This window comes from Primulina tabacum, chromosome 5 (genome assembly GCF_025594145.1).
Source record: "Primulina tabacum isolate GXHZ01 chromosome 5, ASM2559414v2, whole genome shotgun sequence".
In the NCBI taxonomy this organism is placed as follows: Eukaryota; Viridiplantae; Streptophyta; class Magnoliopsida; order Lamiales; family Gesneriaceae; genus Primulina; species Primulina tabacum.
The window spans coordinates 37504744-37576070 of NC_134554.1; the positions used below are offsets into that span (position 1 = coordinate 37504744).

The 71327-nt window shown below is 36.6% G+C and overlaps 4 protein-coding genes and 1 long non-coding RNA gene across 9 annotated transcripts; 3 read left to right on the forward strand and 2 right to left on the reverse strand.

The window, feature by feature from the left end:
- Positions 1-4209: 4209 nt before the first annotated feature.
- On the forward strand, positions 4210-14214 carry LOC142547571 (importin beta-like SAD2). Its single transcript, XM_075655934.1, has 22 exons — positions 4210-4507; positions 4762-4897; positions 5149-5236; positions 5495-5647; positions 5997-6159; positions 6534-6718; positions 6827-7000; positions 7589-7734; positions 7843-7966; positions 8050-8230; positions 8596-8755; positions 8850-8891; positions 8977-9095; positions 9178-9376; positions 9823-9954; positions 11213-11316; positions 11416-11595; positions 12076-12215; positions 12314-12453; positions 12585-12745; positions 13169-13295; positions 13392-14214. The coding sequence occupies exons 1-22, from the start codon at positions 4418-4420 to the stop codon at positions 13559-13561; spliced, it is 3114 nt and encodes a 1037-aa protein (XP_075512049.1). The 5' UTR covers positions 4210-4417; the 3' UTR covers positions 13562-14214.
- A 1092-nt stretch (positions 14215-15306) lies between these two features.
- On the reverse strand, positions 15307-21513 carry LOC142547569 (geranylgeranyl transferase type-2 subunit beta 1-like). 4 transcript variants are annotated; one of them, XM_075655929.1, is made up of 10 exons: positions 21334-21513; positions 20412-20497; positions 19293-19443; positions 18382-18498; positions 17573-17639; positions 17303-17451; positions 16286-16419; positions 16085-16183; positions 15910-15985; positions 15307-15623 (listed from the first exon to the last, which is right to left on the reverse strand). In XM_075655929.1, the coding sequence occupies exons 2-10, from the start codon at positions 20463-20465 to the stop codon at positions 15529-15531; spliced, it is 942 nt and encodes a 313-aa protein (XP_075512044.1). In that variant the 5' UTR covers positions 20466-20497; positions 21334-21513; the 3' UTR covers positions 15307-15528. The 4 variants fall into 4 exon arrangements, with proteins under 4 accessions (XP_075512044.1, XP_075512045.1, XP_075512046.1 ...); XM_075655930.1 differs by having other exon boundaries at positions 21317-21513; XM_075655931.1 differs by lacking the exon at positions 21334-21513 and having other exon boundaries at positions 20434-20666.
- A 401-nt stretch (positions 21514-21914) lies between these two features.
- Positions 21915-24628, reverse strand: LOC142547570 (zinc finger CCCH domain-containing protein 42). 2 transcript variants are annotated; one of them, XR_012820697.1, is made up of 5 exons: positions 24450-24628; positions 24253-24362; positions 23911-24098; positions 22501-23023; positions 21915-21978 (listed from the first exon to the last, which is right to left on the reverse strand). XR_012820697.1 is itself a non-coding variant. In XM_075655933.1 (4 exons), the coding sequence occupies exons 1-4, from the start codon at positions 24620-24622 to the stop codon at positions 22556-22558; spliced, it is 939 nt and encodes a 312-aa protein (XP_075512048.1). In that variant the 5' UTR covers positions 24623-24628; the 3' UTR covers positions 22344-22555. The 2 variants fall into 2 exon arrangements, 1 of the variants encoding a protein (XP_075512048.1); XM_075655933.1 differs by lacking the exon at positions 21915-21978 and having other exon boundaries at positions 22344-23023.
- Positions 24629-50375: 25747 nt separating this feature from the next.
- Positions 50376-52563, forward strand: LOC142544988 (uncharacterized). Its single transcript, XR_012820181.1, has 3 exons — positions 50376-50578; positions 51178-51225; positions 51945-52563. It is a non-coding gene; the product is annotated as an uncharacterized LOC142544988 (long non-coding RNA).
- Positions 52564-52624: 61 nt separating this feature from the next.
- Positions 52625-57140, forward strand: LOC142544416 (uncharacterized). The gene is made up of 4 exons (XM_075651466.1): positions 52625-54425; positions 55669-55833; positions 55918-56230; positions 56546-57140. Exons 1-4 carry the CDS (start codon positions 52625-52627, stop codon positions 57138-57140), a joined length of 2874 nt encoding a protein of 957 aa, XP_075507581.1.
- The last annotated feature ends 14187 nt before the right edge of the window (positions 57141-71327 follow it).

The window sequence follows — 71327 nt, forward strand, 5'->3', positions numbered from 1 at the left end:
GATTAGGATATTTATTTTTAATAAAGTTGATAGGATATAACAAGTTGGTGGAATATCACTGTGGAATTTTTGACTTTGGTAACCATGTTACTATTTGCTTTTATAAAGCATTGTACTATTTATATTTTTAGTTGGAATCCGGGGTTTCACGTCCGGCTCTTCCTGATATCACAGTAGAACTTTTGACTTTGGTAACCATGTTACTATTTGCTTTTATAAAGCATCGTACTGTTTATATTTTTAGTTGGAATCCGGGGTTTCATATCCGGCTCTTCCTTCTATAAATAGGTTGTAGTTTGTTCTTTGTAAGCACTGTTGAGTTTGCTCCCCTCTATTCTCTCTCTGTAAACAACCCTTCTGCATAAATAAAAGCTTCAAGTTTTCTGATGGACAACTTTGTAATTTTATATTGTTTTTATTTTCGATTCTTATTTACTGTTTTAATTTTAATATTTCATAAATTAGCCTAAATGATAGCCTAAACTATACATGATCTATATTTATTTGTAACTTGGAACTAGATTGAGATAATAAAAGACTTATTTAAATATTAGAATTTAATGTAATATAAGGGATTTTTGGTTAGAACATAAGGTAAAAAGATGAACCAGGAAATGGTAAACACAAGGTTCGAGTTTAACCAGGAAATAATAAACTCATGTTGTTGCCCTTTAGTCTGCTTTGCCGAGAATGACGTTTAAGGCGTTTATGAGTGATTTTTTTATGAATTTATGTTTCTGAGGTGGACCTCGGTAAAATCCTCAGTTGTTTAATTTCTTTGATATATCTTTAATAAATCCTTTTATGTTTTGTAAAAATTTCCAAATAAGAACCTTATATTCATTATTATTCTGAAATTTAAATGTTTCTTTTTTCTTAGCTCAGTTTGAGTTGAAGATGATATATAGATTGGAAACCAATAACTTCAATGTGTGTGAAAACCACTAAGGAAAAATTTGGTAAAACAATGTCACGTATCAGATTCAATATGATTCTAACCCTCAATTTATTATTATTATTATTATTATTATTATATAAAAATACAATTAAATATTGGGTAAATTTTTGTTATATAAAAAAATACAATTAAATATTGGGTAAATTTTTGTGATGGATGTGACTTTTTTAAAATTGTAATTGTACAACTTAATAATTATATTTGTAATCTTTGATTTTTATATAAATAGTTTACCCATTTATTAAAATATTTATATTGTGTTTGGATCGGTGAATTTTATTTGAGATTCATGAAAAAAATTAAGTAAGGATTTAAATGTCATCCGTAGATGCATTTTACATCAATCAGAATTACTATTTAAAATATTATATTAATATAAAGTAGTTTTGTAATACACTTAAATTTAGTTTATCTAAACATGTTAGAAAATTTTGAAATCATTGTCATGTATTTTAAATATATCATTTCAAATTCATCAACTAAATGCATATAAGTGGACCTGAAGCAATTTGATTTCAAAACTACATGTCGCCGCCACGCGAGTGAGACTTTGCCAATTGAGAATATACTTTGAAGGAGCAATGGAAGTTTCATTCCCGACAATATCATGCTGATCCGTCGATCCAAGAACGCGTTGCATAAAACAATATTAAAAAAAAATTAAAAAATGTGAAATATCTGGGCACAATATTCCTCCATTGTGGTTGCCAGGGACAAGTTTCAAATTACTCAATTTATAGGATTTTGAAATACATTACACTAATTATTTATTAAATCATATATGTAGCCAATCTTATATTACATTACAATTAATACAAAATGGTATCCAATATATCATATATCTAACAAATATCCAATTAAACATATAAATGATTGTTTAATAACAAATTAAATAAAATTATCCAACTTTTTACCTGGCAATTAACGATACCGAAAAAATCGACCCATTTTAAGACAACATTAAGTAATAATAACCACACCAAAATTTTTTTATCAAAATATTACGGCGAGTTAAACCCCGTCATATGGGTTTCGAGACATAATCAACGGGGTCCAGTGGCAGGTCCGGGGCAGATATCAGATTTATTTACATTTTTTAAAATTAAATGTATCGGTTTCAGGTTGGACTCGTCGGATTTTGAGGCGAGACCGGACGAGTCTAAAAAAAAGGCGGGACGGGTCCTATTTTCCTTGGCGATACGGGTTCCGCGGTTGGCCGTTGCCATTCCTAAACTTGTATTGTTCCTTCAAGTAAACCCAATTAGGGATGTAATCGAGTCGAGCCGAGCCGAACTCTTGAATGTTTGAGCTTGGTTTGTTTATAATCGAGCCGAGCTTGAGCTTTATTTAACGAATATATTCATGGCTCACGAGCTTATTCAAACTTTTATCGAACCTAAACGAGCTCAATAAATATGAATTGTACATTTAAATATTCATTAAATTTATTAAAAAATAAATTATACATTTAGAAAAAAATATAATATTCTTATTAAAATTTGTCAATTTATTATAATAAATAAATTTAATAAATTTTTCTATATATTTCATAATTAATGTGTTAAATCAATAAATTAAATATCAAAATTATTATTTTTTATTTAAGATATTACTTATAAATTTACTAACGAACATGTTCACGAGCTAACGAGCCGAATATCGTAGAGCTTGAGCTTGGTTCGTTTATCTTAACGAGCCTCTTTAAACAAGCTCAAACAAGCTTTTATCGAATCGAGTTTCGAATAGCTCACAAACGGTTTGGTTCATTTACATCCCTAAATCCAATCACCGGTGCTCAAAAGGGCCAATGTAGTAACAAAAAGCGCCGAATCAAGAAAAATCAAACATGACATCCAAAAAGAAAAGCCCAACTAGATAAATTGAAAGTACAACTATACCCCTCTCGTCAACTCGGTTAAATGATTATATTATTATATTTTAATATCATATTTATTAAATATTTTAAGAACTCATTATTATTATAAGATAAATTGAATTTTCATCTAACTATTATAGAAGTCTGATAATTCCAATTATATAAGTTTTAATTTAGATTTCGAAATTGGATGAGTGATCAATAAGAAGCTCAATAAACGATTACGAAAGAGTGAGATAAATTGCATTTTTGTGTATATATAGAATACGAGAAGATTACTTTTGACCATCTTTATCAGTTTATCTAGCTTTTTAAGGGGCAAGAACAAATAAAAAATACTAATTGAAATTTTGTTAAAAATCTTGAGAGAAGTAAAGAAATATAGCACTGTAGCAAGTGAAATCAATGAAAAGATTTGTGAATTTTAATTTAAAGAAAATCCACTTGATTTTTAGATTATTTAATTTTTGGATGTATGTCACATGACATTAATCATATTGGTGGTAAATATATATAAAGAATACACACACACACATATATACACTATATCTGTTAATATATTATTAAGATTGAGGTGTAAAATAATTAATTTTAATGTTATGCCTAATTTTCAAGTACCAAAAATACCCTCAAATTTAAAAGTTACCTGTTTTTTATAATACAAATTTTTAAAAAGAACAATTTTAGTAAATTTTTTCATCTATAAACATCATATCTCATCCACAATTCAAAATTACTCAAATATTTATTTATCTTTACATAAACCTTCGATTTTTTACAAAATCATATAGCTCATGAAATAAAAATCAACATATAAATGATTGAGATTCCTTTGAGTGGAGAGAAATGCATTAGCACCCACATTTGAAACCTGTGTTTTAAAATCGCAGTATAAATCAACATTAAACCCATATATGCAAAAAAACCCTCAAATATCTTTGATAGTAAGTCATATAATTATCAATATTATTAAGAACCATGATTCCAACAGTAAACGACGGGGACTCTGCGAGTGAAGAGTTTGTATTCACATCAGTTGTAAAAATAAAAACAAAAAAACCTCGCCTGTAAAATAATGTAATATTTAAAACAATAAAACTATATATTTTAAAAATGCAACGTAAAACCTACGGTAAACAAAGATAAATATAATTTAGATTTTTAGTACAAAGGTCAAATGTGCTTTATTTTTGAAAGTGTTTTACTTGTTAAATTTACTTTGATTATTTTCTTATAAAAGAATATATGAATTAATATTTAATACCATTAAAGATATAATAAATTGGGTAATATTTGGGTGGCATATCATATATAAATAGTGTTTGGTTAAACAACCCCTCACTTAAACCCTAATTATTTATAGCAGCACAGCAGCAGAGTCTCGCTCTCTCTCTCTCTCTGTCTCTCTCTCTCCCCGCCACTTCTTCCACCAATTCCTCTCTCTAAACCCTAGAAAGAGAATCAATTCCTCGGAAATTCTCCTCTTCTAGGGTTTGGAGTTAATTTAATTGTGTTAGATTCCCTACTTTGACGATATTTTGTGTGACTATATACATATCGGGAGCTGAAAAAGGATACGGGCAATGGATCTTCAGAGCCTGTGTGTGATCTTGCAAGGTGCGTTGAGCCCCTATCCGATTGAACGCAAGGCTGCGGAAGAAAGTCTCAATCAGGTGAACACCGAATAGTTTTTTTGCCGAAGATTTTTTGCTATGTTTGTTTCTGTGCCCCGTGAGAAGCTTGTGGATAATGAGATGAATCTAGAATGAGACGAACTTTATGGAGTTCATGATTGGTGTAGTTTTGCAGTGAAAGTTGTTTGCGTGTATCCTTTATTTATTCTGATTACACGTGTCAAAGTTTAAAGATGTGGAGGAAAGATTTTGAGCAGCAAGCGTAATTGTGGTGTCAATCTATTGTTTTGCAGTTTCAGTATGCGCCTCAGCATTTAGTGAGGGTGTTGCAGATCATAATAGACGGGAATTGCGATATGGCTGTCAGACAGGTGGCCAGCATTCATTTCAAGAATTTCGTGGCCAAGAACTGGGCGCCTCATGATCCTGGTAATTTTTTTTTGTCTCAATAGAAGTACTTGAACGTTTTATTTTACCTTTGGAAGTATATATCAGATACGCGTTTTTTGTTTCCTAGTTGTCATAACTCATAAATTCATTCTCCCCTTTGTGAATCCTAGAACTAGCAGGACCATTTTTCTCAATATTTATAAGCATAGGTTCTGTAAACATTCTGTGGTGATTCTGCATTCAGCGCAGTCTGATTAAAACCTGCTTGGACCCATGTTCTGTGGTGATAGGTGAACAGTCAAAAATTTTGCCGGGTGACAAGGACGTTATCAGGCAGAATATTCTCAATTTTGTCACCCAAGTTCCCCAGCTTTTGAGGTATTAATTAATAATTTCTAATCTCTTATTTAACCTACTGGACAAATTATCCTCTTTGTTAACCACTACTGTTTAAAATGAATTATCTGCTTTTCAGTCTAGTCTGGGATGACATCATGTTTTCTAAATATTTATCTTCTAAAACCCCACAATGCAATTTTATTGTTGGCAATCATCTCAGCTACCTGGTTGTTTTTGAATGGTTTATCTGGTCAGTGGTTTAGTTTTCCGACCATTGTTATATCTCTATATAAACAGATCACAGCTAGGAGAATGCTTGAAAACGATTATACATGCAGACTACCCAGAGCAATGGCCAAACCTTCTCAATTGGGTGAAGCATAATTTGCAGCAGGACCAACAAATTTATGGAGCTTTGTTTGTCCTTAGAATTATTTCCAGAAAATACGAGTGAGTTCGTAAAGCTAGCTATTTTCAAATTTTCTACAATACATGTATGTTGGAGTTGAATTATCAGGAGCTTCTACTGTCTGTGTTGTTTCCTATATTTTTTTACGAGTAAAAATATATCTCTGTTAATCTTATGTTTCTTTGTACAATCTTTTTACGAGTAGAAATATATCTCTGTTAATCTTATGTTTCTTTGTAGTTTATACCACTGTCTGTTTCAGTGCGATGTAGTTGTTCTCCTGTGAAATCCTCTTTCTTCAACTGCCAATTCTCCAATTAATAGATATTCAATAGCGAAAGTGTTATTATTTGATTCATATCTCATTTCCTGACTGTTTATCATTATCAGATTTAAATCAGATGAGGAGAGAGTACCAGTTCATGACATTGTTGAGGAAACATTTCCTCATCTGCTATACATATTTAAACAGCTCGTTGAGATTGCAAACCCTTCTGTTGAAGTAGCAGATTTGATCAAGCTGATTTGCAAAACATTCTGGTCATCTATATATGTAAGTGTGTGTTTCTTAAATATTCAAATGGGTCACAGGTGGCTTTTATATTTACACGTTACTGGATTAGGGAAGGTGTATTTTGACCTAGAGGTGCTTGAATTTTTTTATATGATGCCGCTTTTCTCAAACATTTGGTGGAAAGATCCTGCTTTGCATGAGAAAGGGTTCTGCAGTCTGGCAGATTTTATCCGATTTTCTGGTTTATCTTATAAAGTGTATTGCTTAAACTCCATCTGTTTGGTTTTAAACTCAAGTTGTAATGAAAATTTCTCAATCTCTTGCTGCGAGCTAAAATTATATTTCTGGCTTTATTTACTCTGCAGGACCTTTATTTTATATTTTATCTCATACTGTTGTTACACATCTTTCAGTTGGAGATTCCAAAGCAGTTGTCTGATCCCAATCTATTTAATCCCTGGATGGTTCTTTTCTTAAACATACTAGAGAGGCCGGTGCCTGTAGAAGGCCAACCTGTTGATCCCGAGCTGAGAAAGTCATGGGGATGGTGGGAAGTGAAGAAGTGGACTGTCCACATATTAAACCGCCTTTTCACTCGGTAGGTTCACAATCAAGTGCTTAATTCCAGCCTAATCCCGTGGATTGTGATTTCGGATTGATTGCCTAGAGCAGAATCAGTTATATCTTTTCTCTTTCTTTGTCTTAGATTTGGAGACCTAAAACTTCAGAACCCAGATAATAAAGCTTTTGCCCAGATGTTCCAGAAGAATTATGCGGGGAAAATTTTGGAATGCCATCTAAATTTGTTGAATGTGATCCGTGTTGGTGGCTATTTGCCTGACAGAGTAATCAACCTTATTTTGCAATACCTAAGCAATAGGTTTGTATCGTGGATTTCGATAAATATATATCCAAATACTGATTTTTTTCCTTAATTTTTTTTGCCAAAAACCTTCCTGTTGGCCACCTATTTTTACAAGGGATGACCAACCATGAGGTCCAGGACTTAGTTTTTTCCTTAATATCTCTTTTAAAGGAAAATAAACTCTTCTAAGGTCCCTTATCTGAATTTGGAAATGCTCTATTTGGTGTTTGGCATTATGATACATCATTGAGTGCCTGGACACAAGCACTTTTACAATGACATCACCCTGTGGCCAAAGTATTTATAATATGAGTTAACTCAAGAAGTTGGTTATGAACAACCTGAAGTGCAGTTCATTTTTGACCTTCTTTTGTCATGATATTTGTGTGATTTCTGGGTGGGGAATGTTTCCAGTACTGACAAGAACTGAATATACAGCTTTCGTGCAACTGATGACTATAGTGTGAATATTGATGGCAATTGAATTTTACTCTCATTGGAACCCGTTCAGTGTAAACATGTGATATCTGTTTTTAGAAGGATGGTTGTGGCTAATGTTATCCAGTACCCCTGTTTTTAATTCATGTTTTATCCACCATGCAGTATTTCAAAAAGTAATATGTATAGTCAGCTGCAACCAAGACTCGATATTGTTCTGTTTGAGATCATCTTTCCGCTGATGTGCTTCAATGACAATGATCAAATACTCTGGGATGAAGACCCGTCTGAGTATGTGAGGAAGGGATATGGTGTGTTAGATATCTTGTCATCTATGCAATTTGTTATTCTTTTTTGAAGAGCTAAGGATGCATTAATTAGCTATATTTATAATAAAAAAATTTCCCATGCTTCTGCAGACATAATCGAAGATTTATACAGTCCCAGAACTGCTGCTATGGATTTTGTGAGCGAGTTGGTCCGAAAACGTGGAAAGGAGAACCTTCATAAGTTCATATCATTTATTGTACAGATTTTTACCAGGTATACGTGACGCTGTTCTACACACATTTATCCCATCCTATAAGAATATATTGACTATAATCGTTTCACTTTTCTCAACCTAGATATGATGAAGCAGCTGTGGAATATAAGCCGTATAGGCAAAAAGATGGAGCCCTTCTTGCCATTGGAGCTTTATGTGATAAACTGAAGCAAACTGAACCTTACAAATCTGAGCTGGAGCGGATGCTTGTACAGCATGTATTTCCCGAGTTCAGCAGTTCTGTCGGACATCTTAGAGCCAAGGTAGGGTCTCTTAACTTGTATTACAGTTATTTCCTTCTTTTGACTCTCATTCCCATCCTTGGTGATATGTTATAAGGTTATAGTTGCATCATTTTATCCATGTGGTAGTTATCAAAACGTAGATATGGAAAGTTTGTTTTCATTAATTTACCTGTGTCAAATAATTACCATAATACAGTTATCATGTTATAAGGTCTGACATTACATGGCTCTTATGATCTTATCCGTGCTGAGAAGATTTGTCGATCTTATCATACTATTATGATCCGATCCTTCACATTAGTTTAAGTCCATTTGTTGCCACCACTCTTATGTTTTGAGCTTCTGCTCTTGTTTTATTCTTGTTGATATGCATTGGATTTTAGGCAGCATGGGTTGCAGGACAATATGCACATATCAATTTCTCTGATCCAAATAACTTCAGTAGAGCATTGCACAGCATTGTTGCTGGAATGCGCGACCCAGAACTTCCTGTTCGTGTTGATTCTGTTTTTGCATTGCGGTCATATGTGGAAGCTTGCCAAGGTTCTGTTTTCTGGGCATTGTCTTTGTTTTTATCTGTTTTGAATTTACCTTCAATGATTGATATTCATTAACTCGGGCAATTTTTAATGTTCAGACTTGGACGAGATTAGACCAATTCTTCCACAATTACTTGATGGTATTTTAAGACCCTGTCCGCATTTATTTTCTTGAAGCTGCAGCTTTTCAAAGGTCTTATCTCAATTCTGAGTCCATTTTTTCAGAATTCTTTAAACTTATGAATGAGGTCGAGAGTGAAGATTTGGTGTTTACTCTAGAGACAATAGTGGACAAGTTTGGAGAAGAGATGTCTCCTTATGCTCTTGGATTATGCCAGAATCTGGTAAGACTATTCTACACATATTTGTAATCTTGAGTTGAGATTTTATAATATGTCTTTCAAATTACCTACTTTTGATTTTTAGGCTGCTGCATTTTGGAAGTGCATGAGTGCCGCTGAAGCAAATGATGAAGGTGATGATCCCGGTGCTTTGGCTGCTGTTGGTTGCTTGCGTGCCATAAGCACAATTCTTGAGTCAATTAGCAGGCTTCCTAATCTATTTGTTCACATCGAACCAACTTTACTCCCGATAATGCGCAGGATGCTGACTACTGATGGACAAGGTCGGGATCTGAACATGTTTAATCGTTTATCAGTTTGCATACTCATCTGACTTGTCATTTCTTCCGTCTCACAGATGCTTAATATTTTTTGATTCTTTGGATAATTGTATTGCAAAAATTCTCCAATTGTTTTGATCTAAATCCTAATTTTTTGTTAGTTTAACCACGTTGATCAACTTACAATGCATCACTAGTTAAACCACTTTGATCAACTTAAATATATTTTTTTACCATCCACATTTCCATAATTTATCTGTCGAGTTTTTATTGATGTAATCTTGATTCCTCAAAGTCAAATTGCTTGGAGTGATGGCTAGTGACTTGGTCTAAGGAACCTGCTAGCTTAAAATATGTCAAAAATTGTTAACGGGAAAGAATTATATCTCCACAAAAGCTTTAGTACTTCTGTTATGTTTTTGTTCTTATGATTATATGCATTTGTGCAGAGGTCTTTGAGGAAGTTTTGGAGATAGTCTCATACATGACTTTTTTCTCACCCACGATCTCCCTAGAGATGTGGAGTCTATGGCCATTAATGATGGAAACTCTGGCTGATTGGGCCATTGACTTTTTCCCAAGTACGCTGCTGCTGTTTTGTTTTGTCTGGAAAATCTGTTCTCATCAGTATGATGCCGTTTGATTCCTTGTTTTATTTTTGCTTCTTCCTCATGCTTCTTTGACATTTTTGCGTTTTACTACTTCCTTGTGCTTCTTTGACATTTTGCTGATGGTTTATATTTAGACTATTTGGAACTTATTTAATATTTAATTTAATTGATGACACTCCAATCCGATATGGCCACAATAACATTCCATGGTACGTGCTTAAATTTCTAATGCCATTAGCTTTCTTGACTATTCCTCTGTGATAGTTTTTGAGGTTTTAGTTTCTTCACCTGTATTGTTAAACTCTGCCAAATTAACTTCTGAGAACTGTAGTGATTTTATTCAGCACCTTGGTTTTTGAAAATTGTAAGTAATTTGTTTGTATCCCTCATCATTGATAACATAATGATTTATAACCATTTGGTGGCTCGTGAGATGAGATGATAAATGATGGATGATATACTGATAACTTAATGATATATAACTCTAATCATATGTAAAGTTTAATCAGATGTTGGAAACAAAGGTGTGTGATTAGCTAATTCCCTTCCATCACACCAAACGGTGCTTGAGCTGATTGGTCCTTGCATTATTTGTAGCTTTCTAGTTGAATGTTTTTCTGTTCTTTTCAACAGCTGGTGCTTAGATGAGAAGTATCCCTTCTACCATTGTTACCACAACCACTAGAACCATTATTACCAACACTTGTGGGTGGTGCTATGATGTTTGCATGTGGTCTTCAAAGGGTGCATTAATGATATTGGTGTTTTTCAGCGTTGCTAAATTCTGAATTCTGATGGTTGTATTTGTCTTGCATTTTAATTATGTGTAAGGTCTCATTGCCAAACAATTTTGTACGTCGTTACTGGCTAATTTTCAGAGTTAAAAGCATTTTGCCCTGGCACTCACTGACAAGCTATGAGAGATTTTGGCAGTCCAACTTCAACAGTTTTATTGGCCTATTGTGTTTGGGGGATGTTTCGTATACTGCTTTGTTATCTTCAAGATCTGTGTGCTTTTTGAGCTTGCTATTATCCGTGGTTTGATAGGACTTTCTGTTGAATTAGTTGCAATTTTGTATTATTTTTATTTCCAGTATTGTTTTCAAATAAGTAAAAAGAGACTAAACCATTAAGTGTTAGTTTTTCTTTGGCCTTATGACTACTACTGACTTCTTGTATCAGCTTCTGTAAACTTCTGTAATACTGTGGTTCTTGTTGATTTGCTCAGACATCTTGGTGCCTTTAGACAACTATATATCGAGAAGTACTGTGCATTTCCTCACATGCAAGGAACCAGATTACCAGCAAAGCCTTTGGAACATGATTTCATCTGTTAGTGAATTTATTATTATTAAATTCAGTCTCTGAACTGAAATTGAGCTAGGAAACTAGTACCATCTAGTTATGTGTTTTGTGTTAATGATCCTGCAGGTTATGGCTGATAAAAACCTTGAAGATGGTGATATTGATCCAGCACCGAAGCTTATTCAGGTGGTATTCCAGAACTGCAGGGGACATGTAGATCATTGGGTTGAGCCTTATTTGAGAATCACTATAGAGCGTCTACGTCGTACAGAGAGACCTAGCTTGAAATCCCTCTTGATTTTAGTGGTAAGGAAAATTATTATTTTTATGCGCCAAAGCCCCTTTCCATATATTCTGCTCTGCCATGGTAGTCAGCCTAATGGACTACAATCACCTTTCGACATTCACTTGAAAATTGTTTCTTGAGTGTGTTTCATTTTCACATGTGCCACTGACCAGAATTGAATATTTGCTATTAATACGCAAAATCATTTTTTTATTTGCAATTTTTTTTGGCAATGTTTATATATTATGGTGATGAGAAGTCATCTCAACTCTGAATTGAGTGATGCACTATTTGTTACCTGGCTTTTTTCATCTCTGACCAAGAATGGAATAAATTTTTGGATAATTATGTGTTGCATATGAGGGAAGGGAATCGAAGACTTGTCGTTATTACTTTATGGCTTCGTGCATTTATTCAACAGCCTGATGCATTGATGGATTTTCCTATGTTCAAATATAAAAATTGGGGCTAAGACACGCGAGTTTGATGATATTTGTTAGGTTGCTGATGCTCTATACTATAACCCATCTTTGGCACTCAACATACTGCAAAAGCTTAATGTTGCAACAGAAGTTTTCAACCTATGGTTCCAGATGCTACAACAAACTAAAAAGAGTGGAGCACGTGCTAATTTTAAAAGGTTTGGGATTATTTCCACTCCTTGATTCCTTGCCATAATCATTTTCCTTTACTGGAAAGAAATATCCATTTGGGATTATATCCTTTCTATGTTTGCAGGGAGCAAGACAAAAAAGTATGCTGTCTGGGCTTGACTTCATTGATCCCACTTCCTGCAGATCGGTTACCCGGAGAAGCCCTGGATCGTGTTTTCAAGTCTACTCTTGACCTGCTGGTGGCCTACAAAGATCAAGTTGCAGGTGTGGGTTTATTCTTCTTTACAGCTCATATTTATGTTATTTCACAAGAAATATTGAAACAAGTTTAGGACATAAGTGATTCATTTACATCTTTTATGTATGGTATATGAATGTTTAAATTTTGTGGGCAGAGGCTGCAAAGGAGGAAGAGGAAGAGGGTGATGACGATGATGATATGAAAAATTTTCAAACCGATGATGATGATGGTGATGAGTCTGACAAGGAGATGGGGGTTGATGCAGAGGATGCAGATGAAGCTGACAGCTTGAAACTACAAAAATTGGCTGCTCGGGTGGGTATCAATTTTTGAAGCTTAAAAATTAGCTGTGAAGAATTTTCACAATGGGATCTGTAAATAAAGCAGTGGCATGATAATCCCTTCATTTTTCTTTTTTGTGAAGAACTTGAAAGCTACTTCAAAATTCTTTTTGTTTGACTTCAATCTGGCTACATTACTTAAATTTGATTGGGTTTTTGTTCTCTTTGATTTTAAAATTGTAATAACCTTGGCTTCTTCATGCACTTATATTTTCCCTGGCACAAGACAGCAACATGTTCAGCCTTCATCTATGAGGGAGGCTAGATATGTACTGAAGATCATCTTTGAACATCATTATAAATTCCTTGTGTTATATTTTAGATACGCGGTATCTATTATTTTTTCTGATGCATATTTTTAAATTATATATTTATGGCCCGTCTCTTTGGAATACAGGCCAAGGCTTTCCGTACTACTGAATCCGATGATGAAGATTCAGATGACGATTTCAGTGATGATGAGGAGTTGCAATCACCTATTGATGATGTTGACCCTTTTGTTTTCTTTGTGGACACTATCAAAGGTGAATCTCTAGCCTTTTGTCTCGTTCTAGCCTGGATGATGTCTTGTTATATATTTTTTCATGGTTTTCTTATCCCTGTTTTATTTAATTGTGTAGTTTTGCAAGCTTCTGATCCGTTAAGGTTGCAGAGCCTCACACAGACGCTCGATTTCCATTATCAGGCACTAGCAAATGGTATTGCCCAGCATGCTGAACAGAGAAAAATGGAAATTGAAAAAGAAAAATTGGCTAAGGCGGCAGAAGCAACTGCTGCTGCTTCTTCTTAATATTTTGTTTTCTTGATGGTTGTTGATTTGATTAAGGTCAAGTTCCACCTGATTCTTTTGGTTAGTCCAATAATGGTTATGATAAACCAGGAGCCGCTTCAGGTCTTTGGTAGTGTCAGATTGTTTGTGCAGTCATTATGGTTCCGCCTTATGCCAAATTTCTTGAAAACCAAGGTGGCCATACAATGTAGGGAACTCGGGTTCCCGTCAACATTTTTGAGTGAGTTCTCATAATACCCCAATAGGTGAATTTAGCCCTTCTCTATGAGAAGATACTAGGTACTAGATTGTAAATCCTTTGCGGATGTCTAGTTGTACCATTTTTATGAAGTGCCGTGTCAACTTGAGGAATGTTAATTATAAGCCCCTCCGTTTGGTATAAAAGTGGGGTGTAGACGAATCATGAGGTGTGTATGTGCGTCGTCTGGATAAATAATTGGTGGTTGTATTTTGAATTCTTTTGGTTCGGACTCATGTCCTGAAATTTGTCTTTGGGCATGGTTGTGTTGTGTCTACATATGTTCTACACATTGGTCGGTCCAAATTTTGGGATGTTTTGATCTCTGTGCGTAGAATTGGAATCTTCCTCGGGCTGTAAAACTGGTTGTATTCTTTTTTGCTGGGAAAGAGTTCCGATTTTAATTTTTGTGGTACTCGTGTTTTTTCCTGCTACTACCCAAACTTGATATTTTTGCTTCTTGTAGGGGAAGACCATTATTGCCTCGATTGAATGATGAATGTATTGCGTACCTGTGATCCATATTGACTAGATTTTGTTATGTATTTCATGTTTCTTAACGTTGAGACCGCGATAAAGACCCCATCACTGTGGTTGAAACAATAGCAAAAAAAGTTAGGTGCAACTTGCTAAAATGAATGAACATTTTCTTCATAAACACTTGCAATATAATATTTTTATGGATAATATAAGATATTATACGCTTAATGGTTATGACATAATCTCAAACTTGCATATATGAACTTTTAATTCCCATGTAAGAATAATATAAATGATGCATCCTGTCCGTTATGGAATAGGTAAAGAAGTTGATGGAGAAGCAAGACGGATTAACTTGAGGCCAATGACCCAATGAGCAGGCAGGTGTAGGTTATAGACAAGGAGTTCACTTTCATCGTGTTTCCCATTAGATAATCTTGCAACCTGAGAGTCCCAAGAGTTTTCTTTCTAGAGCTCCTTCGATGCTTAAAGTTAAGGGAAACCAAAGACCCGAACATGATTCCTCTGGAACAACTGTACACCAAATTTGTAATCGTCTCTCCAAGTTTGAGGAACCTTGATTGCCGACATTTAAAACCGAAACCATATCAAACTAAATTTTTAGGTTTCGAACTCGGAAGTATGTATAGACAACTTAATTTATATATTAGAACTACTTTATTTATGTAAATAAAATTTAACTTCTATAAAAAAATATTACTATTATATGATCGAATCTAAATAGATTGGTTAACTAACAAATTGAAACATCGGTGTTTTTTTTCCTGGATAGTTACAAATTCAAAAGAACAATCTCAACCACATCTGTTTAAACCATAACCAAATCAAAATCATCATAAAACAAACCTCTCTTAACTAGTTAGTAGTTTGATTCCAATTCCACAGTTTATCAAAAACAGGAACCATCGGTTCATGAATTAAATCGCCGATGTTAGAGTCGCGATCAACCTCAACAAATGCAGCCTTTGTCCACCAGATACATGGTTTTTACAGCTTACATGACGTCTATGCCAACTAAAAGTTTTTTTTTAAATATAGATACAACATTGTTATTTGATTGACACTAACTATATTTTCCACAAATTCTAGCACCTTGTAGATTTCCGAGTACAATAAAAAAAGTTAATAATAATAAAAAGGTATTAATTTATTACCATATCACAATATATGTCTGAAATTCAGTGAATCCAGTAAAATGGCAAATAAGAAAATGAAGCATTTGCTTCGTTTATCTGTGAAGGAAAATTCTGTTGACGACATCGACAGGCAATGCATAAGCAGGATCTATAGGTTTCAATCCTGGGTATTCAAGAAGTGAGAGACCTGCAGCAGTCACCATACATGAAATGTTCAAGAATGTGAAAAGGATGCCACGTTTGTGTTCACGGAGTTTCATCTAGAAGTTAAATTATGTAAAACTTCTTACAAACGAGAACCATCAAATTTAAAACTCGGGCCATGTTAAAAAATGCAAGGTTTTTAGAAGAAATATTTGAAATACATTGTAAACCTCTTCGGAAGTTGAGTCCAGAGACAAATCAAGACTTTAACCAGAGTTCTCATCAGTTTATGTGCATTACATTGAAGGGTAAAATGATGCAAGTCTTACCAGCAACCCCAAAGTAGGTATGGAAGATGTCGACAGCATCATCTGGCCTATCTGAAATTCCTCCGTTCTCTTTATCCTATATAATAAAAGGCAAAGGCAATTGAAAATCCTTACCAGTATGATCCTATCAAAAGAAATTTTAAATTGGAACTGCTTTGTCAGAATCAAAACAAACCTGACAGTCCAAGATGAACTGGACAAGCTTTTTCTTATCAATCCAGTGAACTCTATCAATCATGATTAAGCTAGAAAGGACCCACCATGAATAGCAGACCTGGGTTGAGAATTAGGGTAAAAAAAATTGAAAAAATCCTTTTTTCTTAATGTAGTAGTCCTCAACTAAGATTAAGAATACAAAATGGAAACGGTAACTCACATCAGGAAGCTTCTCAGGACGCCCATTTAGACCTCCAGAAATTACTTGTCTCTCACACAACCACCATCCAAGCAGGTCTTTGTCAATATGATGTAGAGCACCAGTAATTGCAAGAGCTCCCACGCAACAGAAAACTGCAATTGCATTCAATGGCATGACACAAAACAACTATCACACTATCACCCCTCTCCCGTTTTTCTCGACTAAGCCACACAAAAGAAAAGTGAAACACCGTCATATTCTAGTTACTTGTTTTTAGCCAAACACTTGAATAGGAAGATGACTTCTCAGTTCTTTTCTCTCCAATCAAATAGGAAGTTAGGTTCTACCAATTTGTGACAAACAGCTGATATGACAACTAAGGCTCCACAACTGTCTGGTACAAACAATTGTTATGAACAGCCTCGCTCGGTGTCATTTCAAATGAATAGAAATCTTAGCTTAACAAATACTTTATGGGTTAATTAACATGAATTTTCAGTAAAGAATTTTGTAAAACACCATAACTAAACCTTTATCATCTGGTCAAGCCATCACAAAAATTCTATCCAAACAATTGAAATACGAGTATACGACTTCAGGCCAAAAACGTAAATAACTATAGATGAGCTGAGTCGCCCATTGGAGGCAGTCGATTTGTAAAGGCTATAATGGTACGATTAAGTGCTCGCCAGAGAGTTTTGAAGAAGTTACCTTATCAGCTATGTCAGGGAGCGGAGCTTGGTGCACCACGAAATACAGGGAAAAATAACTTTGCATTCCATTAAAGATTGGATTTAGCACTTGGATAATCAAAATCACTATTTCATTTACTTTTCCATTTTATTAGGATAATTGTGACCGGTAAAATGCTTTTAAAGTAAGCTATCAACTTACTCGGTTAATTCAAATGAAGTCCTAAGCACACATATTCCAAAGTCATGAGGTAAAAACTGAAAATGGCCCAAATATGCATATATTTACTTAACAACTAGAACTGATCACATGTAAATGTAACCACTCAAGACATGAACATACTTTGCCCTGCATGGGATTCCGCTCCAGGTGTGCATCCGAATCCACCATCCAAATTCTTGCAACTTACAATGTACTTTACAGCTGCTTCCACATTGATTTTGTCCAGTCGATGTAATAATGCGAGAGAACATAGAGCAATATACGAAAACCTAAAGAAAATGTTAGCTTGTTTTTGTATTCCATCGTGTATATAATGTATCAACACCAAACGTAAACCTAATTATCATATCACACAACTTAGAAGTGTATAGGTAGAAAGAAAAGGTATACCTTGTATCAACTTCTCCCCACATGTCTCCAGAAAAGGATCCATCCCCATTTTGTAGGCCAGCGATATCTACCTTACAAATGTAAGTCCATACTCTGAACTAATTGATTCTGTTCTTGTGTTTAAATTATATTAAGAATAAAAGGCAGAACTTGACACTCAGAACAACAGCAAAACACACTCAAAGCTTGCAAATTTGTAACGCCCTCTCCTGGCTTTTGAGTCGCAGTATTGATACATCGATGAAGTGTGAGATATTAATTGGCATTAACAAGAGTTCATAATGCTCAGACAATATGCAAAATGCAAACAGTAGCACTAAGCAAACATGTTTGACATATGAGGCAACATCATAACTGGCACAATTATTTATGGTATATGTCAACTATCTATAACACAAAGTGCAGCAAACCATATTTTCAACCCAAGCCCAGATCCTGCAATTAATAAAGCCATATAACTGACAAAGATCAGTTGTATTACTATCAAATGCAAGTTATCTGTGCATTTGTGAGGACGATATCTTTTGAAAAAATAATCATTAGCAGATAAAGGTGAGTAGGGTTCTTACAGAGAAGTGAGAACATTGTTTTACTTATAAAGCCAATACTCAACCTTAAGAATCATCTTTATTAATGAAAGTTTAAGATTTCATGTAATGAGCACCAAGAGGGTGCCTCCCACATTCTTCAAAAAGATAACAGCTATCATGTGTGTTAATCATAACGGGAATTAGCAAAAGAAAGGTAGCCATCAACGAGGTAGTCCTCAAGAAATATTGTAAAACCGAAAGCTCAGATGTGAAGGATACATTTGGAGACCTTCTCTGTGTCAAGAACATCTATCTTGTCAAATAGAGCCAAAACCTGAATAGCACTTAGGGTGTACAATATATGAGGGTCATGTCCAATGTTACCACCAAACCCCCCTGCATAGAACTACAAACATTACGAGCCCTTAAATTGATAATCATATATAAGGAGGAAGAAAGAGCAGCCAAAGTTTTTTAAAAATAAAACAATTTCCCCACTGAACTTATTTTACTTGTCTCTACCTGTTTTAAAAAAATATGCATATGCATCGATATGTGTTTACAGAGAGTGCATAGCCACATGCTCAACATGTCTTACATACATACATAAGATCTAACAACCTGGAACTCAAAACTGGATGCCATCCTAATGGACATACTGAGTGTCTTACCATATGGCAGCTCAACATGTTTTTGAATCGCTTGTGGATGTTGAGACTTTCAAAATGGGGGCTTGATTCTGAAGTCCCTCTTTATGTCCTATAGTACGACATCCAATCTTGAGTTCCAGATCGTTAGATGATCTTATATATGACTGTTCAAATCGAGATGCATCCATATGTGTTTATATGTGATTGATGAGCATCATTTTAGAATATGTACATTATGTATGTATCTAAGACATGTTGAGCATGTTGTTATGCACTCTGCCTGTCCTTTAGCATGACATCCAGTTTTGAGTCCAGATAGTTAGATGATCTTATGCATGGCCGTTCAAACCGATATGCATCCATGTGTTTATATGTGATTGACGAGCATCATTTTAGGATAATAATCATATCTAAGGAGGTATAAAGAACATCAATATCTAAAAAAAAAAGTTTCCCTGCTGAACTTATTTGACTTGTCTCTACCTGTTCGTAAAACAAAATTACACTTATAGCGGTATGACATAATGCTGTATCACTAACCAGATTCATCTTGGCACTGCCTAATCCATGATACAACCTCATCTTGATCAACTGCATCCAACTTCCCCATTATATCAAGAGCGGCCAATCCCCAATAAGCACCATTTAGTCTTAGGTGCTCCATTACCACGGACTCAAAGCTATCCTTTTTCTGGTGATAATGGGTGCCAGACAATCAAAACAACAGTAAATATCACAACATAATGATGAGTATTGTGTTCTTAAATGCAATTTATTTCCCGAAACAAGAAACTAATTAAAGACTAATGTCTAGTAAACGGTTAACAGCATAAAGACAAAAGCTTAACCTATGTAAACCTACAAACCATTTACAAAAGTAATATCTTTACCCTCAAACACTGTTAAATAACTTTGAGTAAATACCCTGATTAAGGCTGCATATAATACCAGCCAAGTTCAAGCTCAACATCAGATTTTACACGTGGAGCTCAAGCTTAATCAAAGCTCAATTATACGGAAACTGGGCATGCAAGGAATCTTCCAATATGCTTATCACTTTTACAATCTTCCTTGTACCGTATGTCGATGTTTTGAAGCTCAAAATTTGCATCTTTCTTTAGGAACAAGTTTCTGGCTGACAGCCACACGAATTTCACCGGTTACCAATCCCTAAAGCTTCTTCCATATTTTGATCCGCTTCATTCAGAAACAACTAAGAATGCTTAGATTTAATGTACTCTGTTCTAAATTCTTCACAAAAGATTGAATGAGAAATGGGAGAGGCTTATATCAGGGTCTAGGTATTTTCAAAGTTGTCCCCATCAACTACTCTTTGTATGAACAACAGTTTGTCCCTGACCGGTCCTCCACCTAGGCAGAAGTGGTTTTAAAAAAGGCTCAACAGTGCCTAATAGCTTGCTATCTTGCAAATCAGTAAGCATGACCAAAATAAAATTGGAAACTTCAAAAAAATTATGTTAGAAATTGGTATACATTGTAATAATATAACAGCAGACTTTCATGATATACTCTTCAGAAAGCTAATAAGAACCATATATTTTATAAAACAAAACACAGGGTACCATCAGCAATTTTAATATCACAATAATATTCAGACATTAAGCATGTCGTTCATAAGATATTGAAAATAAGGCATACCTTTTCAACTGATAAAATGTACCTAGCATGGTTTTCAATGTTAAGCTCTCCCATCTGTTACTGAATGAAATAATCAATCTTTTCACCTAAAAACACATCAAACTAACATTTTAAAAAAATAAAAAGAGAAAATCTTTAGAAGTCAAGCAACAAGCAGCAGTGTCCTATCTTCTTATTTGAAGATAAATTTTATGGTACATGATAAAACTATATATATGCTTAGAAGCCAAATATATAGTTCAAATAAAAAAATTCGTATATAAAACCACAGAAAACATACCCAGAAACTGACACATTTTCCTCCATAACAATTAACTACTCGAACGATAAAATGCCCAAACAATGCAAAGAAATGAACTTGTTATCATTTATTTTCTTCTTTATCGCTAGAAGCTGCTTGTATTTCGATAAACGGATATTATATGTATAAACAAATGGAAGATTGGAATTAAGAAAGCAGAAGCAGTGTCAATATCTAAATCCCAATTGGTTAAATTCTTTCACACAAATCGAGTAGTGGGTATCTGATCTGTTCGGGTATCATGATCGCCTGGTTGCTGCTCATGCCGGCGCCGTTGAATGGCACGACCGGTCACAGCCTCCAGAAAACGAATTATATGGCCTATTCCGTTATTACAAGTTTCCGGTTCATTTAAGGACGACCACAATGGTGATTCCGGCAACTGTTGGTTCAGATCAAGATCCATGAAACCGTCCCTCATCATCGATTTGTTATCAATAGTAAATCCTTGAGTTTCCTACCAAGAATCCTACTTTAATTGGCAAAAGAAAAAACCCAACAACCAATGATCGAAATTGAACATTAATTAAATCAACAAGATCAGGGTTTATAAGCCCAGTAATCAAACAAAGAAAATCAAAACAATGATGAAAAAGAACAGAACCACATAAAATTTCTTGCCCGTTTGGTGACTGAACTGTAGAGGAGAGGATGGTCAGAGGTCAGTGTTCAATGGAAGCGGCTATGTAACAGTTACGATGGCAGCAACACGGGCGACCCGACGGAGATGCGTGTAAGAATAGTGTGCAGATGTCGAGGGTTTTGGGAGGGAACGGTGATCTGAGAATTTGTAGTTCTACAACAAAGATTGATAAGTGTGTGTGTGCGCATACAGTGGCAGGTGGCCCAAAAAAATTAAATTATTTTAATGTATTAATTTTGGTATGATATGTGATTTAGCCAATGATCCAATTTACAAAAATTATAAATATATAAATATGTTCTTAAATCAGATATTTGTAACACTATTTTTTTTTTTTATGTTTCTCAATTATTTTTCGATTGCTTTTCTTGATTCCATTTCCATGATTCGATTTTTATAGGTCACGTTACAGAAGCAGCTATTGCTGCTGCATGAATAATGAGCCGCTCCCGTCCACTGGTCGGGTTGACTATCCGGTCATTATCGTCCCACCTTGTGCCACATTTTTTTCTGAAAAAAAAGTGGCATACAATGTGGGGAACTCCCCACAAATTCTTAAACGAGTAGAGGTTTTTGTAATACATTTTACGACGAAATAATTCTCTGTCGGAAGATGCTAGTAACTAGCAGGTATAAATGTCACTTTGTCATGCAGTGATACCATTTTTAGAAGCACTGTGGTCAGCTTGAGGCATGTTCCTTAGAATCCCCTCCAGTGGTTATGATAGGAGGGGAAATGTGTGTGAGATTTATGATGTGTTTGTGTATCATTATCTTTCGATGTCGAATCAAGTCTTAAAATTCGTCAATCGACATGATTGTGTGGCTTCTGGGAGGTTTTGATCTCAGTGCATAAAAAATTGTGAATCAACCCGTAATAAGAATAGAAACTTTCGAAGGCATCAATTAGCAATTATGTATGTTGTTGTCTCATACTGGTCCAGCAGAGGATCTTCATGCAATCCATCAATCAATTCGAACGAAGAAATATAGCTCTTAAATGGAGATTTCTGTTACTATTTACACAAAAATGTAAAATAGGAATATATAGGAATATCACGAACTGACACAAGATTCGAGACAAACTTTAAGATATCTATGTTCCGAGTGAAGTACAAATTTAAGAGAAAAACCAGTCCTAGAACATGAAATCCAGGACGCTAGAAACTGAACCCATAATTCCAGAACGAGTTCTCTTCATCAACGAGATCTAGGTTCCTCCTCATCCCTCCTATGACGATAGCGAGTTACATCTCTATCACCAATTGACCTTTTGTCCCGTTCCATGCCATTGTGCTCTTCTCTGCGATGGGATTCAGACTCATATTTCTTCGATCTCTTATCATTCCTATCATTGTGTTCGTCCCTGGACATCTGCCTTCTATCAATATTTAGGTTACGGTGTTCATTCTTCTGTCTTGTTTCATTCTCTCTCCGTTCATCCACATATCTTCTTCCGAAATCCTTTGCATTTGTTCCAGTGCCTTTGTAAGACATTTCTCGGTCTGTATCATGGCTTTTTGGTCGAGAGTTCGGCAAATCTTTGTTACTTCTGTGCCCTTCTCCCCGAGGGGCGGATCTATCACCCTTTCCCGAACCCTCAAACTTATCGTGGCCCCGTTTTGAATGTCTATCCTCCTCAGCACCCCAGCCTGTATTTGCAGCTCGCTGAATTATTTAAATAAAAAGGGAGTTATTAAAAGATAATGACTCTGAACCCAGTGCAACTTTAAAATGCATCAGATATCATGGCAGACCATAGCAATAAAATATCCATCTACCGATGAATAAAAAAAAGAAAAAGAAAGAAAGAAAATATCCAACTCGATAAAACACTTGGAAGTCCTAAATGAAAAGGCACAATGCTTTCAGTCAGAGGCCAACCAAGAATCTAGTGGTGGATGACCTGATATTTTGGAGGAGAAACGGGAGACTGCTGGGATCTGCCCTCGACTTTAGGCAAGTAAACATAACAATACGATACAAAATAACCAATCAAACAGCAAGAGGTGTGCATCAACTCACAGATGAGAAGAAAAATATAAAACTACCCAAATATAAATATGTAAAAGATGCACGGTGGCAAACATATAGAACTCTCCAGCAACTGACTAACTGAGACAAGCTTTCTAGGAATATAAAAAATGCAATCAGCTTGTTTATTCATGTGTTGAATCAATAAAATCCAACATATGCCCTTAGTTATCTGAGTGTTAAGACTTAGTAAAAATGTAAGTTAAATCCCTTTCTAGAAATATAACAACAACAATATCAACATTCAGCAAGTAAAAAAGATTAAATTATGGCCTGTTGGTGTATTCAATCAGTGAATACTTACATTAAAAAAATCAGTTAATATTTCCCGTCACGAGAATCATAAAAAATGTTATAAATCAGTGGAGGAATAAACATAATAAAATGCATTCAATTAAAAAGAGAGAGCACGGAAAAAACGAAAAAAAAAAAACTGAAGCAGCTTTTTTTAAAAAATTCCAGGGCATGAACATAGAAAGCAAATCAGATATTCAGATATTCGAGAAATTCTTCAAACTCACATGCTCATCATGAGAAAATTTACAGCTATCTCCGTACTTGCATTCTCCTTTCTGAAAAGCACGGCATACACCTCGTTCCTCCCGCTTCTGCTGCCTGGTTTCCTCATCCTCTTCCTCGAGTTTTTTGTATTTAGTCACATGATCAACTCTCACTGTTCGACCCAAAATTTGAGCTGCATTTAGATTATCTACAAGTGACCAAAAAATCAATAAGAGGTTGAAAAATATGTTAATCCTAATATTAAAATAGATTTATTCAGCAAAGGAACGGACCTACAACAAGATTTGTACTCAGATGTTATTCCTAATATTAAAATAGATTTATTCAGCAAAGGAACAGACCTACAGCAAGATTTGTACTTCTTTGATCCTCATAGGCAATAAAAGCAAACCCTTTGGATTTTCCAGTGCCTTTGTCCCTGACTAAGTTAACATCAACAATTTCCCCGTACCTAAATTATCAGATTAACTATGTAAACCGTTTCTTGGCAGCAATTGTGAAGAAATATTTTAAGATAAAGAGCAAGAAGTGAACACACTGTGCAAAGACAGCAAGGAGATCCCCTTCAGTTAGATCAAATGGGAGGCCGCCAACATAAACATAAGCAGAGTCTTTATATTTAGCATGCCAAGAGGCCCCTTCCGAGATGCCAAGAGTTGCTTCTTTCTGGTTGATGTTCTGAATTCGTTTCACCAATGTCAAAGGGTTCATTGAAGATATTTCCCTAAAAAACTAAACAATATATATATACGTATATATGTAATTAGAATCTTGCTATATATTTTTTTTAAAAAAATCAGACAACCAATCCAAGGCAGAAACTAAAAGATTTCATTCACAACTACAGAAGCTAATTTTAACTGGTATGAGTTTGAAAAAGAAAAAAAGAAAACTTTAATTGGTACAACAAATATAAATCCACTTCTGGAAAAATAACATTCATGTAGGAAAATTAAGCTTTAACATTTTGAATATACAGACGCACAACCAGCATACACATCTTACAATTACATCGAACAAATAATAGGACTCAAGAAATTACCAAAGTTCTTCGGTAATCATTTTCGCATATAATTATATAAACATGAGAAAGAAAAACAAGAAGTAAAAAAAAAAGGGATTTACCTTTCACAAGACGTAGTTTTTCCGTTTCCTTCGATTGGAAAGTTAGGGCCGATGGGACTTGGGACGACGAAGATGAAAAAATTTGAAGGGAGCGTGAGTTTTCTGTGTCTGATTGATCGCTAATTGGGTGTTAGATCAGGCCCAATATCAATTTTTTTTTGCAAGAAAAGCCCAACACAAATAAAATCAAATCAAAAGAAAGTCTAAGCCCAATTCTTATTAAGTTTGAGACATTAAAAGTAACTAATTTTGGTGCCATGGTCTGTTTTAATAATTATATATAATAATAAAATGTTAAAATTTTAATACAAATTATATGTAGTTCAGCGGATACAGTATTTGTTTTTGGGTTTTAGATTATAGGTTCAATTCTCACTGATGTCATTTTTTTATTCTTTTATTTTTAATTTATATATCAAATTTAGAATGTAGTCCCTCGCTATTTCTTATAATTATATTTTGATCCTCATTTAAATATAAATCAAATGAATTATAAAAAAATATTATACAAGCACGCAACGCGTGCGTCGTTGCACTAGTTGTAATTATTTATATATATATATATAATATTAGTTTAATCGGTTTAACTGATTTTTAAAATTTAAAAATGAATAATAAAAAATGAAGTGTAAATATCAACTCCGCTAAAAAATTACTAAAAATGAAATAATATTCATTTTTAAAAATATTTAATAAACTTATTTAATTATGTACTATTTTCTTTTCTTTAAAATAATAATACTTATAAACAACAAATAATATATTGATAATTATAATAATGATAATAAGTAATTAAGTATAACACTTAAATTTAAGAAATGAATTAACGTTAATAATATAATCATAAAAAAAGTTAATTTTGTAATCTGAAGAAAGTTAGCAATGTTATCAAAGACAATAAAAACATTAATATTTATAATAAAAAAGACATGGATGTCTAGCATATTTATTTGTATTGTACTTTTTGATTCATAAATTGCAACTGTGTGTTAAAAATTAAATTAACAAAAACTACAATACTTCTAGATTCAACTAGGATGACATTAGTGAAGAAGTAAGTAACATGATGGTGATGTTTGATATCATGGATTATTGATGTTACTATATGTGCATTATTTAAGTATTATTATTATTATTTATATATATCATTTGATACAAGCTTGTATCGATATTGTTTAAGGAAAATTGAAAACATTTTTGACCAACTCCATAGATATTTGAAGTGGGGATTTAATCCCCGTGGGGTCGAAGTTGGAGTTGGAGATAGAGATGGAGATTCTCCGATTACGCTAAAATTGTAAAATTCCCTGAAACCATGTTTGATTCTCTAGTTTCTCTAGTATTGCAAAATATACGTAAGATGCGCAATTACGTGCCTTCCGCTCTAAACCCTGTACTCGAAGCACATATGCAAAAAATATCTACAGTTTGTGCTTTATTTAAAAATAAATCAACCTAAAATATTATTATTATATTATATATGGTGTATTAATGAATGGAATTATCCTAAGTTTTTAAAATCTAGTAGTGTTCAAGACAAGTGACCGATATCGATGTATATTTTCTTTCATCATTCCCATGAATCTGTAATATGTTTAAAAATCAGAGATAATACATTAAATGGTCTCTGTATAGTTAGGGTTTATTCTCGATTCAAGTCTCTCAATTTATTCATACAGTAATTTATAATCGTTTGGTAGCTCGTGGGATGAGATGATAAATGATGGATGATATATTGATAACATAATGATCTATAACTGCATTTAAAAAAATTTGACATATAGCTCTAATCATATGCAAAATTCGAATCAAAAGTTCGAAACAAAGGTGTGTAATTAGCTAATCCCCTTCCATCACACCAAACGGTGCTTGAGTTGATTGGTCCTTGCATTAATTGTAGCTTTCGAAGGATGCAGTACTCTAACCATGGAAACTTTTTAAACCATGTATATTGAAATTGATGATGTGCTTTCATGACCGTGGGTATTCCGACAATTTAGGTTGATATGGCCTCATTTTGATATAAGTTCGTTAATTTCATCACGATGATTAACAAGATGTCGCCACATCGAAATACGCAATCCAGGATGTCACCACATCGTTATTATATGTGCATTGTTTTTAAGTAATATTATTATTTACATATATCATTTGATTTTTATATCGATATTGTTTAAGGAAAATTGATATGTGCTTGAGTTGATTCGTCCTTGCATTAATTGTAACTTTCTAGTTGAATGTTTTTATGTTTTTTTCAATAGCTGGTGCTTTGATGAGAAATATTCCTTCTACCATTGTTACCACAACCACTAGAACCATTATTACCAACACTTCTGGGTGGTGCTATGATGTTTACATGTGGTCTTTGCATTAACGATATCGGTGTTTTTCAGCATGTTGCTAAATTCTGAGTTCTAATGGTTGTATTTGTCTTGCATTTTAAGTATGTGTAAGGTCCCACTGCCAAACAATCTTGTATGTCATTACTGGCAAATTTTCAGAGTTGAAAGAATTTTGCCCTGGCACTACTCACTGACAAGCTATGAGAGATTTTGGCAGTCCAACTTCAACAGTTTTATTGGCCTATTGTGTTTGGGGGATGTTTCATATACTGCTTTGTTATCTTTAAGATCTGTGTGGTTTTTTGAGCTTGCTATTATCTGTGGTTTGATAGGACTTTCTGTTGAATTAGTTGCAATTTTGTGTTATTTTTATTTCCAGTATTGTTTTATATTTAGACTATTTGGAACTTGTTTAATATTTAATTTAATTGATGACACTCCAATCCGATAAGGCCACAATAACATTCCATGGTACTTGCTTAGATTTCTAATGCTATTAGCTTTCTTGACTATTCCTCTGTGATAGTTTCTGAAGTTTTAGTCCCTTCACCTGTGATGCGATCCGGGTGAAATGGGTGAGCCGGGTCGGATGCTCCACCGGATCAAATCAATAATTTATAGTGTTGTTTAGGAAAATGAGCAAAGTAGATGACTTCGATCGTGACCTGCACACAATGAAAAGAACTCGTGAATGGGCGCCGGAGGGGTGTCCGGCGTGGCCACTCCGATGCTTAAGTCAGCAGGTTGAAGATGAGAGAAAATGGCGATATATGTGCGAATATATGTGAGTGCCAATGCTCAGGATTTTTCCCCCTCCATTTAAATGAGAAACATACCTGCTATTTATAGGAGAAACATACCTTTCGACTTGCGTGTACACCTACCACTCATAGCCTTTGATGTTGACTTCCTGTCAAGCAACCCTACCTCTGATAGCTTCTCTGACACGCCAAACCCCTGTAGTTCTGACAGATAAGACTGCCCATACCGATACACTCGAGTGTGGTGCGCTTCTCGAGGTAGCCCGAGTAGAAAGTTGAATCAGATGTTGGAAACAAAGATGTGTGATTAGCTAATCCCCTTCCATCACACCAAACGGTGCTTGAGCTGATTGGTCCTTGCATTATTTGTAGCTTTCTAGTTGAATGTTTTTCTGTTCTTTTCAACAGCTGGTGCTCAGATGAGAAGTTTCCCTTCTACCATTGTTACCCCAACCACTAGAACAATTATTACCAACACTTTTGGGTCGTGCTATGATGTTTACATGTGGTCTTCAAACGGTGCATTAACGATATTGGTGTTTTTCAGCGTTGCTAAATTCTGAATTCTGATGGTTGTATTTGTCTTGCATTTTAATTATGTGTAAGGTCTCATTGCCAAACAATTTTGTACGTCATTACTGGCAAATTTTCAGTTAAAAGCATTTTGCCCTAGCACTACTCACTGACAAGCTATGAGAGATTTTGGCAGTCCAACTTCAACAGTTTTATTGGCCTATTGTGTTTGGGGGATGTTTCATATACTGCTTTGTTATCTTTAAGATCTGTGTGGTTTTTTGAGCTTGCTATTATCTGTGGTTTGATAGGACTTTATGTTGAATTAGTTGCAATTTTGTGTTATTTTTATTTCTAGTATTGTTTTATATTTAGACTATTTGGAACTTGTTTAATATTTAATTTAATTGATGACACTCCAATCCGATAAGGCCACAATAACATTCCATGGTACTTGCTTAGATTTCTAATGCTATTAGCTTTCTTGACTATTCCTCTGTGATAGTTTCTGAGGTTTTAGTTCCTTCACCTGTGATGCGATCCGGGTGAAATGGGTGAGCCGGGTCGGATACTCCACCGGATCAAATCAATAATTTATAGTGTTGTTTAGGAAAATGAGCAAAGTAGATGACTTCGATCGTGACCTGCACACAATGAAAGGAACTCGTGAATGGGCGCCGGAGGGGTGTCCGGCGTGGCCACTCCGATGCTTAAGTCAGCAGGTTGAAGATGAGAGAAAATGGCGATATATGTGCGAATATATGTGAGTGCCAATGCTCAGGATTTTTCCCCCTCCATTTAAATGAGAAACATACCTGCTATTTATAGGAGGAAATATCATGATTACTTCGACTTGCGTGTACACCTACCACTCATAGCCTTTGATGTTGACTTCCTGTCAAGCCACCCTACCTCTGATAGCTTCTCTGACACGCCAAACCCCTGTAGTTCTGACAGATAAGACTGCCCATATCGATACACTCGAGTGTGGTGCGCTTCTCGAGGTAGCCCGAGTAGAAAGTTGAATCAGATGTTGGAAACAAAGATGTGTGATTAGCTAATCCCCTTCCATCACACCAAACGGTGCTTGAGCTGATTGGTCCTTGCATTATTTGTAGCTTTCTAGTTGAATGTTTTTCTGTTCTTTTCAACAGCTGGTGCTCAGATGAGAAGTTTCCCTTCTACCATTGTTACCCCAACCACTAGAACAATTATTACCAACACTTTTGGGTCGTGCTATGATGTTTACATGTGGTCTTCAAACGGTGCATTAACGATATTGGTGTTTTTCAGCGTTGCTAAATTCTGAATTCTGATGGTTGTATTTGTCTTGCATTTTAATTATGTGTAAGGTCTCATTGCCAAACAATTTTGTACGTCATTACTGGCAAATTTTCAGTTAAAAGCATTTTGCCCTGGCACTACTCACTGACAAGCTATGAGAGATTTTGGCAGTCCAACTTCAACAGTTTTATTGGCCTATTGTGTTTGGGGGATGTTTCATATACTGCTTTGTTATCTTTAAGATCTGTGTGGTTTTTTGAGCTTGCTATTATCTGTGGTTTGATAGGACTTTCTGTTGAATTAGTTGCAATTTTGTGTTATTTTTATTTCTAGTATTGTTTTATATTTAGACTATTTGGAACTTGTTTAATATTTAATTTAATTGATGACACTCCAATCCGATAAGGCCACAATAACATTGCATGGTACTTGCTTAGATTTCTAATGCTATTAGCTTTCTTGACTATTCCTCTGTGATAGTTTCTGAGGTTTTAGTCCCTTCACATGTGATGCGATCCGGGTGAAATGGGTGAGCCGGGTCGGATGCTCCACCGGATCAAATCAATAATTTATAGTGTTGTTTAGGAAAATGAGCAAAGTAGATGACTTCGATCGTGACCTGCACACAATGAAAGGAACTCGTGAATGGGCGCCGGAGGGGTGTCCGACGTGGCCACTCCGATGCTTAAGTCAGCAGGTTGAAGATGAGAGAAAATGGCGATATATGTGCGAATATATGTGAGTGCCAATGCTCAGGATTTTTCCCCCTCCATTTAAATGAGAAACATACCTGCTATTTATAGGAGGAAATATCATGATTACTTCGACTTGCGTGTACACCTACCACTCATAGCCTTTGATGTTGACTTCCTGTCAAGCCACCCTACCTCTGATAGCTTCTCTGACACGCCAAACCCCTGTAGTTCTGACAGATAAGACTGCCCATATCGATACACTCGAGTGTGGTGCGCTTCTCGAGGTAGCCCGAGTAGAAAGTTGAATCAGATGTTGGAAACAAAGATGTGTGATTAGCTAATCCCCTTCCATCACACCAAACGGTGCTTGAGCTGATTGGTCCTTGCATTATTTGTAGCTTTCTAGTTGAATGTTTTTCTGTTCTTTTCAACAGCTGGTGCTCAGATGAGAAGTTTCCCTTCTACCATTGTTACCCCAACCACTAGAACAATTATTACCAACACTTTTGGGTCGTGCTATGATGTTTACATGTGGTCTTCAAACGGTGCATTAACGATATTGGTGTTTTTCAGCGTTGCTAAATTCTGAATTCTGATGGTTGTATTTGTCTTGCATTTTAATTATGTGTAAGGTCTCATTGCCAAACAATTTTGTACGTCATTACTGGCAAAATTTCAGTTAAAAGCATTTTGCCCTGGCACTACTCACTGACAAGCTATGAGAGATTTTGGCAGTCCAACTTCAACAGTTTTATTGGCCTATTGTGTTTGGGGGATGTTTCATATATTGCTTTGTTATCTTTAAGATCTGTGTGGTTTTTTTAGCTTGCTATTATCTGTGGTTTGATAGGACTTTCTGTTGAATTAGTTGCAATTTTGTGTTATTTTTATTTCTAGTATTGTTTTATATTTGGAACTTGTTTAATATTTAATTTAATTGATGACACTCCAATCCGATAAGGCCACAATAACATTCCATGGTACTTGCTTAGATTTCTAATGCTATTAGCTTTCTTGACTATTCCTCTGTGATAGTTTCTGAGGTTTTAGTCCCTTCACCTGTGATGCGATCCGGGTGAAATGGGTGAGCCGGGTCGGATGCTCCACCGGATCAAATCAATAATTTATAGTGTTGTTTAGGAAAATGAGCAAAGTAGATGACTTCGATCGTGACCTGCACACAATGAAAGGAACTCGTGAATGGACGCCGGAGGGGTGTCCGGCGTGGCCACTCCGATGCTTAAGTCAGCAGGTTGAAGATGAGAGAAAATGGCGATATATGTGCGAATATATGTGAGTGCCAATGCTCAGGATTTTTCCCCCTCCATTTAAATGAGAAACATACCTGCTATTTATAGGAAGAAATATCATGATTACTTCGACTTGCTTGTACACCTACCACTCATAGCCTTTGATGTTGACTTCCTGTCAAGCCACCCTACCTCTGATAGCTTCTCTGACACGCCAAACCCCTGTAGTTCTGACATATAAGACTGCCCATACCGATACACTCGAGTGTGGTGCGCTTCTCGAGGTAGCTCGAGTAGAAAGTTCCCGGGAGCTTGCATGAGAGCCCGAGCTTCTGGTTGCCCGGGGTGAGTAGAGCCCAGGCTAGGGGTGGGCACGGGTCGGGTACCCGATTTTTTCGGGTAGCATTTTCATTACCCGAACCCGACCCGATTCTGGACACTACCCGCTTTTTCGGGTAGCCGATGAAGTCGGGTTCGGGTAGGGGTCGGGTTCGGATTTTTGTATTTTTTTTATAAAATAACATTTTATCATTTTGTGTCTACCAAATAATATATGACGAGAAAATAAGCTTATCAAAATAATATTATCTCGTGAATGTCTACAAAAGTTAAACACAAAAAATATTTATCTCAAAACATAGAATGAGTATTATAATTAACAAATCTTTAAATCGAGCATAAACTATTTAGATGCATATATAAGAAATTAACAAGTCTAATATTGAAAATTCAACTTAGATCTTCACCAAAAAAATCAGAATCAACTTCTTGTTTGACTTTCAAAATATCTTCTGGAATATTTCATCACCTACATAAAAAGATGTAAATTTATTAACAAAAAAATGAACATCATAAAACAATAAATAAAGTGTACCAATAATTCATGTTTTTCATCAATGCAGGAAACAAACCTGAGAAAAATAAAATGCAAGAAAATAATCAAGAATAATCAAATAACCTGAGAAAAATAAAATGCAATAAAGTGTACCAATAATTCAAGAATAATCAAACATCAATAATAGATGTATCAACACCCAATTTTGTCAACTCTGCAAAATAAACAAATAAAATAAAATGTTATTACTTCGAAATGTTGAGATATATCTAAAGTAAATAAAATAAAATTAAAATACCTTTGTCAATCTGTCACGCCCCGAAACTCGGGATTGACACCGACGTTGTTTAACAATCACACAATCACAACAACAAGCCTCTTGTAGCACAGTATAAACCGAACCAGTTTATATATCATAATCTCAAATTAAATAGCCATTGTCTTTACAATTACCGAAATAAATAAGACGACAGAGTTTTAATGCGGAAACGTAAATCTAACTAATAATAACTTAAACATAATCGATTTCCTTGAGCATTTACCATCCCCGAAACTGCTCGGATTCTTCCTCCTCAATCTGTTCTTCGGACTTATCTGGGAAGGGTTGTAAGGGGTGAGTATTTGGGAATACTCATGTAACGCCCCGAAAATTTAAAGGCCCATGCGAACCACATGCATTTGAATTATTAAATTATCCTGTATTTTAATTAAATGTTTTAATTGCATGAATTAATTATGTTGTTCATATTTGGATGTTTAAAATATATTTTTCTTCATGATTGCATTAAAATATATTTTTAAAGGTTATTCGAGTTGCGATCGAGAAACGGAGACCAAGGGCTGAAAAATAGAAAATGTTTTTATTAAATAATTGTTTTTAATTATTTAAAATATGGGTGATGTTTTTTCTTATTTTTGAAAATAAGGGGGTTTTGAGGTGATTTTATACACCGGGATGTAAATTTTTTCGGTGTTGGATTTTCAACAAAAATATGAACATATTAGGAACCCGGCTAATAAATTCACAAAATTTCCTAAACAAAATTATTTTAAAACCTTAATTAAGCACTAATGGGCCTAATTACCTATTTAATGGGCCTAAGCCTTATTAGTGATTAATTAAGAGTATTTAAAGTACAAAAACCCTTCCCCACCCTCATTGTCACACGCCACTTTCATAATTCAGCACACCAATTCTCCCCAATCATAATACACGATACACGCATAGAATATTTTGAAGAGAAAAGTTCGAAAGTTCAAGGAGGATTCAGCCTAGGTTTCTTATCGTCGTTCTTCGCTTCGTCAACGGATATTCGTTCGTTAAATACGCAAAGGCACACCATATTCTCCTTTTACTCATCATTCACACCATAGTATTTTATTTAATTGAATTTTGCATGAAAAACAAGTGATTTCTTATTTATTTTCGTTTTACAAGAACATGGATTTTTAAAGCTTGGGTATTGTTTCAAAATAATGTTTGTATGTTTGAAAAGGGACTGCCATGAGTTAGGGATTGAACAAGCGTGTTTTTACATGAGTTAGAGTCCTAGAAACACAACCCACAAACTGCACAACATGATAGAATTAAAGCTGGAACAACCTAGGGGGACAAGGGTAAGCCGTGGGACATGTCCGTTTGTTCTAAATTCAAAGAGGTCGGTTTCAATGCATGGGGTCACGGGACTTAGACCAGGGCATGGCTAGGGTCTGTTATGGGTCAAGGGAAGAGTCCTAGCCACGCTAGGACTCGAGACAAGAGGTTGGGAAGGAGTCCTGTGCGATGCAGGGAAGTAGCGCAGGTTGACAGCTGGGTTAGGGAAGAAGGGGCTCGGCCTGGGGGCTTTGGGCTGGGCTAGGTTAGGTCCTTAGGGTCCTAGGAGGGTGCTTGATGGGCTGGTTCAAGGGGTGGCTCGATGGGTAGAGGCCTAGCATCAGAAAACGTGAGGAAGGTGCAATGGCAGCAAATTGTGCGCAGCTGCTGTCTTGTTCAGTGGCTCGCTGCAGGTGGATCCAGGGCTTGGGTTGGTCCGGGCTAGGTCTAGGCGTGGTCTAGGGAAGGTTAGGGTCGTGAGGGGTCGAGGGGTTAGGGCCTGGAGGTGTCCTAGTTGACAAGGGAGCCTAATACACAAGGGTACTAACTCACGCACACATGCATTCTGGTCTGTAGTTCAGCAGGCTTTTTGAGCGGGTTAGGGTCATGTTTTTGGGCGGGCTTGAACAGTAGGGTCCCTAGATGGGTTGGCTAGGTTTTGGCTCAAGGTGGCTCGGGCGTGGCTCGGGTAAATTAGGAGATGGCTCGGTGTGTTCGTCGAAGGGTCAAAAACGAGATTAATTAAGCCAAAATTGATTTCATGGGTCCACGGGGGTGGCTCATGACATGGAAGGGTAGAATAAATAATAAAAAGGCTATGTTAAAAATTTGGGATCAAAATAACGAGTTTTGGATTTAATCGGGATTTAATCGCCGCACGAAACGTTAATTAACGAATTAATTGAAACGCCTCGTTTTATGCTTTATAAATTTATGAAAAATTAGGTTTAAGCTTGAATAATTATTAGAAGTCTAAGTTTTTAATTTGGGAATTTTATATTAAGGTTTGGTTTAATTCGGGATTAAAACGTGTTAATACGTCTTATTTAAAGATTAAATTAAAAATATGAAAAAATTCATGTAGGCTTAAATAATTATTTGGGACATGTTAGAGTCAAAGAAGTTAAGAAAAAGTCAAAAACGGGAAATTATACGTCCAGGGGTAAAACAGTCATTTTACACCTAGAAATTAGTAAACGTCATGGCAGTGCCCGAAATGCTGTTTTTATGAAATTATGATTATTTTTAAATGTTTATGAATTGTTCATGATTAAAATATGATTTTTGAATGTCTAAATGGTTTTTATGATTTAAGAAGACATTTAAAATACATGTTGCATGCTTGGTTTCAAAAATGAAAAACGTAATGATATTCATGATTTTTCTAAAGTGATGTGAATGAAAAATGTTGAAGGATGTGAAATAATTGTGACTAATTCGTTAATGTTGGCGACATCGTGAGGGTTATGGTCCCAGTGGGAGCCCGACGATCGTGTTTCCATCATTGCGAATATGTGGTAACGGATATGTGGTAACGGTTTCATGGTAACGGAAGAATGGGAATATCGTGAGGGAAAAAGGCCCCAGAGGGAGCCCCGACGATCGTATTTCTATTCGAATCATGATAGGCCAGGGCCCAGTTGACCGGTGAGAGTGTTGCTGGTGTCCCCCGCCGCCCAGTACTGTGGTTTTATGTAGATGGATCCATCGACCCTCATGAGCATGATCAAGAAAGTCACAATTAACGATCTAAATTTAACAAAAGAAAAGAGAAAAAGAAAAGGAAAATGTTCATGATCATGTTAAAGGTTTTATGTCATGTCATGTTGAGGAAAAAGGAAAAAGTTAAGGTTTATGATTGCATTTCATGAAAAAGTATTTTATGAAAATGTTTATGTTTAAAGTTTTATGCATCATGAAAATGTTTACGAAAATGTTTATGTTTATGCATCTTCATGAAAACGATATTTTAAGTACAAATATTTTTCACCGTTATATGTTAACTGTATCACGTATTACTCGTTATCAAGAATATGACGTGTTGAGTCTTTAGACTCACTAGGTGTGTATGATGCAGGTGATTATGATAATATGTTAATGGAGGTCTTGATGGTTGATTTGACTGGACTGGAGGTGCACATAACCCGAGGACCGACGCTAGTTTTTCGCACTAGTTATGATTTATGATTTTAAGTTATATTAAAGATATTTTTATGACTTTTATTTATGTTATGAGAGATTTTTGAGAGGTTATAGTATGGGCTATACTTTTCAAATTATTGCTTTTTAGGTTTGGTAAAATATGCGACGATTTCATTTTATCACTATTGCACTTGGTTTTTAAAATGCTAGTTGGTTAATGTTTAATTTTAAAGGGTAAAATATTTCATAAAAATATTTTCATGTGAGAAAGGTACATGGCCGAAAATTGAGTGTTTAAAAAAAAAAAATTTTCTAGTACTTTTTAAGAAAACGAACATCAGACGTTTCAACTCAGAAAGTGGGGGAATATCGAGCACAATAAAACAACATGCATAAATTTCGAATCATAAATCATGAGTTCATACGTACTTCATAACACATGCATAAACTTTGACCCAGCACTGCGACTCATCTACTTTCTACGGTTTACTGACGTCAGTCCCTAATTTTTACTCCTCTAAGGGGCGAGGCCGTATAGCGGTTATGTTCCCCACCGCGTAAGGGTACGTCGTGGTTGGGATTCCCTCCCGTATACAGTCGACTCCTCACAGTGCTTTTGAAATCGTATGACAATTACACGAAAAGAGTAGAAAAGAGATTGTACTCGACTATTTATTTTTCTTGTAAAAATCGAAAACATGCATACCCGAATCCGAAATTTTAAAGTTTAAAAATAAGCCCACTTACCGTGTTTGAATGCTAAGAAAAAAAACGTGGTGGCTCGGCTTCAGGAATGGATCGCTTCTCGCTCCTTCTTCGGACGGAACTTCGGCTTGATTCTAGCCTAGCTTCGGGTCGATATTTATGATTCATGGTTACTAGTCGAATTAATTTTTGGGAATTAGACGTAAGAAATAATGATTTAAAGATTTGCAACGACTTTGGGAGTAAGAAAATGTATAAATTGAGATTTTAAGTTTTGATGAAAGGTAATATTGGTTATAGGAATCGATTTTTGGGTAAATAAGTTTAAATTATCGAAATTATGTTATGGGAAACCAGTAGAAGGAAATTAAGAATGTCAAGAACTTATGGGTTAATAGTAGGAATTTTTGAAATTAAGGAGCAATTAGGATGATTTTTGAGGAAATTAAGAATTTATCTTGCGAATATTAAGGAATTTGGGGACTAATTTAGCAATAAGCGATAATTTGATGGTTTAATTGATAGGAATTTTGAGGATTTAGACTTTTAAGAATATTTGAGACCTTGGGATATCTTGGGTTTAGTATTATAAGAAATTTTAATCAAGGGTTTTAAGGATGAATCAATATTAGGCTTAAAAAAATCTAAGCGTTAGCGGATGCGTTTGAGAATTTAAGATTGAAATTTGTTAAGTTGATGAATATTTTGGGTATAAAATAAGGAAAATAATATACGATAAGGATGGTCATCCGTCTTTTAATATTGAGAATTGTAAGAAAAATTGAAATTCGAGGTTATAATAATAATAGCACTAAGTATTTGGGTCTTTTTAAGTTGCGATTTGAAAATAAGGATTTAGAAGGTAAAAACAATTGGGATCAATGAGACGTAAAGACTTTCTAGAATTTAAGTTTTATCAGAGTAGCGTAGCGGAAGCGTATATTTTTGGGATACTAGAACCGAATATAAACTTTGGGTTATCAAGGATAAGTGAATTTCGAGGACGAAATTCAATTTAAGGGGGGGAGATTGTAACGCCCCGAAAATTTAAAGGTCCATGCGAACCACATGCATTTGAATTATTAAATTCTCCTGTATTTTAATTAAATGTTTTAATTGCATGAATTAATTATGTTGTTCATATTTGCATGTTTAAAATATATTTTTCTTCATGATTGCATTAAAATATATTTTTAAAGGTTATTCGAGTTGCGATCGAGGAACGGAGACCAAGGGCTGAAAAATAGAAAATGTTTTTATTAAATAATTGTTTTTAATTATTTAAAATATGGGTGATGTTTTTTCTTATTTTTGAAAATAAGGGGGTTTTGAGGTGATTTTATACGCCGGGATGTAAATTTTTTCGGTGTTGGATTTTCAACAAAAATATGAACATATTAGGAACCCGGCTAATAAATTCACAAACTTTCCTAAAAAAAATTATTTTAAAACCTTAATTAAGCACTAATGGGCCTAATTACCTATTTAATGGGCCTAAGCCTTATTAGTGATTAATTAAGAGTATTTAAAGTACAAAAACCCTTCCCCACCCTCATTGTCACACGCCACTTTCATAATTCAGCACACCAATTCTCCCCAATCATAATACTCGATACACGCATAGAATATTTTGAAGAGAAAAGTTCGAAAGTTCAAGGAGGATTCAGCCTAGGTTTCTTGTCGCCGTTCCTCGCTTCGTCAACGGATATTCGTGCGTTAAATACGCAAAAGCACGCCATATTCTCTTTTTACTCATCATTCACACCATAGTATTTTATTTAATTGAATTTTGCATGAAAAACAAGTGATTTCTTATTTATTTTCGTTTTACAAGAACATGGATTTTTAAAGCTTGGGTATTGTTTCAAAATAATGTTTGTATGTTTGAAAAGGGACTGCCATGAGTTAGGGATTGAACAAGCGTGTTTTTACATGAGTTAGAGTCCTAGAAACACAACCCACAAACTGCACAACATGATAGAATTAAAGCTGGAACAACCTAGGGGGACAAGGGTAAGCCGTGGGACATGTGCGTTTGTTCTAAATTCAAAGAGTTCGGTTTCAATGCATGGGGTCACGGGACTTGGACCAGGGCATGGCTAGGGTCTGTTATGGGTCAAGGGAAGAGTCCTAGCCACGCTAGGACTCGAGACAAGAGGTTGGGAAGGAGTCCTAGCAAGCTAGGACTCCAACCCGTGCGATGCAGGGAAGTAGCGCAGGTTGACAGCTGGGTTAGGGAAGAAGGGGCTCGGCCTGGGGGCTTTGGGCTGGGCTAGTTTAGGTCCTTAGGGTCCTAGGAGGGTGCTTGATGGGCTGGTTCAAGGGGTGGCTCGATGGGTAGAGGCCTAGCATCAGAAAACGTGAGGAAGGTGCAATGGCAGCAAATTGTGCGCAGCTGCTGTCTTGTTCAGTGGCTCGCTGCAGGTGGATCCAGGGCTTGGGTTGGTCCGGGCTAGGTCTAGGCGTGGTCTAGGGAAGGTTAGGGTCGTGAGGGGTCGAGGGGTTAGGGCCTGGAGGTGTCCTAGTTGACAAGGGAGCCTAATACACAAGGGTACTAACTCACGCACACATGCATTTTGGTCTGTAGTTCAGCAGGCTTTTTGAGCGGGTTAGGGTCATGTTTTTGGGCTGGGCTTGCACAGTAGGGTCCCTAGATGGGTTGGCTAGGTTTTGGCTCAAGGTGGCTCGGGCGTGGCTCGGGTAAATTAGGAGATGGCTCGGTGTGTTCGTCGAAGGGTCAAAAACGAGATTAATTAAGCCAAAATTGATTTCATGGGTCCACGGGGGTGGCTCATGACATGGAAGGGTAGAATAAATAATAAAAAGGCTATGTTAAAAATTTGGGATCAAAATAACGAGTTTTGGATTTAATCGGGATTTAATCGCCGCACGAAACGTTAATTAACGAATTAATTGAAACGCCTCGTTTTATGCTTTATAAAATTATGAAAAATTAGGTTTAAGCTTGAATAATTATTAGAAGTCTAAGTTTTTAATTTGGGAATTTTATATTAAGGTTTGGTTTAATTCGGGATTAAAACGTGTTAATACGTCTTATTTAAAGATTAAATTAAAAGTCCTCGATTTAGGCTAAATAAAAATATGAAAAAATTCATGTAGACTTAAATAATTATTTGGGACATCTTAGAGTCAAAGAAGTTAAGAAAAAGTCAAAAACGGGAAATTATACGTCCAGGGGTAAAACGGTCATTTTACACCTAGAAATTAGTAATCGTCATGGCAGTGCCCTAAATCCTGTTTTTATGAAATTACGATTATTTTTAAATGTTTATGAATTGTTCATGATTAAAATATGATTTTTTAATGTCTAAATGATTTTTATGATTTAAGAAGACATTTAAAATACATGTTGCATGCTTGGTTTCAAAAATGAAAAACGTAATGATATTCATGATTTTTCTAAAGTGATGTGAATGAAAAATGTTGAAGGATGTGAAATAATTGTGACTAATTCGTTAATGTTGGCGACGTCGTGAGGGTTATGGTCCCAGTGGGAGCCCGACGATCGTGTTTCCATCATTGCGAATATGTGGTAACGGATATGTGGTAACGGTTTTGTGGTAACGGAAGAATGAGAATATCGTGAGGAAAAAAGGCCCCAGAGGGAGCCCATTTATGGGAAAAGACCCCAGAGGGAGCCCCGACGATCGTATTTCTATTCGAATCATGATAGGCCAGGGCCCAGTTGACCGGTGAGAGTGTTGCTGGTGTCCCCCGCCGCCCAGTACTGTGGTTTTATGTAGATGGATCCATCGACCCTCATGAGCATGATCAAGAAAGTCACAATTAACGATCTGAATTCAACAAAAGAAAAGAGAAAAAGAAAAGGAAAATGTTCATGATCATGTTAAAGGTTTTATGTCATGTCATGGTGAGGAAAAAGGAAAAAGTTAAGGTTTATGATTGCATGTCATGAAAAAGTATTTTATGAAAATGTTTATGTTTAAAGTTTTATGCATCATGAAAATGTTTACGAAAATGTTTATGTTTATGCATCTTCATGAAAACGATATTTTAAGTACAAATATTTTTCACCGTTATATGTTAACTGTATCACGTATTACTCGTTATCAAGAATATGACGTGTTGAGTCTTTAGACTCACTAGGTGTGTATGATGCAGGTGATTATGATAATATGTTAATGGAGGTCTTGATGGTTGATTTGACTGGACTGGAGGTGCACATAACCCGAGGACCGACGCTAGTTTTTCGCACTAGTTATGATTTATGATTTTAAGTTATATTAAAGATATTTTTATGACTTTTATTTATGTTATGAGAGATTTTTGAGAGGTTATAGTATGAGCTATACTTTTCAAATTATTGCTTTTTAGGTTTGGTAAAATATGCGACGATTTCATTTTATCACTATTGCACTTGGTTTTTAAAATGCTAGTTGGTTAATGTTTAATTTTAAAGGGTAAAATATTTCATAAAAATATTTTCATGTGATCGAATCATAAATCATGAGTTCATACGTACTTCATAACACATGCATAAACTTTGACCCAGCACTGCGACTCATCTACTTTCTACGGTTTACTGACGTCAGTCCCTAATTTTTACTCCTCTAAGGGGCGAGGCCGTATAGCGGTTATGTTCCCCACCGCGTAAGGGTACGTCGTGGTTGGGATTCCCTCCCGTATACAGTCGACTCCTCACAGTGCTTTTGAAATCGTATGACAATTACACGAAAAGAGTAGAAAAGAGATTGTACTCGACTATTTATTTTTCTTGTAAAAATCGAAAACATGCATACCCGAATCCGAAATTTTAAAGTTTAAAAATAAGCCCACTTACCGTGTTTGAATGCTAAGAAAAAAAACGTGGTGGCTCGGCTTCAGGAATGGATCGCTTCTCGCTCCTTCTTCGGACGGAACTTCGGCTTGATTCTAGCCTAGCTTCGGGGCGATATTCGGGCAGAATTTTGGCTTAGGGGGAGCTGCTGAATTTCGAGATTTCAGCAAGGGGATTTTCGATTTTTAGGGTGTGAATAATGGTAGAGGTGATGGGGTATTTATAGGTGAGGGACAAGGGTCCAAATTTGGTACACAAATCATACCAAAATTCATGAAATATCTCACAATCTTGACTCCAATATCCTTGCAAATTTCGAAAATCATGTTGCTTAATTTGTGAGATTATCTTCCAATTCCATGGGATTTAAATCTTTGATTATTTCCCTTAAGCTTGGCTCGAAATATTGAGATGCTAACACAAGGGATTTTCGAACCAAATTGATGATATAGTTTCCAATTTGTCTTGCAACTTCCATGCCTCCATGCATTATAATACTAGGCATATATTCTAGGAGGATATATATATTTTTTTTTCGAAAATCCTATGCAATATTATGTCTAGATTCTTGAGTCTTGCACAATCCTTCCATGATCTAGTATTATTCCTCACAATTTCGAGAATTACATGCACAAACCTAGATTTTATTGTCTTGATAATAAAGATTCCCAATCAACTAAATTTTCAATATTCATATCTTATTCTAGTACAAAGATCCAAGGTCCTAATTTCCTTGCAAATAATTAATTAAATGGGGAAAAATCCGGTTTTCACATCCCTCCCTCCTTATGAGAAGTTTCGTCCTCGAAACTTGAGTTGGCTTGGTCTCCAAATAGGTAGGGATAATCCTTTCACATCTTCTCTTTCATTTCCCAAGTTGCTTCTTGCTCTGTGTGGTTGGACCACTGTACCTTGACGTAGGGGATGATGCGTCGTCTGAGGACTTGTTCCTTGGTGTCCACGATTCTAATGGGGACTTCTTCGTATTTCAGTCCTTCTCCCAAGTTCCCTTCGATCAAGAGCGGTTCTATTTCTAATACGTGACTTGGGTCTGGGATGTACCTTCTTAGTTGGGACACATGGAACACGTTGTGTATCCTTGACATGCTTGGTGGGAGCGCCAGTCTGCCTACTAACGTGCCCACTCTCTCCAAGATTTCAAAGGGTCCAACATATCGAGGGTTTAGTTTCCCGGCCTTATTGAATCGGACAACTCCTCTCATAGGCGAGACTTTCACATAAGCTTTCTCGCCCACGTTGAACTCTACCGGCCTTCTCTTAAGATCTGCCCAGCTTTTCTGTCGATCTTGAGCTGCCTTGAGTTTCTCTCGGACAATTTTAACTTTGTCCACAGTTATCTGCACTAGCTCGGGTCCCACTAAGGCTTTCTCTCCGACTTCGTCCCAATAAAGTGGTGATCGACATTTTCTTCCATAAAGGGCTTCGTATGGGGCCATTCCGATGCTGCCGTGATAGCTGTTGTTATAAGCAAACTCAATTAAGGGTAGATGAGTGCTCCAGTTACCACTGAATTCAAGGGCGTACGCTCGCAGCATATCTTCTAAGGTCTGTATGGTTCTCTCCGTTTGCCCATCAGTTTGGGGATGATAAGCAGTACTGAGGGTCACTTTCGTTCCCATGGCCTCTTGAAAGCTCTTCCAAAAGCGCGAGACGAACCTCGGGTCTCTATCAGATAGGATGCTCACTGGAACTCCATGCAACCTCACAATGTTGTCCATGTACAGTGAAGCCAATTTGTCGAGATTGTAATTCACGCGGACGGGTAGGAAGTGTGCAGTCTTTGTGAGTCTGTCCACGATCACCCATATACCGTCGTGGCTTTGCCTAGACTTTGGCAATCCTACCACAAAATCCATGGAAATATGCTCCCACTTCCATTCGGGAATTTCCAAAGGTTGCAGTAATCCTCCAGATCGCTGGTGTTCTGCTTTGACCTGCTGGCATACCTGACATCTGGAGACGAATTCCGCTACGTCCCTTTTCATGCCATTCCACCAAAAAAAACTATTTTTGAGGTCCCTGTACATTTTCGTACTGCCTGGATGGACTGCGGATTTTGACTTGTGCGCCTCTGCCATTATCTCTTGGCGAAGGTTGTCGCTGTCGGGCACACACAGCCTTCCTTTCATCCACAAAATTCCCTTGTCATCAATCTGATGATCCCGAGTCTTCCCTTCTCTGACCTGCTCCTTAAGTTTAATCAGTATCGGGTCTCGATCCTGGTTTAACTTGACGGTCTCCTGCAGACATGGCTGGGCCGAGAGGGACGCTAGAGTTACCTTGCCACGGCCCTTCCGACTTAGCGCATCAGCCACCTTGTTTGCTTTACCCGGATGGTAACTTATGGTCAAGTCATAATCTTTCAGAAGTTCGATCCATCGCCTTTGCCTCATATTAAGTTCCTTTTGGGTGAACAAGTACTTGAGGCTCTGATGATCTGTGAGGATTTCACATTTAGCACCATAGAGGTAGTGCCTCCAAATCTTTAAGGCGAAGACAACCGCTGCTAGTTCCAGATCATGAGTAGGATAATTCTGCTCATGCGGTTTCAACTGCCTTGATGCGTAGGCGATCACTCTTCCTTCCTGCATGAGTACGCATCCCAGACCTTCCTTAGATGCGTCACTGTAGATGGTAAAATCCTTATTCTCTGCAGGCAATATTAACACTGGTGTGGATGCGAGTTTTCCTTTCAATGTCTGGAAACTCTTCTCACAATCGTCATTCCAGATGAATTTAGAATTCTTCTGTGTAAGTCTCGTCAGTGGCACGGCTATCGAGGAGAACTCTTCGAAGAACTTCCGGTAGTAACCTGCCAATCCAAGAAAGCTTCTGATATCGGTGGCGCTCTTCGGTCTCGGCCACTCAGTAATCGCCTCTACCTTCCTTGGGTCCACTGACACTCCTTCTCTCGAAATCACGTGTCCCAGAAATGACACACTCCTTAGCCAGAATTCACACTTGCTGAACTTAGCATAGAGCTTATTCTCTCTTAAGGTCTGCAGAGCAAGGTGAAGGAGCTCTTCATGGCTCGTCTCGTCAGGAGAATAGACGAGGATATCGTCGATGAATACCACTATGAACTGATCCAGGAATGGCTTGAATACTTTGTTCATCAGGTCCATGAATGCTGCCGGTGCATTGGTCAGACCAAAAGGCATCACTATGAATTCGTAATGCCCATACCTGGTTCGAAAGGCTGTCTTGGGGATATCTTCAGCCCTGACCTTCAACTGATGATAACCTGTCCTCAGATCCAGTTTAGAAAAGACGGCGGCTCCTTTAAGCTGATCAAACAGATCGTCTATCCGAGGTAGAGGGTACCTGTTCCTGATTGTGATCTTGTTCAATTCTCTGTAGTCGATGCATAATCTCATACTACCGTCTTTTTTCTTTACGAAGAGTACTGGAGCTCCCCACGGGGACACGCTCAGTCGAATATGCCTTTTATCTATCAATTCTTGGAGTTGTTCTTTTAATTCCTTGAGTTCGGCTGGTGCCATTCTGTAGGGTGCTTTAGAGATTGGTGCAGCACCGAGAACCAAGTTGATTTCGAACTCAATCTCACGGTCCGGGACCGTCTCTGAGAGCTCTTCAGGAAAAACATCTGGGAACTCTCTCACTATCGGGATGTCTTCCAGTTTCATTTCGACGTTTTCTTTTCCTTCCCTGACCATCGCTAAGTAGATGTCCTCCCCGGATTTCATGGCTTTCCAGGTTTGAGATGCGGAAAGTAGCAACTTCCGTTCCCTGGATTTACCATGAAATACGACTTCCTTCTGCTCTGCGGTTAGGAGTTTAACTCTCTTCCCTTTACAATCTACTATTGCACTGTTTCTTGCTAACCAATCCATTCCTAAGATTACGTCGAAATCGACCATGATCAACTGTATCAAATCGGCGCTAAAAGTCTGATCACTAATACTGATTTTACAATCTCTGTAAATCTCGTTCGTTTCAACGGCTCTATTAGTAGGTGTGGCTATTCGGAAAGGTGCAGTTAGTTTATCAGGCTTACTTCCTAACTTCTTAGCAAACCTCTTAGACATAAAAGAATGTGTAGCACCACAGTCAAATAATGCGTAGGCAGGTACTGATTTAATTAGAATGGTACCTGACACGACTTTAGTTGCGTCGTCAGCCTCTTCCTGAGTCATGGCAAAGATCCTAGCATTGGGTTTGTCCTCCTTTGGTTTACTAGGGCCTGCTCCCGTATTTGGCCCAGTTCCTCTGTTTGGCCCTGCTGGTCGGTCGGCAGCGGTAGGACATTCTGCAATTCGGTGCCCCGCTTTCCCACATCCAAAGCATACATCGCTGGCCCTTCGGCATTCCCCGGAGTGCTTGAAGCCACATGTTGAGCATGGCTTGAGTCCTTGATTGTTATTGGAGGGGAATTTCCCTGAGGGAGGTCCACCCGACTGATTGGACCTCTTGAACATTGGTCTGCCCTGAGAAGGCGGGTTGACAGGGGGTCGCTTGTTCCTGTTTTCCCCTTCTCTTCGACGAATATCAGCTTCGGCTCGGATAGCCGCACCCATCAAATCTGAAAAGTTGGCAGGTTGGTAGACCGCTAGAGCTGATTGGATCCTGCTGTTCAACCCCTTCTTAAAGCGGTGCAATTTCTTGTCTTCATCCATAACTGAAAGATTCTGACTAATTCTTCGAACTGGTCAGTTGAACTGATCTTTCAGTTGGGCTGGTGAAATCAGTTGACTTGTCAGTTGAACTGATTTCATTCTTGTTCAGTTGGACTGATCAGCTGGGTTTCTTAATCAGTTGAACACTCCTTCGGCTGGCCAGGCTTCTGAGGTTCTCCTGCCGAACCACCTATCAACTGGACAATCAGCTGGACTGCTCAATTGACGTAATAAGTTAGACTAATTCATTTTGTGCGATCACTTGGGTCTTCAATTTGCGATGTAAACGTCTCGTGAGTGATCCTAGATGCTGCACACTAAGGTAGATTATTAGTAACACAATTAACAAGTTTTGTTATCATTAAAATCAAGATTGCGAACTTGAAAAGTTTCAACGTGTTGTACATGTAGAATATATAAGGATTATTTGAGGAGAACAATTATCCTCTTACTTTTCAACCATTAATCCAATCTGCGATATTTCGATAAAGTTCAGATTTTATTTTTGCTTGAGTTCTTAAAAATTGGTATAATTGAGTTGTTTTAGGATTGATAGATATATAAGTATATATTGTTGCAATATTTTGTCTAAATATAATAATATTTAATATTTATTAATGTGATCGACCATATTATTATTATCGCTCTGACACCTATTTTAATATCACAATCTAAATTGTAAAAATAATATAGTTAATGTATCGTTTGGTTCATGTTATTATTTATCCATATTTTTATCCAAATTTTATCCAATCTTAATTCATGTTTGGTGCACCATATTATTTATCCATCTACCAATCATTTATCTTAAATCAATTAAATTATCAATCATTTATCTCACATCAATCAAATCATTGAATTGAAATTACAATATTACCCTTAATAAATAATATTAAAATATTTTATTAATATTTTTAAAAAAAGACAAAACGGTAATGTCATATTATCTCAAATTTAATCAAATTAATCAAATCAAACATTATATTAACTATTATTTTTATATTTTTTATTATTAAAACTATTACTTATCTCTACACTATTTGTCTCATACGACAAACCAAACGGTACCTTAAATTATGAGTGTTCAAAGTAATAAAGCAAAAAATATATATATCAATTAATTTTTTCTTACAACAACCATAATTTCTAAATTTCCCATGATATATTTCAAAGTTATAAAATTCTTTACATTAATCACGTTCTTGGAAAAAATAGCTACAAATTCTACAAATATTCATCGGTGGAAATTTTACATGACATAAAACATGAAGATAACTGCAATATTTAAGAAACTTTTATTTTTTGAACAAAAAATGTAAAAAACATAATAAAATTTTAAAAATCTTATAAATCATTTTAAGTAATTGTAGATATAAGAATACTATGTTTCACATAAAAACGATTTGAATTCATTCTTATTCCTCATTTTTTATCACTTTCATGTATATAAGGGTATTTATTACACATAAAATCATTTTAAACTCATTTTGATTCTTTTGAAGTGTTCTCTTACGACATCAATTAATTATTTGTGTTTTTTATGCATAGAGTTTTTCGGTTTGGCCTATGAACACCCACGTCAGTGCAATCCTCATTATGTTCACCATAAGCTTAGTATAGGGCTTTGCATGGTAGATCGCAATTATAAGAAATATGCAGTGCCCAAAAATCAGTACATGTAAACTGCATGCATAATTTAATAGGTTAATTAATTTAATTGATTTAAAAGAATTAAATGATGAATTCAACATGTTTAATTTATTTTAAATATTTATATGTTTATTTTTATGAGATTTAAATGCATTTCTTGAGTTTGAGTTTTTCAGACGAATATTCGATGCTTGGTCGGAGATAGGAGACCGGAGACGATTAAGCGATAAAATTAAATATTATATTTTTATTTTAAGCCAAGCAAATTAGTTATTTTAAATGATATATGAATTTTAGCATTTTTAAATTTAATTTAAATTATTAGACGATTTATAAGATTTTAAGCGCTTTAAATGTAAATTTGGAATTTGACGATTTAATCCTTAAATTGGGTGTAAACTATTTTTATAATGAATTTTATGCATTAATTAAATTATTTAATTAGTATTTAAGTTAAATTAAGATTTTAAGTACTTTTAGTTATTTCGAAATTTGGAGATTTTAATCTAAAACTTTGGTACTTGAATATTTTATTAAATTTTTGAGTGGGTCTAAATAATTAAATTAGTATGAGTTTAGCCCATTAATTTATTTTATTAGACTTTTATTAACCTTAATTACTTATACTAATCACACACACCTACACCTAAACACACACACCATCGCACACACACATATGCGTTATTTTTGGAAGAAAAAACTATGGTTGTGCCTCCCTTGAGCAACAGCCTCTTGAGCACTCATCCTAGCAATATTTTGGAGATTTTGGTGAGTTTTTGTCAAGAAAACGTCAAGGAATCGTCCTTCGTTCATCCTCCACATTCCCTCGTGCCGGTATTCATTTATTCAAGCGTTTATACGCAAAAGCATGTATAAACTTTTCTTTTATGCGTCAATCTCATCATATTATGTATTATATATATTGTGCATGAAAATTCGTTTGTTATATGCAAAGTTCGATGGATTATGGTTTAAATGATTTCTGAAAAATTTTGAGTCATAAAACTTGTCATTTGTATCCGTCAGTTTTTTGAAAACATTTTTAACATATGATTTGTAGCACTCTATGTTATCTTCGATTCGATAGCAAATTAGTAATTGTCTCATAAGAAACGAGGGAGATATGATTTTTATCGTAAAACTGCACAAGCCGTGAAATTTCTGTGTCACAAAACAAATCACCCTCTGTTATTTTGAATTCTGAGACTTATAGGTTGGTTTTTTGGAAATATTTTCAACATATGATTTGTAACTCTCTGTGTTTCCTTCGATTCGATAGCAAATTCGTAATTTTCTGATAATAAATTATTCATAAAACCACTCAAGCTGTGAAAATTTGTGCATGTTCTTCATGTTTTCTCAAGTTTTTGATTGCAGGTTTCGTTGGGATCTCCTGGATCTTTGCTGCTGTGGTTGGGGCAGCATGTCTAAAGCGTTCTAACGAAGCCCACGATGTTGTAAGTATGATTGACGTGCAAAAAAATATATTTTATTTTGGAGGTATGTGATTTACCTTGTGGCCACCCGGTAAAGCATGACTGGGGATTTATGATTATGGGGTTGGAAAGCAGTAAAGCATGACCGGAGACCTCTCCACCCTGTAAAGTATGACCGAGGATTTATGTATGTGGGAGTGGACATCTGGTCGAAAGATTGTGGTGATCCCTGCCAGCCCAGTACTGTGGTTTAGTCTGATCAGACGGTTTATGTTACAGACCACTTGCTTTGAACATATTTCTATGCAAAATTAAGTATGATTATGTAAGGCCCTGTATTTAATTATCCGGTAATTTGGCATAATTAGAATAATTATTGAGTTGTAAATTAAAATAATTATTTATGCCAAATAAATTTTAGAAGTGTGTTAAAAATATGTATTTTAGAATATCGAAGAATTTAACGATATAAAATACATATAGAGTTTAAATAACACACGAGAGCAAATAAATACAGACCGGGATAAATGGGCTTGAGTTACTATTTTAGTGACCAAATACACAAGATATATATATACATATACATACACATAACTTACCAAATAAAAGAGAAAAGAAACGAGAGAAGAAGGAAAAGAAAAGAAAGAGGAAACCCATTCCCGTCACTTGTGTAGCGGCTGTGGGAAAATCGCGATATCTCCTTCGTCCGGCGTCCAAATCTCGATTGGTCTGAAGGGGTGTCTTCCTAACATCCTAAGCTTCGATTCAAGTTAGAAATCGCAAAGTTTGACAAGGATTCGGGTAGATCGAAGCTGCTGTTTGGGTGCTCTGTTTCTGCGAGAATTCTTCCGATTTTGGGTGAGAGTTTCGGGTTGCTGCGACTTTTGTAATTTGAATTTGTAGAAATGACTTAAAAAGAACTTGTAGCTCTGTTTGTTAGCTTTCTATAGCCACTGGAATCATCGAATTTGGATAAGAAACGGAATTGATATGATTTTTCTACCAAAATGTGTCAAATCGAATTCTGAAATGGTGCTGTGCAGGACACCTACTGTAATTCGAGTTTTTGTCAATTATACGCTCGGATTTCTGGACTTGTGATTCAATAGAAAGTTGTAGAGCTATGTGTTGTCTTCGTAATGATATAAAATTCGTTAAATTCCATTAAGAATTGAGCAAGTTATGCTTGTTTTTCTGGAACTGCTCAGTGTGTGAGATTCTGTCCGCGAATTCGTAAGTAGCAGTGTGTTCTTGGAAATTCTGAGCTTTATCTACTGAGATTTGGAAAATGGTTTCTTCTAGAAAAAGTTAGATATTCAATTATCTTTCATTTCCAATTGGCGGATATTGAATTGAGTTAATATTGAGCGAGATATGAATTTTATGCTCCTTTGTGCCAAATCGGACATTGGTGTGGAATGTAGTTTTCACGATCGGCTTATTGTGGTTTTGTTTAGGCCGAGAGTCTTGAAGTGAAGTGATATTGGATTGTCAAGTTGGTATAGGTATGTTACAGCTCGATAACATACGACGGTAAAACATAAATTATGTTTAATTGTCATTCTGTGTTTCATTGATCAGGTGTATGACTTGTTGGTTGTTGTAAATTGTTAAATCCCTTCGTTGTGATATATGTTTATGTTTATGACATATTATTGGCATTTAGCATTGGGCATACAGTTATGACATTAATGTTGAGCCCTATCGTTCTTGTTAACCATTGTTGATATCTGTTGTTATCTGGCACTGTTGTTTATCCCGGGATCATTGTGTGGCTGATAGGCCTATACACATGATACTGTAGATGTGATTGAACAATCCCATGGTTAGTGCAGCCTTTTGAGGTGAGCGCTGGGATTGTGTCATCTAGTTCGTTCTATTGTGCCATCCTGTTATATCGTATCAGCTGTATGGAGGCCGAGTCAGGGGTGTTATTCAGCGCAGCTTGGCATACCTCGCATACTTGGCAGGGCGGTTTAGCTGCATGACGATGTAGCTCCCCTGTGTTGTTGCTCGAGCATTATTCCAGTTGGTATCGTACCGTTTGTTGGCTCCTGTTATCCCAGTTATTCGTTGAGCCTTTCATGCATTGCATATTACATTTTATTATATGATTATGCATGATTTATGTTATTGTTGTTATTGTTGAACTGTTTCATACCAGAATCCTAACCTCAGTTGTTTACTGGGGGGCTGCTGTGGTTGTTATTGGACACTATGGTAGATCTCCCGAGTCGTTTTGCAGCATCAGGCCGAGGTTCCGCCAGTGGAGCTCGGGATTGAGGTTGGATTGCTTGGTTCTGTTCAGTGGAGTCTCCCAGTTAGTTTATATGTATGTCTTGAGTTTGTTTCAGACTTGTATTGTACTTTATTTGCCGAGGAGATGCCCCGTGTATATGTATTGATATTTGGTTGTTCTGGTTATGTTCTGAGGCGACTCTGTGATATTCTTGATCTGGTGAGTATTTGGTAAGTTTTAAATTCTGTTTAGTCCTGGCCAGTGCGGCTATAGGTTGTTGACTTTGGTTGTTGTTTTAATGACTCTAGTTGGAGTATATTTTGATATAAACTGTTGTTTGAGTTTTCGGGATGTCCTACTTACGGGGAGGTCATGCCGAAATTTTTCTAGGCCCTGAGGTCCGTTTTAAAGTAATTTAAACATTTTTCCGCTGCAACTTTAAGTCAAACCATTATTGTTTGATCATTAATTATCATTATAGTAAATGGGCCTCACATCTTGGTATCAGAGCGTAAACTGGGATACGCTCGAACTAGAGTCTAGGACACTCTAGTCTTGGCACTAAAATGGTTGTTGCGCATGTGTATGCTACTTGACAGAATGTTTATGTGATTATATGATCTTTTTACTTCCATTCTAATTGTTTTGGTGTTTTATCGTATAGAATGGCGGGAGGTGGAGAAATTCCTGTTGATGAGATTCCTCTAGCTCGAGGTCGAGGTCGTGGGCGTTGTAGACCTCGTGTCCGGGTTGTTGATGATGCTTTTGTGGAGCAAGCTGCTGATGAGTTAGAGCATCTTAGGATGGATGAGTTAGTTGCGCGTTTCCATTCTATGCATCCTCCTCGATTCAGTGGTTCAGAGGGAGCTGAGAAAGCTGAGTTATGGATTTCTGAGATTGTGGAATTGTTCGATTTGATTGAGTATCCTCCAGAGTGTCGATTGAGATTAGCTGTGCATCAGTTGAAAGATCGTGCCAAAATGTGGTGGTCTACTACATTGATGACTTTAGATGCTCAGAGGATCATTCCATCATGGGATATATTCAAGCTGAAGTTTAAGGAGAGTTATTGTCCTCCATCATTCTACAGTTCTAAGGCTTCTGAGTTTCATAACCTGAAACAAGGCGATATGTCAGTTGCGGAGTATGCAAATTCTTTTTATGCTATGCTGAGATATGCTCCTCATGTTGCTGCAAGTCAGGTTGTTGTTGTTGAGAGTTTTATTGAAGGATTGAACGATCATCTGCACCCTTTTGTTTCTACCGGTAAGCCACTGAATTATCTTGAAGCAGTGGAAATAGCAAAAAGGGCTGAAGTTAGTCTTAAAAGGAGTGGCAATCGAGTTCCTACCCAACATCATCAGTCGAGGAGGCAACGATTCAGTTCATCTGGTTCTGCATCTCTTCGTCCACGTGGGAAGCAATTTAAGAAGTCCGGTTCTAGTTCTTCGAGTTCAGGGAGTTCAGGGAACCGTGGTGGATATCGTTACAGTGGACCTTATTGTGATCACTGTGGGGGTAAGCATTCCAGTAATCAGTGTGTTGGAGTTCAAGGGGTTTGTAATGTTTGTGGTCGGCCTGGCCATTTTGCTAGAGTCTGTCCTAGTAAGACGGGGAAATCAGCCCAGGCAGGTAGTGGAGCTCAAAGTAATAGAATTCCAACAGCGTCCCAGTCCTCCCATCAGCCTAGTATCCCTTCGCATCAGACAAGAGGGCAAGGTGGTCAACAAAATCAGTCATCTGTTCATGTATTTGCCTTGACTGAGGATGAGGCTCATGCAGCTCCAGGTACTGTCATTACCGGTAATTGTACACTATGTGGTTTTATAGCACGAGTGTTATTTCATACTGGAGCATCTCATTCCTTTGTTTCTCATGCATTCGTTGTTTTGCATGATCTTCGCATCACTAGTATGAATTCCAATATTTCTGTTGTTACTCCGATGGGCAAAATGATTATCAATGATAATGTGGTGTTCAATGCGGTTTTGTTTCACGATGAAAATGTTTTATATCTGAATCTCATAGTCTTACCTATGCATGACTTTGATTGTATCGTTGGTATGGATGTTTTGACTGCAAATCGTGCCACTGTTGACTGTTATCGAGGAATAGTTCGTTTCAGACCTAGCTTTGCTCCTAAATGGAATTTCTATGGTCGTGGTTCTCAAGCCAAGATTCCTCTAGTTTCTGCCATTGAAATGAATCGATTGTTAGATTCTGGTCATGAAGGTTTTCTGGTTTATGATGTGGATCTATCGCAAGATGAGCGACGGATTTATGATATTCCTGTAGTCCGTGAGTTTCCTGATGTGTTTCCAGAAGACATTCCTGGTTTTTCACCAGAACAAGAAGTTGAGTTCAGTATCGAATTAATGCCAGGAACTGAACCCATATCTCGAGCACCATATCGTTTAGCCCCTGTTGAGCTGAAAGAACTGAAAGAACAATTGCAGGATTTGTTGAGTAAATGTTATATTCGTCCGAGTTCTTCACCGTGGGGTGCACCGATTCTATTTGTCAAGAAGAAAGATGGTACGATGCGGATGTGTATTGATTATCGGCAACTGAATAAGTCTACTGTCAAGAATAAATATCCACTCCCTAGGATTGATGACTTATTTGATCAGTTGCAAGGTACTTCGGTGTATTCTAAGATTGATCTTCGTTCAGGATACCATCAAGTGAGAGTTAGACAATAAGATGTGCCGAAAACAGCTTTTCGCACGAGATACAGACACTTTGAATTTTTGGTTATGCCTTTTGGTTTGACCAATGCTCCTGCTGTGTTTATGGACTTGATGAATCGAGTATTTTGTAAATATCTCGATCGTTTTGTGATTGTATTCATCAATGATATTCTTGTTTATTCCAAGTCCGAGGAAGAACATGTTAAACACTTGAGGATAGTTCTTCGAATTCTTCAAAAGAAGCAGTTGTACGCCAAGCTATCCAAGTGTGAGTTTTGGTTAGATATAGTGTTATTTCTGGGCCATGTCATATCTAAACATGGTATTTCTGTCGATCCAAGTAAAGTGGAAGCAGTTCTGAACTGGGCACGACTGACAAATGTGCCAGAGATTCGCAGTTTCATGGGTCTAGCTGGTTATTACCGGAGATTTATCGAAAATTTCTCAAAGATTGCTAGACCTGTCACTCAACTGACTCAGAAAAATCAGAGATTCATTTGGTCTGATGAATGTGAGTCAAGTTTTGTCGAGTTGAAGAAGAGATTGACTTCTGCACCAGTTCTTATCATTCCAAATGGTTCTGGAGGATTTGTGGTTTGCACGGATGCATCTAATCGAGGTCTAGGTTGTGTTCTGATGCAGCATGGCAGAGTTGTGGCATATGGTTCTCGTCAGTTGAAACCGCATGAGTCTAAGTATCCTGTTCATGACTTGGAATTGGCTGCTATCGTTTTTGCTCTCAAGATTTGGAGACATTATTTGTTTTGGGAGCAATTTGTAATCTATTCTGATCACAAAAGCTTGAAGTATCTATTCTCAGTCAGATCTGAATATGAGACAGAGACGTTGGATGGATCTTTTGAAAGATTATGATTGTGAGATCCTGTATCATCCGGGAAAAGTGAATGTCATTGCCGATGCTTTGAGTCGTAAGGTTGTTGACGTCAATTTATCCTCAATTCATGTTTCTAAGTTACGAGAGGATATTTGTACTTCTGGGTTGGATTTTCAAATTCAAGGTAATACTGTTTGTGTATCTCAGATTTATGTTGAGCCAGAGTTGATTCAGATTTTAAATTCAGCTCAGAAAACTGATGATCGAGTTCTGAAATCTTATGAGTTAGTATCTCAAGGACGCCAATCTGGTTTCTCAATTCACTCAGATGATTCTCTTCGGTTGAATGGTAGATTGGTTGTCCCAGATATTCCTAAATTGCGTACAGCCATCCTTAAAAAAGCTCATTGTACTTGATATAGTATCCACCCAGGAGGAAGGAAAATGTATCATATTCTACGGCCTCAATTTTGGTGGAAGAATATGAAAAAGGATGTGGCTGAGTTTGTGTCTCGTTGTATGATCTGTCAGCAAGTCAAAGTGGAACGAATGAGACCGGGAGGATTACTGCATAGCCTTGAGGTTCCTCAGTGGAACTGGGAGCACGTAGCTATGGATTTTGTCACGCATTTGCCACGTACTTCTCGTCATTTCGATGCCATTTGGGTGATTGTCGACAGATTATCTAAATCGGCACACTTTATTCCGTATGAGAGGACATATTCGTATAAGAAAATGGCTCGTCTGTATATTGAAAATGTTGTGAGACTTCATGGAGTTCCAGTTGCAATAGTCTCAGATCGTGACCCTAGATTCACATCAAAGTTTTGGACTAGTTTCCAAAAAGAAATGGGTACACGACTTGCGATGAGTACTGCGTACCATCCTCAGACAGATGGTCAGACAGAGCGTACGATTCAGACACTCGAGGATCTGCTTCGAGCTGTAGTCATGGATTTTAAAGACAGTTGGCAGGAAGCTTTACCACTAGTAGAATTTTCATATAACAACAGTTTCCAGGTGACTATTGGTATGGCTCCTTTTGAAGCTTTGTACGGCAGACGATGTCGATTACCTCTTTGTTGGGATGAATTTGGTGAGAAGCAGTTGACTGGACCTGAGATTGTTCAGGAAATGCATGATAAAGTCCAGTTGATTCGTCAGAGAATGAAATCTGCCCAAGATCGTCAAGCTAGTTATGCTAACAGACGTCGTCGACCTCTAGAATTTCAAGTTGGAGATTTTGTGTTTCTGAGAATCTCTCCGTTTAGAGGTGTTGTTCGCTTTGGTATGAGAGGTAAGTTGTCACCTCGTTTCGTAGGCCCCTACGAGATTGTTGAGCGTATTGGGACTTGCGCTTATCGTTTGGATTTGCCCCAGTCATTGTCTGGCATCCACGATGTTTTCCATGTTTCTATGTTGCGTAAGTATGAGCCCGATCCGTCTCATGTGATTCAGCCTGATGAGGTTGAACTTGATCCGTCTCTATCGTATACTGAGTATCCTGTTTGTATCTTGGATCGTAAAGATAAAGTTTTACGCAATAAAGTTATACCACTTGTACGTGTTCAGTGGTCGAGGCATGGTGTAGAAGAATCAACATGGGAAACAGAACAGAAGATGAGAGCATCTTATCCATACCTGTTTGATTCTTAGTAATGTATTGTTGGTTTCGTATCGTGTGTAAGATATATGTGTATAAACAGAAATTTCGAGGACGAAATTTGTTTTAAGGGGTGGAGAAGTGTAAGGCCCTGTATTTAATTATCCGGTAATTTGGCATAATTAGAATAATTATTGAGTTGTAAATTAAAATAATTATTTATGCCAAATAAATTTTAGAAGTGTGTTAAAAATATGTATTTTAGAATATCGAAGAATTTAACGATATAAAATACATATAGAGTTTAAATAACACACGAGAGCAAATAAATACAGACCGGGATAAATGGGCTTGAGTTACTATTTTAGTGACCAAATACACAAGATATATATATACATATACATACACATAACTTACCAAATAAAAGAGAAAAGAAATGAGAGAAGAAGGAAAAGGAAAGAAAGAGGAAACCCATTCCCGTCACTTGTGTAGCGGCTGCGGGAAAATCGCGATATCTCCTTCGTCCGGCCTCCAAATCTCGATCGGTCTGAAGAGATGTATTCCTAACATCCTAAGCTTTGATTCAAGTTAGAAATCGTGAAGTTTGAGCAAGGATTCGGGTAGATCGAAGCTGCTGTTCGGGTGCTCTGTTTCTGCGAGAATTCTTCTGATTTTGGGTCAGAGTTTTGGGTTGCTGCGACTTTTGTAATTTGAATTTGTAGAAATGACTTAAAAAGAACTTGTAGCTCTATTTGTTAGCTTTCTATAGCCATTGGAATCATCGAATTTGGATAAGAAACGGAATTGATATGATTTTTCTACCAAAATGTGTCAAATCGAATTCTGAAATGGTGCTGTGCAGAACACCTACTATAATTCGAGTTTTTGTCAATTATGCGCTCGGATTCTGGACTTGTGATTCAATAGAAAGTTGTAGATCTATGTGTTGTATTCGTAATGATATAAAATTCGTTAAATTCCATTAAGAATTGAGCAAGTTATGTTTGTTTTTCTGGAACTGCTCAGTGTGTGAGATTCTGTCCGCGAATTCGTAAGTAGCAGTGTGTTCTTGGAAATTCCGAGCTTTATCTACTGAGATTTGGAAAATGGTTTCTTCTAGAAAAAGTTAGATATTCAAGTTATCTTTCATTTCCAATTGGCGGATATTGAATTGAGTTAATATTGAGCGAGATATGAATTTTATGCTCCTTTGTGCCAAATCGGACATTGGTGTGGAATGTAGTTTTCACGATCGGCTTATTGTGGTTTTGTTTAGGCCGAGAGTCTTGAAGTGAAGTGATATTGGATTTTCAAGTTGGTATATGTATGTTACAGCTCGGTAACATACGACGGTAAAACATAAATTATGTTTAATTGTCATTCTGTGTTTCATTGATCGGGTGTATGACTTGTTGGTTGTTGTAAATTGTTAAATCCCTTCGTTGTGATATATGTTTATGTTTATGACATATTATTGGCATTTAGCATTGGGCATACAGTTATGACATTAATGTTGAGCCCTATCGTTCTTGTTAGCCATTGTTGATATCTGTTGTTATCTGGCACTGTTGTTTATCTCGTGATCATTGTGTGGCTGATAGGCCTATACACATGATACTGTAGATGTGATTGAACAATCCCATGGTTAGTGCAGCCTTTTGAGGTGAGCGCTGGGATTGTGTCATCTAGTTCGTTCTGTTGTGCCATCATGTTATATCGTATCAGCTGTATGGAGGCCGAGTCAGGGGTGTTATTCAGCACAGCTTGGCATACCTCGCATACTTGGCAGGGCGGTTTAGCTGCATGACGATGTAGCTCCCCTGTGTTGTTGCTCGAGCATTATTCCAGTTGTTATCGTACCGTTTGTTGGCTCCTGTTATCCCAGTTATTCGTTGAGCCTTTCATGCATTGCATATTACATTTTATTATATGATTATGCATGATTTATGTTATTGTTGTTATTGTTGAACTGTTTCATACCAGAATCCTAACCTCAGTTGTTTACTAGGGGGACTGCTGTGGTTGTTATTGGATACCATGGTAGATCTCCCGAGTTGTTTTGCAGCATCAGGCCGAGGTTCTGCCAGTGGAGCTCGGGATTGAGGTTAGATTGCTTGGTTCTGTTCAGTGGACTCTCCCAGTTAGTTTATATGTATGTCTTGAGTTTGTTTCAGACTTATATTGTACTTTATTTGCCGAGGAGATACCCCGTGTATCTGTATTGATATTTGGTTGTTCTGGTTATGTTCTGAGGCGACTCTGTGATATTCTTGATCTGGTGAGTATTTGGTAAGTTTTAAATTCTGTTTAGTCCTGACCAGTGCGGCTATAGGTTGTTGACTTTGGTTGTTGTTTTAATGACTTTAGTTGGAGTATATTTTGATATAAACTGTTGTTTGAGTTTTCGGGATGTCCTACTTACGGGGAGGTCATGCCGAAATTTTTCTAGGCCCTGAGGTCCGTTTTAAAGTAATTTAAACCTTTTTCCGCTGCAGCTTTAAGTCAAACCATTATTGTTTGATCATTAATTGTCATTAGAGTAAATGAGCCTCACAATTATGTATGTTATGGTGGAAGCATTTTCATGAAAATATATATGTAGTTATGGCACGTTTATGTTTATGTATGTTTGTTATTTCGTACACATCACTTTCAAATACATGTGATTTTATTAAGTACTATTTTTTATTCATGGTTTATGCGTGTTGATTCTTTAGGCTCACTAGACTTGATCGATGCAGATGTTGATGCTTTAGAGGAGACAGAAGGTGCTGACCAGTGAGCTTGCTCGGACTGTGAAGTGCAAACCCGAGGACCGCTATTGTTATTAAAGGAGTTGTGCACGTTAAACATTTTTTTTCTCTAATTTTATTGATTCATGTTTTGTTGGCAACCAAGTATTTTCTTATGCTCGTTTTAAAATAATGTTTTTTTCAGTTGTTATGAATAATATTTTTATGCCCTGGAAATATTTTTGTACTTGGACTAATTTCAAGAATTTAGTCAAACATTTTATTTAATTCAAAATGCGAGGAATTTACTATTTAAATAAGAAAAAATTTTGTTTTCCGCAAATTTGAAAGTAGTATTAGTTAGTTTAGCACGAGATGTTACAAAATAAAAGTCATGTCTTGAGTACAAATATAATTTTTGACCTGAAGATCAAGAAGCGTTTGAACTAAAAGATTAATATTTCACTATCATTCAATTTTGTTGGGTTAAGCGTGCATGAGTGAGAGTAGTAGTAGGATGACGAACTCCTGAGAAGTTCTCGTACGTTAAGTTGTTGACATTGTGTCGCTTATTTTAAATTATATTAGAGATATAGTTTCAAAAAAAATGAAGTGTAAATTTCATTCCATTTTTTTCAATTTATTTTAAAATTAATTAATTCCTAAAAAACATGTATTTATTAATACTATTTAACGAAGATAAGGACACACATGTAAATTCACACAATTTTATTATAGTTTTCAAATTTATTATTCTTGTATTATTTATGTTGAGGATCGAAGTTGAGTTTAGAGGGAGGGGGGTGAATAAACTCTACTCGTTTTTCCTTTCTTTTGATGAGGTACTAAAATCCTGTTACAGATAGTAGTTTATCTTGTTGCGTATACCTTCACCTAGATTACAATTATAGGTGCGAAAACAATCTGATGAAGTAAGTGAAAGACAATAATAACAGTAGGCAGTAGTTGTTTATGGAAGTTCGAAGATGAAATCTTCTACGTCTCCCCTTCTCCTGTTTCCAGAAGGTATAACTAAAAGACTTTGGATATTACAGTACAACTCTTGTACACACCCACTTCAGAAGGACTTACACCTTTGCCTACTGAAACTCTTAGTTACTCGACTCAAAAAGAACGTGATACAAAAGTTTATGAAAAGACTCTTTTCAGATTACAAGCTCTTCCTGATAAAGTATAAGTGTTGTAAAAGATTGTGAAGAGTGTAAGAATCAGTAGCACAAGATGATCTTCAAAAGATCAGATATTTGCTATGAAGCGTGTGCTACTTTTCTTTGTGTTGAACTCAAAGTTATCAAGGAATTTCGAGGTTGTCTCGTTGAGTGAAATAGCGTTGATCCTTGAAAAGATATTATGCGTAGAGTTCTTTTTCTGTAAGGGTTTGTTCCATGTATATATAAGCGACTGAGTTCAACGTTTATGATCAGAAGATGTCTTCAGATTTCTGATAGAGTCAGCTTTATTACCAAAAAAAAGGTTCCTGCAGAAAAGCTATAAAACAATCAGTCATGTTTTATACTAAACTCGGTAAAGTGAATTAAATGACTCCGTATAGTATTTAATGCTGCAATTAATACTAGTACTTGGTAAATTTAACGGTAACATTTAAAGTAGTCACGTTAGGCAACATCTTCTACTGATTCTGTTTTTATATCATTTCTACTGCTTTTGTTTTACTAGACCAGTAGCTTCTGATTTTCTTTTTGTCTACTGTTTTCTTAAAGAGTGCTGCTGGTCTGCTGGTTTTTATTTTCATCGCCACAATTAATTCATGTCTATCAATTTCCCCCTTTGTGGTGATGCCAAAACCTAAACAGTAGGAAAGCGTTAAATAACAGATAATCAGTTAGCAAAAGGATAATATCAATGAAATTAACACAGTAAATTGTCAATCAGTTCCAATGTCCCTGTAAATGACTTCTTCATCTTGAGGATCCTGAAATCTTCTATCTGAAGGTTCAGCTTCTGATTGCCTTAGTTCTGCTTCAGATGGATCTCTTCGTTTTTCTTCTCCCTTTTTGGCATCAGCGGCAATCACATGGGCCAAAAGATCATTCATTCTTCCAGACAAGTTTTGAATGCCATTGGTTAACATCTCCAGATACGGAGCTTGAGTAGAGATACGATCATTGAGAGTAGTGAGAGACTGAGTTTGAGAATCAATCTTGGCATCCATTACTTCCATGGAGGTGGAAAATGATCGAATGAGATCATCATGCTCGATGAGTCGATTTAGTATATCAGTTTGAGCAAGCACGATGTGACTATAATTTCTCGATACAGCTTGTCTGAAAACAATGGTTTCAGCATGCATTTTCTCCACGGATTCCGCCGTTTTATATATTTGTTTGCTCATTCGTTCTCTGAAGAGCTGAGCATCACTAAATTCTGATATGCTTTCACAGGACATCCGCTTGACTAAATCAGACAGGTTATTGAGTTCCCTTTGCAGAACGTCAATCTGAAACTCCAAATTGAATGATTTCTATTCAGGTGAGGGGGTTCGCGCAAGCATGCGTTGCCTCATTTCTGCAGCGCGAGTGTTCGTGAGAGTTTGAACAGGATCAGTGACAATCAGTGCAGTAGATACTTGATTGGTGGTGAGGGAAGTGGTGTCCATCACATCAGTAGAAGGACCAGGGTCAGCAGAGGTTTCATCTGGAATAGCAGAGACATTTGGTTCGGCAGCAATTATGGTAGGAACAATCTCTTCATCAGGAGCAACCAAGTTGGAGACCAAGTTCTCTTCTGTTGGAGCAACGGCAGTAGGTGAAGCTGATTGTTCTGTAGTTATGGGTTCAGATTGCTGGTTCAGAAGAACTTTCATTTCAGCTTGATGAGCAACAGAAAATTTCTCTAGATTTGGCAAAAGAGATAAAACATCTGATTCTGCCATATGTTGTTCTGCGGTTGGAGAGGGTGATTGTGGCAATGAAGTAGCTGGAACTGCTTCCTGAGTAGTAGGGGACGTGGGAACAATTGACTCAATGACTTCTTCAACGGAAGCCAGTTCATGCACAGACAAAAGAGATGATGACTGAAGAGGCCTTGTTGGTGATGCAGGAGTACTGAGAACAGAAGCTTTTGGTGAAGCTGTAGTCCGTTCCTCAACTGTCTGGATCTGTGGAAAGTCTGGAACAAGGCCGACTTGATATTCAATTGGCTCGCCAAAGCCCTTTTCTTGATCAAGAAGTTGCTCACTCATCTGTTTCAATTTGTCAGTTAGAATCAGAATGACGTTTTGATCCTGAACAGCAGTAGGAATTGTAGGATCAAAATTTGATTTAAGAATTTTCAGAACCGATTCCAACTTCTGACATTTCAGCTGTTCGAGGATGTAGCTTCTTCTACGCAATGCCTCGATTACATTTTCTGTTTTGGCAAGCTGAAAGACCCTCTTCTCAGCGTTCATTATTTTCCCATAGGATCCTTTCGTCTTGAAGTAAGCAAAAGAATGAAAAATTCGGACCTTGTGCCACTCGTCAAAGAAATTCATGTCATCATTGGCAGAGCTTTCTGTTTCTGCCAAATGAAGATCAACACATGTGGTCACAGTTGTTCTGAGTCCAAAAAGTTGTGGTTCTTCAATCATCTTTCCTTTGCCTTTGTCGGTTGATGAAATAGGCAAAATGGGTCGAAATGCAGAAGACCCCCTTGTTGGTTCTCTAATCACTATTCCAGACATTGGTATGAAAGTAGAAGTAGTAGATGTTGCTGGAACAGATGCAGCAGCTTGCACTGAAGTAGGAGCATTGGATCGTGCAGATGGAACCACTTCTGGAAACACCTGTCTAATTGGCACTTTCTCAATTTCAGAAATTGCTGTTGTCTTCTTGATTTTAAGAACAGTCCGTGCTTTCTTTTTTATTGGAGTTGGTAGGAATGGTTGAACATCAGCAGCAGACTCTTCTGATACTGTTTTATCATAATCAGTAGAGACGATCACTCTTTTCCTTTTAATCTTTCGTTGAGGTTTCTGAGTCTCAGAAAGAGTCTCTCCAATCTCCTTTTTCAAGGCAACAAATTCAGCCACGGTTGGCTTGGGCCTTAAAGCGAGTACATTCTCAGCATCAATCATTGTTACCGAAACAGCATCCTGTTCACTTGTAAAAGCGAAACCAGCATCCTTGAGCATTTTGCTGATCTGAACAGCAAATCCAGAACTTTTCTTGATGACCATGTCTTTCATGATTCTGAATATGAAATGACTCCAATCCACTTTAGTTCCCTTAGTGATGGCAGCCATCACTTGAACTTTCTCCTTTGTTAACTTGTCGAACGTGCCAGCTTTGACTAATATAGCCTTCGCCACAATATCAGCCAGAATCTGATATTCCATTTTGAGTAACTTTTTGTGGCAAGAAGGAGACAATTCTTCTCCAGTGGCTGAGAAAGTGCTAAGAGCAATAGACATTTCTAGCTTGGAAATATCAGATAGTTCAGAAGTACCTGAAAGTGGGAGGAGAAATGTTGCGCCCAATAGTGCGGCATCAATGGAGATGGATGCATCTCCTTGAGAGTGGACGATCTTTCCTTCATGCACAGTTGCCTTAGCGTAGAAATCCAGAAGAGCATTTTTGTATATCACAGCTGGTGCTTCCAAGAAGTTTCGAAGTCCTGATTTCTCAAGGTCTTAAAACATTTTAACAAGATTCTTATCTTTGACATTGAGAACTGAAGCAAAGTTGACTTGATATGCATTAAGAGTGTATGCTCCGGCCATTTCTCTACGATGAAAGGATCAGATAAAATTTGCAGTAGATAGAAGATGATTAAGAGAAAGCAGTAGCTGAGTAGCAAAAGTTTTGAAACGGTAAAAGTGAAAAATGAGAAGGTGATATTTTAAAATGAATGTACAGCCGTCAAGTAAACATAAGGACACGTGTCAGTATGTTTATGGTTGAATGTTTGAAAAGACTTGCAAAGTTTGTCAGAGACGCGAATGATTTAAAAATTTGAAATAGGCGGGCTGTCCAGATGGTTACTAAAAATAATCAGAAGAAGATTTGTCGTTTTATGATAACGTCTGCTGGAAGTTTCAGAGTGCTGAAATATTTGAGCACTGTGACAAAACCAGCAGACTTGTTGTTTTATCGAAAAGACAAATACTCTATCTGTTTTCTGAAAAAGGTATAAAAATCTTAGTCTGACTAAGATACTGTTCCCCCTCGGTAAATGCAACTAATAAGTGGATATTAAACACCAAACGACTTTTGGCAATCTTTCAATCTGAACCGTTGAAAATGAACAGTCGCAAGAGTCTTTGTGTCTTCCGAAGATTACTATAAATGCCTGCACAACTTAAACGAAATTAAACATTCATAATCTAAAATGAAAGCTCAAGTTAAAGAAGAGTTAGAGTCTGATCCAGGAGCCGAAGCAAAAATGTTCAGAAGGAAGTTTGAAGATGTCATTCTTTACGTAATGATCCTTGGATCAAACTCCTGGAGTTGTAATGTCAACAATCAAAAAGATTTGTTGCTTCCATTTAGTCGGAGATGTAGCATCGATCTTTTCCAGAGGCTTTCTAATGCAATAAGAGAGTGCTGGTTGATCGATGAAGCTGATGCCCTGTAAAGTATCTGATTATACATTAGTGCTAACAAGACCCAAGCTTGCTAGATTCTTACTAGACCCAAGCTTGCTGGAATCTTTTCGAAGCAGACCATCCTTTTACTGCTGAAGATACTACGATCTGCTGATATTACTGAATGCAAAAAGTTTAATGTAAAGCTTCTTGTTAAAGAGCATTTGTTGATCTACTGCTTTTACTTCTGCATCGTTTAATGTACTGGAATGGTTTCTAATAAAATTTCAGTTTAAGTACTTGATATTCCCTTCTGCTTTCCTGCAAATAACTTACTGTTGGCTAAATAAGATAAATAACTGATGAATGATGAATAAAATTCAGAAGAAGAGAAGTCGTCTTGATAGCTTCTACTTGAAGATAAAATAAGCCTTGTTTTGTTAATGAGACAAAATACCTTTTGCTTATGACACAGAATCACAAAATATCAGAATAAAGTTTTTCCTAAATTAGTGCAATATATGGTAACAAATCCGATGAGAGCTAGAAATGGGATGTTTCATATATCTACTGTAGTCAAGACTTTCTCGAGCTTTGGTCCCTGGTTTTCATCTATAAATATGAACATGGGTTAAACCAGATAGTCATTCTTAAGAAAAAAAATGGCAAGAGATAATAGTCCTGATTTGACTGATGAGTTCATGAGAGAGGTGACTGCTGCAAGAAATGAGGCAATAGAGGTCAAGGTGATGAAGAAGACACTTGTTACTTGGACTAAAATCCAGGAGCTTAGGTCTTCCTTCGAGAGTGGGCGAACATCTTCTACTAAGGAGTTGATGATGATGTCGAAGTATTATCGACGTCTCCATAGTGCTGATAGTGCTGACGTTGTCTCTGATGATGGCGTCTACCTTCTTATGCTCTTAAAGAAGCTTAAGACTCTGAAAAAGATTGCTTTTTCAGATGAGTTTTTACGTACCTCTACTGGAGAGCTGACCGCTTGGTTGGCATCCTGGAGAGTTTACGTTAAAACAGAAGTGAAAAATGTACGCCCCCGTTTCTATTATCTTTAATGAAATATTATGTCTACTGATTGTCTCCATCGTTCAACTTTTACCTTCTGAAAAATTAGAAACTGAATAATCACAGAGGAAAAGTTAAGCCAAAATATCAGATAATGATAAATAATTAAGTTAAATCTATCAATCCAAGTGTATTTCGAAAGTAAGAAAACTTATTCTCAGGGAGAGGTTTTGTAAAGATGTCTGCTGCTTGCTGATCAGTAGGAATGTATTCCAGACGAATGTTCTTCTTCTGCACATGATCTCTGATGAAATGATATCTGATGTCTATGTGCTTCGTTCTGGAATGAAGTACTGGATTTTGTGTGATTGCAATGGCACTGGTATTGTCACAGAAAATAGGTGATTCGGTGGCTTGAATTCCATAGTCTTTTAACTGTTGCTGAATCCATAATATTTGAGAGCAGCAGCTTCCAGCAGCCAGATATTCTGCTTCTGCAGTAGATGTGGCTATGGAGGTCTGCTTTTTACTAAACCAGGATATCAGCCTGTCACCAAGAAATTGACAAAAACCACTTGTGCTTTTCCTATCCAGTTTACATCCTGCATAATCAGCATCTGAGTATCCAATAAGATTAAACAATGAGTCCTTGGGATACCAGAGGCCTACATTTTGAGTACCCTTAAGATATTTTAAAATCCTTTTACCAGCAATGTAATGTGATTGTTTAGGGTTTGATTGAAATCTAGCACAAATGCAAACAGCAAACATGATATCTGGTCTACTGGCAGTCAGATATAACAATGAACCAATAAGACCGCGATACTGAGTTACCTCTACTGGAATTCCATTTTCATCTTTATCAAGTTTAATAGATGAGCTCATTGAAGTAGAAGCAGCAGAGCATGCTTCCATACCGAACTTTTTCAGAAGCTCCTTGGTGTACTTGGCTTGATTTATAAAAATTCCAGTATCAAGTTGTTTAATCTGTAATCCTAAGAAGAATGTTAATTCTCCCATCATGCTCATCTCGAACTGGTCCTGCATTAACTTAACAAACTTTGCACATAATTTGGGGTTAGTTGACCCAAATATGATATCATCAACATAAATCTGAACTAATAATATGTGTTTGTTTTTGGCTAAGGTAAACAAGGTTTTATCTACAGTACCAACGATGAAACCATGATTAATGAGAAATTGTGAAAGTGTATCGTACCAAGCCCTAGGTGCTTGTTTCAGGCCATACAATGCTTTATATAATTTAAAAACATGATTTGGTAACAAATGATTAGAAAAACCTGTAGGCTGTTCAACATAGACTTCCTCTTGTAGTAGACCATTAAGAAACGCACTCTTTACGTCCATTTGATATACTTTGAAGTTTTTGAAAGCAGAAAAGGCTAAGAATATTCTGATAGCTTCGAGCCTAGCTACTGGTGCAAAGGTTTCATCATAGTCTATTCCTTCTTCTTGTCTAAATCCTTGTGCCACCAGTCTTGCTTTGTTTCTTACAACTGTTCCTTCCTCTTTTAGTTTGTTTCTGAATACCCACCGAGTTCCAATGACAGCTTGGTGAGAAGGTCTAGGTACTAGAAACCAAACTTTATTCCTCTAAAATTGATTCAGCTCTTCTTGCATAGCTTCTATCCAACTGGGATCCAAAAGAGCTTCTTCAATCTTCTTTGGTTCATCTTGAGAAATAAACGCAGCATGTATGTATTCATTTATCATTTGCCTTCTGGTTCTCAAAGGCGCTGCTGGATTACCAATAACCAATGATGGAGGATGAGATTTTCTCCAAATAAAAGGATTTAAAAGGATATCTTCCTGATTTGATATGTTGAGATTGTTCTCGACGGAACCAGTAGTAGGTTCTTGAGTATCTTCTGCTGGTATTGGCAGATCTAATGTCTGTACTTCTGGCTCCACTATCGGAATGTCTGGTTCTAGATTTTGAAGATCCTTGATGTTTGCTTCTACATCATCTTCACTGTCCAGTTCCAAGTGGATCCTGTCTAACCTGTTACTTAAATCTGACGTGTTAGATATTTCAGGAGCACTGCTATCTTCATCGAAGACAACATGAATCGACTCTTCAACATTAAGAGTTCTATTGTTGAAAATTCTAAAGGCTTTGCTTACAGCAGAGTAACCAAGAAATAGTCCAGCATCTGATTTTGAGTCAAATGCAATTAAGTGATTTTTGCCATTATTTAGTACAAAACATTTGCAACCAAACACATGAAAATAAGATATGTTGGGTTTATTCCCTTTCCATATTTCATACGGAGTTTGATTGTGCCTTTTGTTGACCATAGTTCTGTTTTGCGTGTAACAAGCAGTGTTAATTGCTTCAGCCCAGAAGCGCTGGGAGATGTCTGCATCTGCTAGCATTGTTCTAGCTGCTTCTTTTAGAGTTCTATTTCTCCTCTCAGCTACTCCGATTTGTTGAGGTGTTCTGGCAGCTGAATATTCATGATGAATCCCCTGTTCATCCAAATATAACTCAAGATTTTTGTTAGTGAACTCAGTACCCCGATCACTTCTGATTTTAATGATGGAAGAAGATTTTTCATTTTGAATCATTTTCAAAAGCTTGATCAGGAGGCTACTGGTTTGATCCTTTCCTGCGAGAAATATTACCCAAGTGAATCTAGAAAAATCATCAATAATAACAAGAGTATATTTCATTCCCCCTAAGCTCATGATAGGGATTGGACCAAATAGATCCATATGCAGTAATTCCAGACATCTTGAAGTTGACTTGCTATCTTTGTTCTTGAAAGTAGATCTTATCTGTTTCCCAAGCTGACAAGCAGAACAAACATGATTTTTAACAAAATTAATATCAGGTAGGCCATCAACTATATTCTGCTTTATGAGATGATTGATTGACTTGAAATTCAGATGATTCAATTTCTTGTGCCATAGCCAGTGTTTATTACTAAGCGAGGCAACTAAGCATGTAGGAGTGTTGACATGATTTGAGTTCCAAGAGACTCTGTAGGTGTTGCCTTCTCTCTTTCCAGTTAATACAGTAGTTTCAGCAGAATCTCTAACTACACATGAGTGCTTCTGAAAAGCTACAGAATAACCATTATCACATAGTTGACTAATGCTAATTAGATTGTAACAAAGGTTGTCAACTAATAACACATCATTAATGGTTATGTTACCATGGATAATCTTACATTTACCCACGGTTTTACCTTTTGAGTTGTCTCCAAAAGTTATCTTTGGTCCTGTGCAACTCATTATCTCGGAGAGTAGGTTTTTCTGTCCAGTCATGTGTCTGGAACATCCACTGTCCAGATACTATGTAGAGTTACTGATTTCTGTTTTCTTCTGATGTTCCTGCAAACACAAATTTTAGTATCTGGTACCCAAATCTATTTGGGTCCAAGCCTTATCAGTCCTTTGGGGACCCACATTTGTACAATTTTTGTACTTCGGGTATCCATGGAAGTGTGTGCAACAAAGGGTCTGTTGTTTTTAACATTGTGCATCCTAGTATGTTGTTCTTCCCTTCTGTTTCTGTTGTCCAGCATGTATCTCTTCTGAACAGGTTTAGAATTATAGTACTGGTAGTTTTTAACCTTCATAGGAGGTTGTCTTCCTGAGTTGAATCCACTCATGATTCTAGAACTCTGGTCAACTTTTTCCTTAGGTTTAACATAACCCAGACCATAGTGCATTCTTCTGTTCATCTGATTTACATTTCTTTCTACTGAAACAGTAGGTACTTCTGGTTTCTGTACCACGCTGGATTTCACAAAGTGAATATACTTCCCTTTGCACATATCCAGTTTTGGCTTAGTATTTGTTTCAGAGGTGCCTTCATTATTACAAAATCCGAGACCACTCCTGTCTCCAGATTGTTTTTGTAACTCTTGCATCTTTTCCAGTGAAATAGAAGACTTGTTCCAAGCATTTACCAGTAGTGATAACTTCTGGTTTTCAGAAAGCATCTTCTGGTAATCTGCTTTTGCTCTTTCATTCTTCATTTTTAATTTACTCATCTCAACTTGTAAATCATTACAGCTGTCTACTTGCAAGCAAGTTAACTTACTGTTCTGATCCTTTAAGTTCTGATTTTCGATCTTAACTTCTTCGAATGATTGAGAAAGTCTAGATTACTCTTCTACCATGTCATGTAATGTATTAACCAGATCAGTTCGTGTGAATTCGTTAGAATCAAAATCAAATACCTCTCCAGATGTCGAGGTTGAATCAGTGTTTGCCATGAGACATTTAACTTCTTCTGCATCACTGTCACTGGAATGACTTTCTGAATCAGATGACTCAGAACTGGAGTCTGCCCATTTGGATTTGCTTTCTTCAGCAATCATTGCTTTTCGATCTCTTCTGGACTTTTTGTCATTCCTCTTGTAATCCTTTCTCTTCTGGTCATCCTTCTTTGGTTTAGGACAATCAGCAATGAAGTGACCTATTTTTCCGCAGTTAAAGCATCCCGTATCACCAGATGGTGAATCTTTCTTGAAGTTGCGATTGGGACCCTGATAAGTTCGATGGTTCTTTTTCATGAACCTGGAGAATTTTTTTACAAACAAGGACATAGCATCACTTCCGATTTGTTCAGCAGTCTTCTCCAATGTACTGTCAATGATCACAGTAGGTAATGCTTGAGGTACAGCTGTAGCAGCAGTAGAAGAGGTAGTAGCAGTAGCAGTAGCAGTAGCAGCAAGAGCCTTGGTAGGTAGACTTGAGGGCTCTTCTCCACTTCTTACCTCCAGTTCGAACTCGTATGCTTTCAGGTCTGCAAACAAGTCGTGCAGTTCCAACTTGTTTAGATCTTTGGACACTCTCATAGCCATTGTTTTTACATCACATTCTCTGGGTAAGGCTCTCATCACCTTGAGAGCTATTTCTCTGTTGCTATGCTCTTTACCCAGAGCTGTTAGCTCATTTACCAAGCT

Excerpts from the sequence above, each read along its gene's own strand:
- LOC142547569 (XM_075655929.1), bottom strand. The coding sequence starts at position 20,465 with ATGGGAGAGCTTAACATTGAAAACCATGCTAGGTACATTTTATCAGTT. Across the intron at positions 18,499-19,292 it reads GCAGTGCCAAGATGAATCTG|GGGGGTTTGGTGGTAACATT; the intron begins GTTAGTGATACA and ends AGTTCTATGCAG. Across the intron at positions 15,624-15,909 it reads TACCTACTTTGGGGTTGCTG|GTCTCTCACTTCTTGAATAC; the intron begins GTAAGACTTGCA and ends TGACTGCTGCAG.
- LOC142547571 (XM_075655934.1), top strand. The coding sequence starts at position 4,418 with ATGGATCTTCAGAGCCTGTGTGTGATCTTGCAAGGTGCGTTGAGCCCC. Across the intron at positions 6,160-6,533 it reads CATTCTGGTCATCTATATAT|TTGGAGATTCCAAAGCAGTT; the intron begins GTAAGTGTGTGT and ends CACATCTTTCAG. Across the intron at positions 8,756-8,849 it reads ATATGTGGAAGCTTGCCAAG|ACTTGGACGAGATTAGACCA; the intron begins GTTCTGTTTTCT and ends TTTAATGTTCAG.
- LOC142544416 (XM_075651466.1), top strand. The coding sequence starts at position 52,625 with ATGGCGGGAGGTGGAGAAATTCCTGTTGATGAGATTCCTCTAGCTCGA. Across the intron at positions 54,426-55,668 it reads ACAATTGCAGGATTTGTTGA|GTAATACTGTTTGTGTATCT; the intron begins GTAAATGTTATA and ends TTCAAATTCAAG. Across the intron at positions 55,834-55,917 it reads TGATTCTCTTCGGTTGAATG|GAGGAAGGAAAATGTATCAT; the intron begins GTAGATTGGTTG and ends GTATCCACCCAG.
- LOC142547570 (XM_075655933.1), bottom strand. The coding sequence starts at position 24,622 with ATGAACCCTTTGACATTGGTGAAACGAATTCAGAACATCAACCAGAAA. Across the intron at positions 24,363-24,449 it reads CTCCTTGCTGTCTTTGCACA|GTACGGGGAAATTGTTGATG; the intron begins GTGTGTTCACTT and ends CTGATAATTTAG. Across the intron at positions 24,099-24,252 it reads AAGTACAAATCTTGCTGTAG|ATAATCTAAATGCAGCTCAA; the intron begins GTCTGTTCCTTT and ends GGTCACTTGTAG.